Source organism: Hippopotamus amphibius, chromosome 5 (assembly GCF_030028045.1).
Source record: "Hippopotamus amphibius kiboko isolate mHipAmp2 chromosome 5, mHipAmp2.hap2, whole genome shotgun sequence".
Lineage (NCBI taxonomy): Eukaryota > Metazoa > Chordata > Mammalia > Artiodactyla > Hippopotamidae > Hippopotamus > Hippopotamus amphibius.
Genome location: NC_080190.1, coordinates 54,121,000 through 54,191,079, shown reverse-complemented (window position 1 = coordinate 54,191,079; position 70,080 = coordinate 54,121,000). Strand labels below are relative to the sequence as shown.

Genomic DNA, 70,080 nt, shown 5'->3' with positions numbered 1-70,080 from the left:
GAAATGTACTTTGTATGTGATGCATTAGCTGTGTCAGTAGATAGTCCTTGGCACAGAGTTACTGTGGCAGGACAGAGGCTCTCCAACCCTGGTATTGTGGGAGAGTGTTAATATTCTTTTAGATATATGTAATATTTTTGTTAATTATGGAAAGACAAATATTTTAAAGTTTACATAAAGTATTTTCCATTGCAAGTATCCCAGGATATTCTGCCTCTGGGTTGAGTAAAGAACCAACCAGACGCGGGGGAAAAAAATGCTTCTTAGATGCATGTTCTCTACCACAAAACAAGACAGATTTTATAAGCATTTCTCTGAAACTTCCAGGGAGACAGACTGAAATGTCTTTAACGTGGGTTAGTAAATGGAAATCAGGTTTGGGGCACCCCATCTGATGAATTTCCAATGTGAAATACATCATTTATATTCTTCATGTGCTGGCTTTGTTTTGGTGAATATGAGACAGCATGACTTTCCAACCTTGGTTTTCAAGTCTCTCTTCCATTAGGTCTTAGGTAATTTAACTATAGGTATTTTCTGTGGAGCTTTACAGGACAGAACTTTCATGGTTGGAGGGTGATGGTCCCAATATTTTCTTCTAATACTAATAATCTTTTAAGAAAAAAATTACTTAAAATATAGTGTGTACATTTGCTATAAAATTTAATGTCTCTCAGTACCATACAAATATTTAAGGATTATTCAGTATCTTGGCCAGTGAATAGAGTTCTGCACCTGTTTTCCATTTTAGACACTGAGTTCCTTGAATAAGCTGGTTCAGTGTCATTTTATCTTTGATAAATAGTAGATCCACTTGTTGAATAGTCTTTGGCTGGCATCTGAGAACTTGACACTTGAACCATTCTCTAACCAATAGGGTTAGACTATGCAAACAGTGTGAGTTACACTGAATGCCTGCTTTCCTTCTCCGAGTCTGGATTTTGGTAGTTGCTAGGAGGGTGCCTACATCATCAGCCCCCAGTAAAAACCTAGGGCACTGAGTCTCTAATGGGCTTCCCTGGGCAGAAACATCATGTATCACTGCACATTTCACATTCTTGGTGTGTGGCCTCAGAGGAAGGAGAGAGCACTGAAAGCCTGTGTATGGATTTCTCCAGACTCTAGACTTTGCCTGTATCTTTCTCCCTTGTTGATCCTGTTGTGTGTCCTTACCCTGTAATAAACCTTAGCTCTGAGTATAACTGTATACTGAGTCCTGTGACTCCATCTAATGAATTGCTGAATGAATGGGTGGTCCTGGGGACTGCCCTCCAACATACATAAAATACCCAGAACTTTAGTAATTTATATGCTACAATAATAGCAGATAAGAAGGGGTTTTCTAAGCAACACAGGTAGAAAGGCTTCCTTACTGTAGCTTGAAATAAAATTATATATAGACCTGCTGGTCTTTCTAAAGGTAGGCTTAGGCCTGCTATGTTGACCCTTTCCTGCCATTTTTTTCTCTTTCCTCTTTTTAATTTGTTTTCAAAATTTGCTTTATTCTTCATAAACATCTTAGAAAGCTGTGTGTGCAGGCATTATCTTGTCCATACATTCATAGATGAGGAAGCTGAGGGTGGGTGAGGTCACACACCAGGAAGTGCCGAGGTCAAGACTGACACCACCCCCACTGTTATTTCTTAAAGCACTCTGTCCAGTCCTTCATTCACTGGCATGATTGAGTTTCAGTCTGTTTTAATTCAAAGGACAACCACTCACAGTGTCAAAGAGACATCAAAGCCAGCTTTTGACCCAGGATAAATATCCCAATGCATTCTGTTTTCATTTTTCACCCAGATGTTTAACACCTTGTCAACACACCTGTGGTCTCAATCAGGCCTAAGTGATACTGTGCAAGAATTACTGAAATACTCACTGAAAGCTAGTCTCTTCTAATTGTGTTTTTCCCTTTTTTGAGATATAACTAATACATGATATTGTGTCAGTTTAAGGTGTACAACATGTTGATTTGACACATTTATATATTATGAAATGATGACTACCATAGAATTAGCTAACACCTTCATTTCCATATTTACCATATCTTTTTTATGGTGAGGACATTTAAGATCTATTCTCTTAGCAACATTTAAGTATATGATATGGTGTTATTAGCTATAATCATGGTATACATTAGGCCCTCAAACTTGTTAATCATAATTGGAAGCTTGTACCCTTTGACCAGTATCTCCCCATTCCCCCCCCAGCCCCTAGTAACCACCACCATGTTCTGTGTTTCTCTTAGTTTGACTTTTTTAGATTCCATGTATAAGTGAGATCATTTATAATATTTGTCTTGCTCTGACTTTTCACTTAGCATAATGCCCTCAAGGTCCATCCGTGTTGTCAAAAAGTGAAAGATTTCATTCTTTTTTGAGGCTGAATAATAGTCCATTGTATACATACACGACATCTTCTTTATCCATCCATCTGTTGACAAACACTTGAGTTGTTTTCATATCTTGACTGTTGTAACGCTGCAGTGAACATGGGAGTGCAGATATCTCTACACGATCCTGATTTCAGTTCCTTGGCTTACAAACCCGCAAGTGGGATTGCTGGATCATATGGTAGTTCTGTTTATTTTTAAAGAACATTCATACTTGTTTTCCCTAGTGGATCTACTAATTTCCTGAAGGCCAGTTTTCATTCATAATGATAATGTTGAACTATTCTTGTTAGTTTTGTAATTAATTTGTTCTTAAGCAGCAAACATCTATTGCCGTTTAAGATTTTTATCAGAAAGTATCATTGGAAAAAAGCTTAATAATCTCCTTGAAAGTTTTGCTTAAAATTTTGCAGTCAGGTGCAAAACTGCTAGGAATTCTAATGGAAATGTCACACAGACGAATTTCTATCCAGTGTCTTTCCTAGAGCAAAAAATTTTTAAATTATCCATCATCATGTGATAAAATATGCCTTGTTACTTGATCTAGAAATGTTAGTCTCAAAAGAGACACTTTAGTATTGAAATTTCAGTGTGAAGATAGCTCTGTGCTTATTCCATGAGTTCAGCTGTGCAAACTTAATGTTTAAGAAAAGGGTATAGTTGGGAATTCCCTGGCTGTCTAGTGGTTAAGACTGCACTTCCACTGCAGGGAGCCTGGGTTCCATACTTAGTTAGGGAACTAAGATCCCACAAGTAGGGTGGTACAGCCAGAAGAAGAAAAGGATATAGCTTGTTCTGTTTAATACTGAAATAATGCCTTACCTAAGATCTACTTTTTTTAAATAAAGGATTTCTGTTTACCTTTGCTAATGAAATTTTTGTTACTCTATTTTTGGTGAACATGTTTATAATTATCTAACTAAAATTGCTTTTTACAAGCTGTGATTACATTCCCTGTTACACAAGGCAACAACAGTGTCTGTCCTTGAAGTTCCTAGTCTAAGATAAGCATCATATACTTAAATTCTTTCCTTTTACTTTGTTTTCTTTCAGTGCAATAGGTTTGACCTTAAGTTATTTTAAGCCTTTTCATCTCAGTTCTTCCAAATGTGAATATTGTTATAAAGACTATTGGTAGACTCAGATCCAAGTAACGAACTACGTTGAATTTAACAGTTACTAAGAATCTAGATTAGTGTTTATACTTGTAAGTTTTGAGTGTTTGACTAGGAATAGCGTTACTGTTGTGATAGAATTTGGATAGGTACAAGCTTTAGTTGTGGAGTTTGGGGAATAGTGTTACCCAAATAAGGAGAAGACTATAATCATTGTTTAACAATAAGCTATATTATGTTCAGAAGGCGTGTTAGTTAGAAAAAGCATTCTCCTTTTGGTTGTTATTTAGTAAATGCTTGACTACCCACTTGGTCTTTCTCCAGGTGTGATGGGTGCAGTGGTGGCACCTCTGACGATATTGGGGGGGCCTCTTCTCGTCAGAGCTGCATGGTACACAGCTGGCATTGTAGGAGGCCTCTCCACCGTGGCCATGTGTGCGCCCAGTGAGAAGTTTTTGAACATGGGAGCACCCCTGGGCGTGGGCCTGGGTGTCGTCTTCGTGTCCTCACTAGGTAAGGCACTGTGCTTTGACACTTGGTTCTTGGTTCATGATGTCCTAAAATCATCTGACATGCTCAGGTATCCTAATGGAGAGAATTTAGTGAGTGTCATTTTTAAAAGTTAGTTGAAAGATACATGCTAATTTGACTGGATTTGCTCATTTGGCATCATGGCAAACCATTATTGCTTTTACCAAATACATCTAAAATGGGAAAGTTGGTCTGGAGAACATGAAAATTGCTCTGATGCAGGAACCTTTCTGTAATGTAGGCAAGTGACCCACTGCAGGAATGAGTATAATGAGTTTTGAACTGAGTGTATGTAAAATTAGAGCACATACTCAGATGTTTCCTTGCCTGTGTGACATACCAAAGAAAAAAATTTAAGTAATGCTAACTATAAATGCAGTTACAGAAAAATCTTTTTTCCAAAAAAACTTTTTTTCCCATTTTGATTTCAGGATCTATGTTTCTTCCACCTACCACTGTGGCCGGTGCCACTCTGTACTCAGTGGCAATTTATGGTGGCTTAGTTCTTTTCAGTATGTTTCTTCTGTATGATACACAGAAAGTAATCAAGCGTGCAGAAGTAGTACCAGTGTATGGAGTTCAAAAATATGATCCCATCAATTCGTAAGTAGCCTTAAATGTCTTTCCTTTGTTGCATAAGGACATTTGTATTTGTTTGGCCTATTTTGTTTTATGACTGCGTTAGTTTCCAAGAACTGCTATAACAAATTATGTAAACCGGGTGATTTAAAACAACAGAAATTTATTCTCTCATAGTTCCAGAGGCCAGAAGTCTGAAATCAAGGCATCATCAGGGTTGGTACCTTCTGAGGACCCTATGGGAGAATCTACTCTATGCCTCTCTCCTAGCTTCCTGTCATGGCCAGCCATCCTTGGCATTCCTTGGCTTGTAGATAAATCACTCTACTCTCTACTCCTGTCTTCATGTGATGTTCTCCCTGTATCTCTGTCTCTTATAATGATGCCATTGGATTAAGGCTCACCCTTTTCCAGTATTGCCTCTTCTTAACTCACATCTTAGTTACAATCACAAAGACCCTATACCCAAATAAGGTCACATTCACAGGTGCCACAGATTAGGACTTGAACATATCTTTTGAGTTCAACCTGCAACGACTTTGTTGAATTTTACTATTTTATTTCTGTTATTGTTTGGTCTGTTCTCTCTCCTTAGTAAGCTATGTGTACACAGTACATTTGATTATATTGCAATGAAGTGTAATAATTAGGTATGTATTCCATTGATTCGGAGTACTTTACCTATTTTTGTTAATTAGTCTTATAGTGCTCTTGTTGGTCAATTTTTTTTTGTAATTTATATTTAACAAACTTCAAAACTGAAGAAAAGATGTATTAGTCAAGTGTTATTTTTGGAAAGTGTACATAAATGACTTGAAATTTTTAATAGAAAAGCCTATTTTATTAAAAATTGGGAACACCTCAATTTTTAATTTTTTACTAAAAATTGAAAATTCCATTTTGGAATATTCAGCTGTAGCTGATGTTAAGTGTTGTATAATAATGCTTTTTCCTTTCCTTGGCCTCTCCACCAAAGTAGGTTATTTTAAGTAATTTTCTTGAGTTTCATGGTATCTATCACTTTTTAAGTAATGTATTTTTCTTTCTTTAAAACTTAATGTAATGATTTTTTAAAGTGTTGCTATAATGCTTACAGATTTGTAGCAGGGTTCTTTGGGGGTAATGGGGGGAGGCATTGAGGGAGTATGTTATATTTAAAAATGCCAGACTTGTGTCTAACACATTTTTTGTAAAGGTGTTTCTTTGGTTTTGTTTTGATTATTTATTTCATTGTCTATCACTCATTTCTTTTTTTTTTTTAAACAAAAAAAAAAAACACAAAAGATACTGTATTCATAGTAGAGTGCCAGAGAATATAATGATATTTAAACTGCCCTTTAACATTTAAAAGATTAATCTGCCAAATGAAAATCTTGATAGTTTTCTAGTGTAGGACTTCCTTAGTTGGCATCTTTTTTAACATTTCTATTTCATATACCTAGGACAAATAATCATATTGAGCTTTCTTCTTTCCTACCTTAAGAAATAGTTTTTGTCCTTGTTACAAGAATTACATCATATTTAACAGGCATAATTTCTTTTCTAGGATGCTGGGAATCTACATGGATACATTAAACATATTTATGCGAGTTGCCACTATTCTGGCAACTGGAGGCAACAGAAAGAAGTGAAGTGACTCAGTTTCTGACTTCCTTCATACTTCAGATATCTGGCTTGTTTAATAGGGGCAGATATTCTTTAAATAGTGCGTGCAAGCAGCTTTCATTGAAGTTTAGAAGATAAGAACTTGTCAACATGTTTCAAGTGTTCCAGTAATGTGATGCTTCAGGTCTGCTTTTTCTTCTGGAGAATAAATTCAGTAGTCTCTTCCAAATAGCACACACATATTCAATTCTCATGTTTGAATAACTTTTAAATGTTCTAATGAATGTGAAAACCAAGTTCTGTGTTGCAGGAATTAAGTATTTTGTCTATTTTTAAATTCATTTGGTTAAGTGAAATTTAGCAAACTTGTGAACCTGCATTTTTTCATTTTGGAATGTGGAATATTAACAAGTAATATCATAAGTGATGTAGGGGTTTGGTAAAGGGACCAGAGAGAAATAAAGAGTCACCTGCAAGTCTTTCTTTGACTACTTGGAGCTTAGCACTCATGTAAGTGTGGTGAGCCAGTGAGGGGGTCTGGATGTTTGGAAATAAGTCATGGCTGTGCATCTGCTGAACTTAGAGAAGCATTGAGCAGAAAACGAAGGACTTAGGTGATGCTCTGGGCTCTCCTTACAGTATAAATGTGATCATATTTGGCTTCTCATTGTTTGACACTGTTAGGAGAATCCACAATGCTAATCATACGGAGAATTCCTGTTATATATGTTATGTGTGTGTGTAAGTCATACTTTTGAATCATCTAGAACAAAATATCCTTAAAATACTCAGGAAAAAATATTCAAAGCATGAAAATGGTTGCATTTTTAAGGAATCAAACAATATAGTATACAACTGTTCATAGTTGTTGAATAGTTTTGCAAATTTGCCTTTCTCATCTCTTCAGGCTTTAAAGCTTTTATCAGAAAAGCCTGTTTGTGGTTTACACTTGAGATTATGAAAGCAGTTTTTCCCCTCAGCTTTGGTGTCTTGCGGTCCCTCTCAGAGGAATCACTGAAAAAAAGAAGGCAAAGCGAGGCTTCTTTCATGAACAAAAATGTAATGGAGAAAATGTTTCATTAGAGTTTGCGCTAGCAGAATTTTCCTTCTCTCCTCCACAGACCATTATTTAACTCTTGTGCCATTTCTAAGTTTTTGATACAGAAGAGTTATTTTTGGAAGTTCTTATGAATGAAAAAGTGTATGATTATTGAGATAGTTGGTGTTTTGACAAATATTTATTACAGTAATCCATAAATAACTATTCTGATCACCTCAAGTTACATAGAATGCTTATTTCTGAAATAATAAAGGCTCTAGCCAGATGGTGATTGGTCTGTAATTTTTCCAGCTGAACCATATACATGGCATTGAGTATGAGATTTGTTCGAGAAAGCAACTTATTCTCTTACTGATACAATATATAGAGGATGGTATGATTATAACCATGGTACATATAGCTGGATTGCATTTATTTGAACCCCAGCTCTTCCACTTACTTCTTATGTGACCTTTGGCAAATTATTTAACCTCTCTGTGCCCATTTCCTCATCTATAAAATGAAGATAACAGAAGCTACCTCACAGGGTTAAGGTGAAATGTGCAGGCCCTTAGTAAACACTATATAATTTTTAGCTGCTGTTGCTTGGCTGGTTTTGAAGGGTTTTTTCCTAAGAAAGAGCTACGAAACTTCTGTGTTTTCCCTCCTCTACCGTGGTCCCTGTACAGTGTGATCTTAAAGTGAAATCTTAAAGGTCCTGTTGTCATCAGTCACATTTTAGATCCCAAAGTTTATATCCTTATGTTTGGATGGTATCATACACAACACAAAATTGATATAATTTCAGCAGTGGGTATCAGTAAAGGATTATCTAGAAAATCAAGGGTTTTTTTTTTAATGACAGCATTTTATTATAGCACTTTTTCTGATTTTGCCAAGACAATGAAGGCCTTTCAATATAAAATGTGAATACTTATAAATTAAAATATTATAATAGGTCTTAAATGATAACAGAAAATAAAATCACTAGTTCTCTGGCTCCTGTTAACATACCTCTGGGGTTTTTTCCTTCATCACTCACAGGGAAGAGTGGAGGCCTGCAAATTAATAAGCTTTAGGCAAAAAAAAAAATCCATTTGTCATTTTCTAAAACATCATCTGAAGTGTTAAAGGATAACTGAGGTATGTGGTTAAAAATACACAAAATAATAAAGGCCCATTTGGTTTGCTTAGAAGGGTATCTAATGAACGTTCAGAGGGTGTGAGTATAGCAGACACCACGCTAACTGGACCCAGGGGAGACAGTAATGAATAGAAGTTGCCTTCTAAAGCATAGCAACCTCATGTTAAACACAGCTGTAGTCTATTGTGATGAGTGTCATAAGAGAAGTGAATAAAGTATGTTTATAAGATGTCCAAGGAGGAAGTCTTCAAGAGTAAACATAGTTACAGCACATAAAAAAGGTAGGGCATTTTACACAGCAGAAATATGATGGAGAGAGTAGGGATATGGGGGAAGAGGACAAGAAAAGAACAGGTTCCCCTGAAGCCAGATTTCCTGCTCACAATTGGTGTGTGTGCTGTGCCTAGAGACCTGAACCCTTGAGTATTTTCTGTGCCCTTTTAAATGTTAGGATCTGGGAAGAAGGGCAGGCATGTTTTCCTTAAAATTGTTCATCTGTGTAGAAGTGCCCACGTTAAAGTCCCTGAGATTGAATATACTGAAGATCTGTAAAATTTGAATAGGGTAGGAGGGTCAGATATGCTGATAATAGTTACTGAATTGAAGTTTTTGCATGTAGTGTGCCAAGCCTTTTGCATAATCATAACATTCCTTTGAGCTAAGCACTGCTGTCTCCATTTTGCAGAGGAGTAAACTGAAGGCCACAGGTTCAGTCTTTGCATGAGGTCATATGAGTGGGCAGGATAAAGTGGTAGAGTTGAACCTCCTAGCAAGTTATACTGGGGAGTTTGTGATGAACGCCGTAGGGCTGAAATCCTATTTGAGAATCAAAAGCACTATACGAATTAAATGGGCAGGTTGAGGTTCAGCTGAAATACCTAGAACATTAGAATTTTATTGTTTATCAAAAGGAATCTCATTGAAGGATGAATGGATGATAATCATTTATGCTTTATTTACCTAGATCCTATTGTATAGAGTACCAGAAACTCCTTTTTTTTTTAAATACACTTTATAGCTTTTTTTAAAATTTATTATTTGTTTATTTTTGGCTGAGTTGAGTCTTTGTTGCTGCACGCAGGCTTTCTCTAGTTGTTGAAAGCGGGGGTTACTCTTCGTTGCTGTATGCTGGTTTCTCATTGTGGTGGCTTCTCTTGTGGAGCACGGGCTCTAGGCGTGTAGGCTTCAGTAGTTGTGGCACGTGGGCTCTAGAACACAGGTTCAGTAGCTGTAGCGCACGGGCAGAATTGCTCCGTGGCATGTGGGATCTTCCCGGCCCAGGGATCAAACCCATGTCCCCTGCATTGGCAGGCAGATTCTTAACCACTGTGCCACCAGGGAAGCCCCCAGAAACTCCTTTTTTATATTGCCAAGTCCACTTGGAACTACAAATCAAACCATTTTTTAAGGCTGATGTAATCTGTAAGGTGAAATCCTTAAATGTACTCAATTTAGGTAGCACTCAAAATGGAAGCCATTTTTCAGGAAAAGATATGAAATCTGTGATCTTGGGGACTTTGTCTTTTGTGAAACAATTCAGGAAGATGGAGAAAATTCCCTCAGTAGTAATACTTGAAAATAGCAAAAGGAGCATTTTGTGCCGGTAGCAAAGATACCAAGGAAAAGTCTGATGGGGGAGGGAGGGTTTTATGGACTTTCTAGTTGGTATCTCACAGGGCTGCTGCCAGTTAGCATTAGGGCAGGTCCTGCACAGTTGTTCACTTCAGCCTCAGCATTCCATTCTGCTTTGCTCATAGCTTGTGTTGCTTCCTCACCTAAAGGAGTATCAGCCCTCCTAAGGGGCCTCTCAACCTTCCACCTTCAACTGAGAGGTTGTGTTGCAACCTGATTGCATCCAGTCAGAAGCCTTGGGGGTCCCTGTGGTTACATCTAGAAATACAGGATTGATATTTTCTGGCAGGACCAACTTGACATTCATTCTCACAACTGGGCAAGTTCAGAGAATTTTTAAATATTTAAAACAAATGTTTTCCACTAAGCACCTAAAAGCTGCCTGATCACCTGTAAGTGTGGTTTCAGGTGGCCACCATTCTTCCAGGCTACCCTTCCGTGTGCCTGTGTGCCCCAGAGTAGTTTTACATAGCGTCACAGAGCTTGGTGAAATGAGGTTCAAATGACAATCTCCTTAATTTGTTAGCTCATTAGTTATGCTACCTGTTCTAAGATGCAGTATATTTCACACTTCATTTTGGAAATGTGTGTTCAATTTTTTTTTTCCCGCAAAACTAAACAGCATATCTTTAAATCAATGGCATTTTAGGATTGAAGAAACTGGTATTTTTCAATGATTTTTTTCCATTTCTAATAGTTCATTGTCCTGTAGGAACAGGTATCTGATGATTCAGAGGGAATCTTTCACAAGAAAGTATCAACAACCTAGCCCCACCCAGTTATGTACTTCAAACGGGTTGAATGGACTGATTTCCCAGCAATGCAGGAAGGCCAACGGAAGTTGAGAGAGAAAGCTTTCGTGGTTTGGCATGATCTGGCTGTTCATCAGGAGAGTAAGGGATTAACGAGGCGGTTCAGTTCAGTACTCCTTGAAGGAATGAATTTTTGGCACCAACTGTGGGTAGAAACCAGAGTGAATGAAACCCTTTTTGCCCTGCTGTCACAGCCTGGCTGAAACTTGTCAGCTAGAAGGCAGCATCAGATGGGCAGAGGCGGTGGGTGGTGGCCAGGAGAGATCTCATAGTGAGAGAGGGCCGCTGGCCCTGCTGACCTTTGAGCAGGGAATACTGGAGCCAGAAACCTTTACTGTTTGGTAATTTCGGACCTGAACACAACAGCATTAGTCTTTTTTTTTTTTAATTGAAGTATAGGTGATTTATGATGTGCCAATCTCTGCTGTACAGCAAAGTGACTCAGTTATACACCTATAGACATTCTTTTTTTATGTTCTTTTCCATTATGGTTTATTACAGGCTATTGAATATAGTTCCCTGTGCTATACAGTAGGACCTTGTTGTTTATCCATTCTAAATGTAATAGTTTGCATCTACCAACCCCAAACTCCTAGTCCATCCCTTTTACTCCCCTTTGCAACACCATTAATCTTCACAAGTCACTTTTTTAAGAGATCAGGTCAAGAGATAGGCACTCTGTTTGGTACCATGTCGTTAAAATGTGAGAAAAAGCAACAAATGACCCAAGGTAATTGTGAAGTAATTATTCAGAAACTACGAGTATTATTCAGACTACTCAGGAGTTCAGAGAAAGGAGGCAATTATGATGGGTCCTCACAGGAACATAGGTGTCCTACACACATGAACACAAAAAGGCTTGTGGCTGGAGGGGCTTCCCAGCTTTAGTGGGGAGGGAGGGGCATGCCTGGGGCAGCCTCCAAGCAAAGCATCATGGGAAGTATCCTGACCTACTTTGCAGAGAATCCAGCCTTCTCTGCCTGCAAACCAAATGGGTTTGTGACTCTACTTGTGTGCTCACAAATTATGTCACCCTTATACTGGGTGCCTCAGAAAAGAAGGAAGTATCACCTACCTCATTTAAGTAGAAGATGCATTTAAAAAGAAGTTGGGGAATTCCTTAGCGGTCCCGGTCCTGTCCCGTGGTTAGGACTGCAGGGGGCACAGGTTCGATCCCCTGGTCCTGATCGGGGAACTAAGATCCCTCATGCTGCACAGCACGACAAAAAAAAAAAAAAAAAAGTTCGAGAAATTATGACAAGATTTTTACTCTTGTTAACTGAGTGGCAGAAAAAATGGGCATTTGGAAAGGAAATGGGGTGCTCAGTATCTTTTTCAGTATATCTGCCCATAAGTAGTTTTTTAAAAGGAAAGTCCATATGGAGAGAAAATACGTTGGAACACTTTAAAAGAAGCTTTTCAGATTTTAGGAACTTAGTGGGAAAGCAGAACCTCTCTCCACCCTGTGGCCTTTGGCACCATCTCACCTCTGAGTGGAACTGAACCCAGAGCCTTCAAGGCCCTTGTAGTCCTGACGTGCTGTGTCTGCAGTGACGTCAGGGTTGGAGTGTAGCCCAGGATGGCAGAACTCTGGCCACTTCTTTCGCATCCACCTGGTCCTGGTGGTGCTAAGTGTGGGGGCGAGAGTAAGGGAAGATGACTCCTCTCTTCTGGGAAGCCTGCTGCCAGGCCTGCAAAGCACAGACCAGACGCTGACAAACAGCATCCATCCCATCCCTACCTGTGCTTCTCTGGCTCCAAGTGCTGGCAAAAGCCAGAAACCTTGGCATCCTCCTTCCTCCCATGCCCAAGTCAATGGCACGTGCTCTGCTGGTCCTCGCGCCCTTCTCCATCAAAATCCACATTTGTGAGTGGGTCTGCTATCAGTCCTTTAGACCTGAATTTCAGAGTTTATTTTTTCTTTTCCCCAAACCATGGCGAGAAAAGACAGTCACCATTCCACGTTAAAGAAGCATCATACATCCTTAAGCACAATTGGGAGGCTGGTATTTCTTGGAGACAGATTGCTATTGAAAAGGGGAGGGAAAGCTATGCACCCCACTGCTGGCAACTGACTACCTAATATAACAAAAACTTTTCATATAGCATGACGCTTTAGCATTTCACTTTCATCAAAGGGATCTCTTCCTCTCCAACTTCAGCTACTGTTTTACTGAGGAGCAGAGAAACTGAGGAAAAGAGAAGTTGAGCAGCTTGTCCAGGGTCACACAGCTAAAACATGTCAGAGCTCTGATGAGAACCTGGAGCCTGTGACTAGAGCCTGTGCTTTTCGTGAGTGTAGGGGAGGCAGAGAGAGAGAAATCGAAGGTGAGCGTCCTGAGCCCTCTACTCAGACTAAAACCATGGTGTGGATGTGAAGGGGTAGATGCAAAAGGTCAGGAACTCCAGGGACTTCCCTGGTGGTCCAGTGGTTAAAAAAAAATCCACCTTCCAATGCAGGGGCCATGGGTTTGATCCCTAGTCAGGGAACTAAGATCCCACATGCCGCAGGGCAACTAAGCCCACAAACTACGGCTGCAAAGCCCACGTGCTCTGGAGCCCTGGTGCCACAACTAGAGAGAAGCCCGCATGCCACAACAAAGATCCTGTGCTGCAACTAAGAATCAACACAGCCAAAAATAGAGACATAGGTAGATAGATGATAGATAAATAAATTAATTAAATATTTTTTAAAATGTCAGGCACTCCAGAGAGAAAGCAGAAAACCAAGGAACTATTCCCTTTAGGGACTCAGAGATGGTCGCTTCACAGGTGCTCCAGCACCAGCATGGTGGATAGAAAAGGCAGTGCCTTCTAGTCTCCCCAGGTGGCTTCTTGGTGTGGAAGAGAAGGTCACATTCTGGCACATGCACATGGAGAAGCCCACAGGCCTGCTGGGACTTTTTTCACCATGGCAAGGCTGGGTAGCCCACAGCCACGACTGTGGGTATGCAGCCCACACCAGGGGGGAGGGAGGCATGAGCAACAGTGGGAGGATTCACAGCATCGTTGAGAACCTAGGGGACCAGTGAGGGCAAAGGGGGAGGCAACAGACCCTGGATGTATCAGCCTTGACTTCAGCAGCGGGACACCCAGGGACAGGCAAGATCCAGTGGGTTGGAGGCTTATGAGGAGGTTCAGATTGTGAAAAATAGAGGAAGCTGTCAGGTTTTGGTTGCTGTGTAAGCTAAACATCAATGTTGTAGATTATTTTCAACTACACATGAGCTCTCATGGAACCAGTGTCAGGAAAGAACCTCAACTTTGGAGGCAAACACACCTGGTTCCAGGTGAGAAGTTGCCATAACATATTTAGGTGAAGGAAAATTCCCTCTCCCTTGTTGCAAGAAGGAAATGAAATGCCTGCATCCCTGAGGTGAGAGGAGAATTAAATGAGAAGACAACCGAAGGATCACACCAGATGCTGGCCCCTCCCTCTATTATAAACTGATCTGCAATTTGCTGAGTAAATAAAGGAGGGAGAGTCATTTCTGATCAATCATAGGGTCCATAAAACAGCCTTGAAGAAGAACATGGTGGCCAAGAGTGAAGTGAGGGACATGGGCCAGAATGCTCTAACTATAAAGGGCTCCAGGCGTTTTCCTAATTGACTTTAGAAATCACAGATTTAACTTGAAAATGTTTTCTTCCTTGTAAATTCCCCTGTGTGTTAGGTGTGTCTCTGGAGACTTGTTTCTCAGGAAGACTGCCAAGTGTTCAAACATCATCTTTGGAAATGATTCAAAGCCTCAAATTTGATTATTTTTGTACCCAAATTGCATGTGCTTAAAACTAACAGGTGTTCCTGTTAAAATGCTTCTCATTTTCACCTCTCTCAGCTCAACATGAGATTTCAAATATTCTAAAGAACCAGAGGTGTTTCTTCCTTTTTTAAAGTAAGAAGCTGACAGCTAACTTTGAAATGTTAAAGAAGCAGGTGAAAATCTGTGAACAGGGATTTTCTCTGGGGAGTGGGGTTTCAGATGGAACTTGTACTTAATACCCTGTGTTATTCAAATTAATGCATCATCGATTGCTTCAGTAATTTTTTAGAAGCATTTAAAAAGCAGGTGGAATTTTGACATCTGAATCTACTCTTCCCATTAAACATATGGTCCCAGGAACACCTGCAAATCTGTGAGTCGCATGCGTGAGTGTGTAAGGAACAGGCCCCTGAGATCGCCAGTTCTTCCTGCTCCTAGGTGTTTAGTGCCCTTACGGCTCCGTTGTTTGGTGACAAAAAAAGCTGTATTGAGAGCCTAATGTCTATTTCTGACTCTCTGGCTGAGTGGCTGAGGGTCCTGGGGAAATTACTCAAATCCTGGCTTAGTTTGCCTGTGGATCCAAACGGATCTCTCTCTTCACTAGCCGGGGAGTCTCTCCTAATATCTGCACCATTGCTAAGCAATTAGAGTTCAGCTTGAAGATCTGGCCCAATCCCTGTCCCCTCTGCCAAGTAGCTTATTCTTTTCCCCTCTGATGATGGTTTGCCAAAAGGAAAAAGGAATCATGCCAATGCAAAGAGTACCTGTTACAGCAGGCAATGGGTGAGGGGCAGCCAAAGGTATGCTGTTGAACTCGGTGTGGCTCCCTAAATGACCCCAGATAAAGAATAGACAAAATAGTGGTAATAGTCCTTGATACGGGTCATGAATGTAATCTCACCCTCAGGAAGCATCTTCGGGAAACTCTGCTGAGTTTAGGAACCTGTAAACAAGCAATCTAAGAAAGAGCAGCGAGGGGTCTGTTGGATACAGCCTCAAGACAAGCCCCATGCTCTTCCTGACCCTCCTTCCTACAAAGGCCATCCCCAAGCCTTTCCTGGGCACCAGCTCTGGAGCTGTCCTTGGTAAACCCCTTGGGTCTTCCTGACCACAGCCTCTGCCATGGCCACTGCCCACTTAGCACAGCCAGCAGGATTCAGAACACAGCCTGGAAAGGGAATCAGGCCGGGGCTGGGCAGGTGACTAACATAGTATGACATTTGGTCCTTAAGCCCAGTAGCTACAACTGGTTTCTTTGTGTGGACTGGTTTTAAAGTTTGGGACAACACATGAAAGCATACAAGCTGACTGTCAGAATATCCCCTGGCAAACAATTTGCTCACCACGTTGTCTGAACATGTGATCCAAAGTGAATCTCTAATCTCTAGCAAGAGAAGAGGGCCAGTTCCAGGCAGTGGGGATTAACTGAATTGACTGCCGGGAACCAGGACCATCCTAGAGTGTTGAACCTGATAATACCATTTTCCCAGGTGCCCTTTGAGGCTGGGAACCAGAGCCAGCTCTTTGGCTAGAAGGGCACACGTATTAAGGCAAAGGGCAGATGGACATGATATCACAAGGGCAAATGCAAATTCTGGGTGTCTGCATGACTGCCTGCACCAACAGAAGCTCCCTGAGACCAGCCAGGCACAGTGTTTTCTGTGTCCCTGGGGCCAGGCACGCAGCCCAGCCCATGGTGTGTGTCTAATGAATAGATGACTCCTGAGCCTCCTGCACCATCAGCCAACTTTCCCCGTGCTTGCTGTTGTAGGATGTTCTCTTTCTCTATGTCTTTGCTCAGGCTGATCCTGTACCTGACATGTTCTTTTGTTTCATTATCGTCTTAAACACCCATCAACTTACAGCCGCCAGTCTGCCTCCTCTCCAGCTGTACAAGCATCTCCCATGTTGCACGTGGCTCCTCACACATGTCCTCGCTCATGTTTGTGGGAAAGAGAGCACTGTGCCCATTTCACAGACGGGAAGCAGACTCAAAGACATTCAAAGGCAAGTTCAAGGACACACTGAAGATATGTGGCAGAGCAAGGACTCCAACCCAGGCCATCTGATTCCTACCCCTGTGCTCCCTGTTTTTCATTCACTGCTTAAGACTCTTCCCTGAGGCTTTGCAAGGGGTTTTATGGGCCTCCCTGCCACATCTAAGGAATGAGCAGGGAAATCTGTATTTGATGGAATGATTACTGACACTAAAAGTTAATATTCAACCCTGGGAAGTGGCTCTTCCCTGCCTGGATCTTTCTGAGGCCAGTGCTGGGAGCTCCCTCCTGGGGCTGGGCATTTATAGCTTTCTGTTTTACAGTTTATGAAATGCTCTCAACTTCTCGAAAAGCTGGGTTTTTTTTTTCCTCTTGGGAGGGGCTGACTCTACCCTTTATGAGAATTCCAAGGCTGCTGGTGCCCTGCCCATTGGGAAACACCTCTCTCTCTGCCACTCTATAAAGCTCCTAGGTGGCCCCAAGGGAAGACTTCTGCAGCGCAGCGGCTTCCTTGGGACGTGAGGTTCCCACCCTGCCACCATGAGGTTTCTAGCCCTCGCCAGCCTGCTCTGCATCTTGCTTCTCTGCTTGTCGGTCTTCTCTGCGGAAGGTAGGACTGTTCCCCTGCCCCGCCCAGGGTGCTGGTCTCTGAGCAGGGATTCCTATGTCTGGGAAGATTGGAATCAGGAAATGTTGGAGGGCAGGCCTTCCACAGGCAGTCCTGGGTCCTGAAATATGCGCTGTCACCCCTGAACCTATATAGCACCTCTATCCACAGTGGCAGCACCAGGGGGTGGCTTGGGAGCCTTAAACCCCCACAATCTCCATCCACAGCCCCAGCTCCCCAAACACACGTACACTAACTTAAAGCAGTGTGTTTACCACTCGAACACACAACCTCCCAGCTAGACTGCTTTGTGCACCTAAGTCCTACCTCGCTGGAAGTTCTGGAGTTGCTCTGTTGCAACATGTATGATGCTTGGGGCATAATCAATTTGTGTTGAGTGAATGAATAAATTAATTAAAGTCCATCTGAGTCTGAATATCCCCAAATCTCATGCTCAGGAAACACCTGTGGTAGATGGGATGAGAGTGTGTGGTGAGGGGCATGTTCGTGTGTATTTGGAAGTGGGGGAGACAGCCCTTGCACCTCTGTGAGTATGAGTGTTTAGCTCTCCTGTCTTTCCCAATCCAGACAGTTGAATATTTTGAGCTTTTGCTCTTGCCTAACCCTCTAAAAATTGCCTACTTTTTTGTTTAAGCAGCTATGCTTATTTTAACATTTATTGGAGTTTGGGAACATAGAAATAAACATAGAGGTGGAAAACACACATAATTTCATGTCTCAAGAATGGCTGTGTTCAACCTTCTACCTCTTTTGAGTATGTATGCAAGCATCTTTGTAATTGAAAACTCTCTCTATGTTCAGTCTTGTATCTCTTTTATATATCACTATGTTATTATAGTCACCAAAAATACTTACAATTGAAATCTGGAAGCATTTACACCAGAATGTCAACAGCAGCCATCTCTGTATGTGCAGTAGGATTATAGAAAGTATCTGTTTTCTAAAGTTTCTGCAATGAACATTGCCACATATACAACCTGAAAAACAGTGATTAGAATTCCTCATAAACACAGTCCATAGCAATGCAATTTATCAGAACTCTTCTGTTGGAAAAGTTAGAGGATGCCCATGTTACCTTAATGATAATTCAGTGAAGGTGAATACCTTTCCTCATTGTTTCCTGTCCATTTAAGAGTATCTCTAGCAGATTGCCCAAAGTGGTGTTATTTAAGTAATATTTTTAGGTATAACTTGCCAACAAGTGAACGTGCTATGATGAATTTACATGTTTAGACATTTAAATGATTCACAAATTTTCACTATTTTAAGTATACGGTAAAAAGCATATGTGTATGTAAAATGTTTCCTATATTTAGCATAATTTTCCTAGATTGCCAGGGGAGAATACTTGTGTCAAAGAGCAGAGACACTTCTGAGTGATGGTGCTGAACTGTTTCTCGGACAGGGACATGAGGAAGATGTATTCTGGAGGCAGAGTTTCTCCCCATGTTGACTTTGTTATTTATGGAAAATAGATCACCTCAAGGCCCATTCTTTTCCCTGGACCCTCCTGTGGCCTGGCCCATCCTGAGTTTCCTCGAGTAAACATTCCTGAGCCCTCAGCCTTGGGAGCTGACGCTCCCTCCTGCACAGACCCAGTCCCTGGCATCCCCAAGCATGTTAAGAGAGGGTCTCTGTTCCTGTGTCCACCCTCAGGGAAAAGGCATCCAAGGCATCCTGTCAAGCCCGGGAAAGTCAAGCCCTGCTGTCCCCGAGTTCCTGGCCCTGAACTGATGCTCCGGAAAGGTAAGCACCACGCACCTGCCCAGGTGTAAGGAGAGGCTCTGGGACAGGCTGTGTATGTGCCTCCTGCCCACCCCCCCCCCCCACTGTGCCTGGCATCAGGTTCCGTTGTGGAGGGGCCACAAGCAGACGTGATCTCAGCTTCGCTGAGCTTCCTGTCTAGTGGGAGAAACTGATCCACCCCACCCCTCCCCTCCACACAAAAGTCCACAAATGAATCACCTTGAACTGAATACATTCCCTCAAGGGAAAGAACAGGATGCAATTAGAAAATGGGATGGGGAAGACCCCCACCATGGGTGGGAGGCATCCGAGGAGGCGACATGTGTGAGACCTGGAGAAAGACAAGGAACTGGCCCGAGGAGAGTGGAGGGGCCGGGGCAGGCGGGGGAAGCAGCAGGCCAGGAGGCATGAGACGGGCAAGAGGGAGGCCTGAAGGCAGAGGGGGTGGCGGTAGGGAGGCGCTCACAGAACAGAGGCCGGGCTGGCCTCGTGCGTCAGCTGGCACCTGACGCGGGGTCGCCACAGGGGATGGGGCACGCAGGTCCAGGGTGTCCCGGGGCCGTGGGCAGGCAGCGCCAGTCCCAGGCGCCAGGCTAGAGGCGCAGAGCCAGGCTCCCTGCCAGAGTGAGGCCCCGAAGAGCGAGGCTGCTCTCTCCTGTGAGGTCTGGGGGGACTGAGGGGTGAGGGAGACGGGCCAACAGAGGGCTGCAGGCACTCAGCTCCCAGGACTGGGGCAGCAGGCAAGGGGCAGGCTGACGCCAGGGACTTGCCTGACCCGGGGTTCAAGGGTAGGATGGCTGGACCTCTGCTGGCTTTTGGTAGGAGGGTCCTAGAGCCTGGGGCACACGGAGCCGCCACAGGAAAAGCCAGCCAGGCCTGACACAAACCCAGGGTCCTGTCCCCCCCTCTCTGCTGCCTACAATCCTCTCTCAGGGGTCGGAGAAGGCCCCAGCCCTGGTGGCTCCTCTGGGGCCATGGCCCAGGGAGCCTGTGACCAGAGCCAGAGCCCCCACACCCCTCCCAGCTACCAAGAGTCCTGTGCGCCAAGGTGGGGCCCGGGTGTGAAGCGGAGGGAGGGAGGCCGCACGGATCAGCCTCGGGCCACCTCTCTGGAGAAGCTGACAGCCCCTCCTTCCAGACTGGCATCACATCCCGCTGGGGCCTGGTAAAAATAACCAGTTCTCACACACTGAACCCGCGTGTGAGGCCCCCGCCCGCCCAGGCTGGCTGACGGCAGCTCTGATCTCCCGGGAGGCCCCAGCCTGCTGGAGGAGCTGTGTGTCTGTGAGTTCCTCCCTGTTAGGGGGGCCGGTGGGGGGGGGGGGCAGGCTATGCACAGACCCTGCAACCCCCTCCCCAGGATGGACTTGCTCAGAGGCTCTAGTTGATGAAAAAGATCAATAAAGAGTCAATAAGAAGAATAGAAAAGAGCTTTATTTGAGATAAACTGAGGACTAGTCCAGAAGCCCGCCTCCCAGATTACTGTGAGAAACTGCTCTGGAAAAGGGTTTTCAGAACAGTTTTATATCTTGTCAGGACAAAGAACATTAAACAGGTCAGGGTTACATTTCTTCAAGGTTTAAAAAAAAAAAAAGAACAGACCAGCATGTACACAGTGAGTCAGCATGGCCTTGGCACCTGGGAAGGAACTCTCATCATCAGAGGCCCAGCGCTGGCATCCCAGGAAGAGGGGCATTTAATCTATATTTTTAACATGGACATTCTTTACTTCTGGTCAATGTGCCCTTTTCTTTCATATTTCAAAGCAGGTGTACAATGTATGTTTGATAGGCCACACACAGGCTATTTTAGTTAGCATAAAATTCAACTTAACTCATGTATAAGCCAGAATGACTTCCCTATATCTCAATATGTGAAAAAAATTTTTTTTTTGGCTGCCTGTGTGGGTTGTGGGATCTCACTTCCCCGACTAGGGATTGAACCCAGGCACGACAGTGAAATTCCGAAATCCTAACCACTAGGCCGCCAGGGAATTCCCTGTGAAAATTTCTTTTATAACAATAAGAAAAGAGAAGTTAAGGATGTACGTGTGCCTGTGTACACACATACACATGCACGGACAAGCACACACAGTTCATGGAAAACACAGCAGCCCGGTTAACTCCTTGTGCACAGTACAAGGGCAGCTCTTGTTTAAGTCACACAAGACTTTAGAATAGTCTAAGTGCATGGCTCCCGTGTTGAGTCTGGATTTCTTTTTAGTGTATATGTCTTTTAAATTCCATTGCAGGAATTTGCAAACAACTTAGAACAAGAAGAGTGAAACAAATATTTTTACTAGGTCCCTATCATGCGATCTCATTTAAATCCTTGGAACATAGGGAAGCATGGTCACCACTTTAGGCTCAGAAAGACTGCAAGGCAGAGCCAGGAACCTGGATCTGTCTACCTCTCTCCACTGCAACAAACTGCCTCCTCCAGAGAGAGACATTTCCTACATCACACTTATGAAGACACGCATGTGCTGAAGGGAGACTGCAGACTTTCTGGAAGGAAAGCTCCATCTGGGTTGGAATCTCAGCTCCAACACCTGCTAGCTGTGTGCCCTTGAGCAGGTCCCCCAGCTCTGCTAAGCCTCAGTCTCCTCAAGTGTAAAAGGGTATAGTAACAGACTGTATTATGGTAGTCTATTACCTCATAGTCAGTGGGATCTTGGCTATAAAGCCTGGCATTGGCTCCCCCGTAAGCTTGCCCTGCTGTGGCTGTGGAGGAAGTCTGAGCTCGCCCAGGCTTGGTGGTTGCACTGGTGGTGTTCCAGGGCTGACCCTGGGGCTCACTCAGCCCTGTGGAATCAACGGCAGGGGCGCTGGGTGTGCCGGGCTCTGGGAATTTGGCCTCTGTACCGCAGTTCACTGACATAGCAGGGTTCGTGCGTGTTTGTCAAAAGAGAAAGTAACCCGGGGCTGCCTGGATGAGTCCCTGAGCTGACATCACCAGCTGTGACACACGCAGGTCAATATCGCCTCCTCTCCAATCCAAGGTGTCTTTCCCGAGCGTGGCTTTACCTAAGTGCTGTGCTAGGACCATGGTGGTGACAGGAAGCAGCAGGCACGGGGCCCTGGGTCAGTGCGACAAAACCATTGTCAAAAATCAGTGTGCTGAGTGACCGATTTGCTGAACTTACCACATTTACCAATTTACTAAAAAAAGCCTTTCTCTAAAGCATTTGAAACGTTTGTAACAATCTATGTGGCAGCATTTTTTAAAGAAATGTTCAATTGTTGATTCTGTTAGTGCTTGAGGGGCCTCAGGTTTAGGCCGGGGTCAGACCAACAGCTGTCTAGGCCCCACTAGCTGGGAAGTTCTGTGACCTTGGGGCCTCTGTCAGGCTACACTGCTTCCATGCATCCTGAGGCTGTCAGTGAGAGAGCTCCTGGGGAAGGCTGGGGAGGCCTTGTTGGGGGTCCCTGGAGTCTGAGAGTGTGCCTGCCTATCCCACAGAATTCCCGAGGCCTGAGAGCTCCATGCCGCCCTCCCTTCTTTGAAGCCCAGCAAAATGACTTGACCCATACTGGGTGACAGGGGCTGAAAGGGGCACAGAGAAATTCCTCCCCCACCGTGGGCTTGCCACTGTTTTCAGAAAGGAGCCCAGACTGCAGAGATGAAGGTTGCCCGTTGAGGACCACAAATGTGATGACTTGAGGGTTTTGGCAACTTTGGGTGGTAGCAGGGTGGACACAAGGTCTCAGTACAACAGATGTAGGAAAGGAGGAAGTAGATAGGGTGTCCGGCCCGTCCCGCCCAGTGGACCAATCAGAGAGCCTCAGATCAGCAATCTTGTTCCTTGTGATTATACCTGTCAGCCATGGCAGCATAACAAAACACCTCCCACTTCAGTGACCCAAAAAATAAGTAGTTATCATTTTCCATGAGTCTTCAGGTCAGTTGAACGGTTCTTCTGGTCTTGGCTGGGCTGATTCATTCTTCCAAGGGTTGGATAGGCTTCCACTGAGCTGGCTGGGCTCTCTCACATGTTTGGGGGTCAGTGGTCTGAAGTTAGGATGGTCTCAGTTGGGCAATTGGACTCTCTTCCACATGATGTCTCATCCTCCAACAGGCTAGCTCAGACTTGTTCACCTGGGGCTCTGGGGATCCAGCTATGTGAGTGGAATTACCTAAGGCCTCTTCAGGCCTCAGAACTGGTCCACCCTCATCTCCACTGCCTTCTCTTGGCTAAAGCAAGTCACCAGGCCGGATTCAAGGAGCAGGGAAATAGACCCCTTGTCGTGATGGGAGAAGCTACAAAGTCACATTGCAAAGGAAGGGTGGAGAGCTGTACCTATATTTGCAATCAGTTAACCACAGCTATTTATTGTAGGAGCCAGAGAAGAGAGTCTTGGAGCCTGAGGGTGGGAACAGGGGTGGAGGGTAAGCAGTGGTCAGGAAATCATGGTTCTCCATCAGAAAGGCTGGTGGAAAACTCTTGCAATATGATATTAATAGAAAGGAGTAGTTTACACTGTATATGACTATGATTATCACTATGGGAAGGCAAAAGCACTTTCAGATAGGAAGAAAAAGAGAAAGAAAATTACACCAATATTAGCACTTATTTATGATTAAGCCATGAAGCTATGGATGAATTATAATTAAATTTATTTTTTGTATAGCTAGTGATTATATAGCAATTACTGTGCAGCACTTACGTCTGATAACTCATTTAACCCTCACAATAATCCTAAGAGTTAGATACTTTTGCCATCCTTATGTTTACAGATGAGGTGCCAAAGCACAGAGAGGTTTAGTAGCTTTTTGAAGGTCACCCAGCTAGAAGGTAGCAGTAGAGCTGAGCTTTGAATCCAAATAATCTGGCTCCAGATTCTATGTTCTTAACATATCCTGCCAACTTGCAGATAGTAATAATTCAGAAACAAAAACAGAAAAAAGAAGAATTTCATTACCATAATTTAATAACCCTCCTCATTCATCTGTGTTTCCTTTTTTATGCAAATATGCTTACCTAGTTTTGTTTTTATTGTACCTCATTTTTCAATTTTTAAAATTAACATTGCATTGTAAGCATTTTTCTTTGTGTTGCTATATACTCTTCATAATCACAGTGTTTTATGGCTGTTCAACATTCCCATCATCACAAGGTACCATTTACTAACTAACCATTTCTCTACCATAGGATATTCAGATTGTTTCCAGAATTTTTTTCTTCTATTAAAAACAAAACTATGAGGACTTCCCTGGCAATCCAGTGGTTGAGACTTCGCCTTCCAATGCAGGGGGTACAGGTTCAATCCCTGATCAGGGAGCTAAGAAGCCACATGCCTCTCAGCCAAAAAACCAAAACATAAAATAGAAGCAATATTGCAACAAATTCAATAAAAGACTTTAAAGATGGCCCACATCCAAAAAATCTTAAAAAAAAAAAACAAAAACTATGAAGCCTAGCTTAATGCATGCAGGTTTTTTCCCTTATGGATTATGCCTCCCATAAATGGAGCTGGTTTGTCAGAGGATGAAAACCTAGCTTTGAGACACACATTGCCTGAGACAGGGAGGAGATGGCCTGAGGATCCAAGGGCCTGCAAGTAGGTGTGGGTGAACCCTCCCACCACCGCCATCAGAAATAGGCCTTCCAGACTCCTCAACTTCAGTGGACTCTGCTCTTCATAGAGACAGTTGAAGAGATAAACTGCCTTCTCTCCATCTTCCGCCAATGAATCAGATTTCTCCCTGATGGGATAGAAATAGCGTGGGTTGTTCATGTTCACAATGAAAGGCCTCCTCTGGGCCTCCAGGAAGGAGGGTAAGATCTGACTCTTGCTTTGATTTAAAAAAAATATATATTTGTATCTAAAAATTAATCTTAATTATATTTTCTCCTCTCCCCTGCCTCAACTCTGTCTGCCTCTCTCCTCTTGTCTGGTCTTGTCTCATCTTGTCTGCCCACTGATCCTTCCCAGGACACCGTGTGAGAAACTGCAGACAGTGCAAGCTCAAGCCAAAGCCTCACTTTTGGGTGGTGCCTGGGGCGCTCCCACAGGTGTAGTGCCCCCCAAAACAGGCTCCATACAGCTGAGACCCTCATGCTCAGTGCCTGAGGCACCTAGAAGCCTTAGCTTCCCCCAAGATGCTCCCCTCAACGTTGGGGCTGATGACAAAGCCTCTGCCCATGGACCTGAGCCTCCGCTCTTAAAGACACAGCACTTCTTGCCTGCCTCGTTGGGTTGTACTCATGCTGCCTTTTAGAAAAGCCTGAACCAGAATCTTCTGAAAACCACAACACAGATTCAAAAGTCGAAGCTCTAGACACAGATGTAGAGAGCAAACATGTGGACACCAAGTGGGGAAAGCGGGGTGGGGGGGAGGTTGTGGGGAAATGAATTGGGCGATTGGGACTGCCATATATACATTACTAATAAGAGAAAAGGTATCAGATTGTACACTTTAAATATGTGCAGTTTATTGTGTGTCAATTGTATCTCAGTAAAAGTTCTTAAAGAAAAAAATAAAAAACAAACAAACAAAACAAAACAAAACAGAAGTCAAAGCTCTGGAATGCCTGTCTTGCTGTGTGGCCTGGGACAAGTAACTTAGCCTCTCTGGGCATGCTGGCTTCAGAGATATAAAATCCAGCAAGAAAAAACACCTAAGGAAGGCACCAATGGGCTTCACTCACCCCTTTCAACCTTCATGGCAGCCAGCTGGGATGTCGGGGGGCTTCATCTCAGGCAGTCAAAGGCCCTGGGAAAGTTTCAGAACTCCAGGTCCTGGCCATTCATGCTACCAACCTTCAGAGTTATTGTGAGCCAGGTTCAGCCCACCTGGCCTCAGTCTCCACCTGGCCCCTTGAACACCGATAGTCAAGATTTCACCAAGACCTGCAGCAGTTACAAATCCGAAGACTTCCAAGCCTGCTAGGGTGCAGGGTAACAGGAGCTCAAAAGCAGCCAACCAGCAATGCAGAGGCTCAGCCGTCCTGAGATACACCTAAGCCCCTAACCATCCCATATCCCATGGCCTCTTCCTAACTTCCTGATGTGAGCCTGCTGGAAAGAGCATTCAAAGAAACAAATTATAAATAAATAAACAAAATGCATGGCACATGGTTGTTTCAGAAAATTGGTGGTTGGGCCTGAGCCACAGCTTTCTACTAGAGGAAACCCAAGCCCTGAAGCCTCTCCTGGAGGCCAGCCTCCAGCACAGCACGATCTAAGCAGGAGAAGGGGGAGTGAGGAATAGTGACAAGAGCAAGGGTCTTGGGCTGACATACCAGGACTCAACCCCAGTCCTTCCCAGGATTTTCCTGTGGCCTGGGCAAGTCAGTTCCCTTTTCTGTAAAATGGAAAGACCAGGACCTGTTCAGAGGGCTAACCTGAGACTCCGGCAGGTAGACAGATGTAAAGTGCCCGCAAGGGGCCTGGCACACAGAGGAGCTTGGTTCTGGGAAGCCCCTGCCTTCCCTGCCCCCACCCTGGGGGAGTGTTTATGCCCAGTGAGCACAGAACTGCGGAGGGGAGGCTCAGAGGGAACAGATGGCGCAGGTCTAAGAGGCTTATCCCTCAGTAAAGTTCCTTCTAATCTGATTCTCCCAGCAAGGTGAGAAGGCCCTCCCCACGTCATCCCACAGCCACGTCTGTGAATGCCAGGCCCACTAGGTGTGAGGTTGACAGGCAGAGGTTCCCTGGCACCAGGCAATGGGGCCAGCAGTCCTAGGGCAAGCCCAACGTCCCTACCTCGTCCTAGGCCAGACCTTTCCCTTTCTTTCAGAAACTTCTTTGGTGAGCAGCTCATCCACTCCCTCACTCAGTCACCTGTTCCCGGGGTAGGGAATGGTCAGACTGTGCTAGTTCTGAGGCTCAGAGATGAACAAATGCAGTCCCTGAGGGCTGAGAAGTCATCACTGTTCCCCACAGTTGTGAGGTAAGAACAGAGGACCAGCCATAGAAGTGGACATGAAAAGAGAAGGAGCTGATGCTTGCACTGAGTTATGGGAGAGTTCCAGCGGGAGAAGGGGCGCGTGTGTGTATGTGTGTGAGTGTGTGTGTGTGTGTTGGGATGAAGCAGGGGTGAAGACTTGAGTGTTTGAGAAGTATCTAGCAACCGAACAGCAAAATCAGGTGACAAAGAGGAAGCAGAGGTTTCAAACGGGGGCCGTGGGAGCACCCAGACGTTATCAGATGTTCAGAGCTTATCCTGAGGACAATGGAGAGCCAGAGCTGTGAGCAGGAGAGGACGCAGGTAGAAAGGACCATTAGGGGGAGATGGAATGAGCTGGAACTAAGGCAGGGCAGTGGGCGAGGCACAGAGGGGAGGGATTGGAGGTGCTTCTGGACAGCGGTGGAGCAGCCTTCAGACTCAGTAGCTGGGCGGGCTGTGGGGCCAAGTCCACGGTGAACATTCCTGCGCTGTGTGGGACTCTCACCAGGAACTCTCTTACAAGGTGAACCCCTCACCTCCCAGCAATGGGGGAGCTGGCCATTCCAGTTCCTTGTCCCTCACCCATCTCCTGTCTGCTCCACCACCCCCCACCCCACCCAAGAGAATGTAAAGAAAACACTCACACAAAACTAAACACGCGTGCTTGAAGGTCAATAGGAGGAACAATTCAAAGGTCACGTGTCCGGCCACTGACCCCTCCTCGTGCTCAGGAAAGCACAAGCCCAGAAGCCTTGGCTTCTTTGAGGGCCCAGTAAGGTAGTCATTTAAGGTACACAAATCAAAGGAAGACACAGCCTGGCCCTTGGGAGGATGCTGTCTCTGGGGGCAGAAATGCGGTCCCTGCAGCTCTGAGCCACTGGCATAGGGGACATGGGTGCCAGAAAGAGACCAGCCTCGGGCCAGATGGCAGTGACCCAAAGGGGCTTCCAGGGACACCAGCCCCCAGAGCAGCCCAAGCAAAAGGTAGGAAGCGCAAAAGGGAGCTGACGACCCTGTACCTGCCCACCCAACCTGCCCCATCTGTCCTTCCTCTGAGGAGTGAGGGAAAGCCTGAGACCGATTCCCAAGCAAACAGAGGTGCCCGTGCAGAGCTGGACGCTGTCCAAATGTCAGACACTCTCCTTCCCATGCTCACCTGTGGGATGCCCACTCCAGAACTGGTGACACAGGCTTTTAAACTTGATGGAAGAACTTCACCCTCAAAGGGTTATTGAGTCGACTGGGAAAGTCTTACGAATAAGGCTATTCAAGGCTCCCGGGGACCCTAAGAGGATACGAAGAAAACCCAGACATCTGAAAGTGACTTTACATTACAAAACTGGAATTCTTCCATTGCCTTCATTGACTCCTTGAAGAATCTAAACATATTGGCAGGTTACAGTAGTGTCACTAGAGAAAGTGTGCGGTCTCCATGGCAACTAAAGGGGCCCACACTCCTTGACTGGTGGGACCCCTGGAGCAGTTGACAGGCACTTGCTTCCCAGACAGACTTGGGTTCAAATGATGGCTCTGTCATGTGCCCACTGTGTGACATCAGGGCGCTCAGACGACCACTCAGAGTCTCAGGTTCCCCATCTGGAAAATGAAGCTAGGAGTGCTTATCACAGAGGGCCCTTAGGGAGGGGAAATGAGGAAATGAGAAATGTCTGGCTGTGAAATAGAAGCTGAATGGTCATCACAGATCTGCTTCCACCAAACTAAATGGATCCAGGACTCTCCTCTCCACCCGTATTCAAGACTAGGTCCTCTGGGACCACTTCCATCCCCAGCTATCACAGAATCTCCTGTTGGAAACCACGTGCACTTTACAGCCCTGTGTGCCCACCCACCCTGTTGATTCATCTCTGAGCTTATCTCTGAGCAAACTGTCCAGGGTAAACCACTTTCTGGAGTCCCGACTGGTTAATGTTCACGCAGGACCCCACATGTGACTACCCTGACTGACTCTGCAGCCGCTTGTCCTGGTGTGGAAGCATCATAAAACTTCTAGGAGATGGGTGTGTCTAGGTATCTAGTCTAGTTTCCCAAGTGGTGGCTGGACCTTGCCTGTTTACAAGCAGTCTGGTAACATGTGGCCAGCTCCAGAGGCAGCTGGCAGGCTTGTTATCAACAGTTCCATCTCTGGATGAGATCTTTGGCTCATCTGCTGTTTAATCTGTCAAACTGTCCCACCCCTCAGGATGTGCAAAGTATGAACCACAGGGTGGAAGTTATCAAATTATGAGATGTCAGAGTTGAAAGGGTCCTTTTCCACATCAAAATGCCACCATTTTGCTTGTTCACCTCAGTGTTTAAATACGCTATAGATATGGACGCTTATATGCGGGCAGTAGTCCCCACCACTCCCTATAGCCATTCCCTCAGCCATTTCACATTTTTTCACGTCCTGCCTGGCTCAGCAGGCATTTCAGTGCATACCCTTTGGCCACTCCAGCCTACCTGTTTATGGATGCATGGATGGATAGACGGATGGATGGATGGACCGGGAGGGAGCATGTCAAAAGCCTACAGAGGGTCAGTTGTTGACTAGGACCAGGAACCAAGACTTATGACACTGTCAGGTGGTTCTTCTTTCATTCATTTATTGAGTCATCATTCAGCCAGTCAATAGCTGCTGATTGAAGACCTGCCGTGGGACAGGTCCTGAGGGGATACTGAAGCAACCTATGCACGAAACAAGGTCTCTCCTCTAAATGATTCACGGTACTCTGGGGGAGACACCAAAGCAGACAGATTACAGCACTAAATTCTTTTAGGGGCCCTGTCAAGTTCCCAAGTAGGGACCAGTTCTGTCTGGGGGCAGCAGCATGCCAGAAAAAAAGAACTTTCTGAAGAAGAAGACATTCTTGGGAATATCCCCTACCCAGGCTCAGCCATGTGGCAGGCTGAGATAGCAAAGGATCCTGCCATAGGGTGAAAATAGGTAATGTCAGGGCTGGAGCTTCTGCCAACCTGTGTGAATGCCGCAGCGACCAAGAGTCATCATTGTGACACAGGAATCCCAGCCAGCGGGTACTAGTTCCAGCCAGATGGGCACTGGGGAAATAGGTGGCAGCCCCAGATTCCTGCAGAGTCTGTCAGTTAGGGGAGCAAGTTGGGCCTTAGACAGATAAGAGGAAGAATGCCATCCCCATGTCAGAAGAAACTGAGGCAGCCACCCTCTACCTGGCCTGGACACACCAAGTGGACAGAGGGTGGCCACATTGCAGAGAAGATAATGTCCAGGACTCCCCAGCCCCATAGAGCCCACTGCTGTGGGAGGAACTCCCAAATTCCAGCCAGATGGGTACACCTGACCCAGACTTGTAGAGGACAGTCCTCAGGACCTCACCTGGGCTGGGATAGGTGGGGCCTCACAGTCATGTCCAGAGAGGATACATCCCCTGACGCTATGCCTTCATGCTCAGTACCAAAACCCATCCTGGACCATGGCTTCCCTGTCATAAGCCAGCATTTTGTTGGAACTTAGCAACTGGACAGAACAGATTAGGATGCCAAGGACCAGGGCAGATGTCAGCCTGCCAGAATGTCTCATCCCAGACAGCTGGGGCAGTAGCAGGGTGCTGGAGACCTACCCTTTTCCCCTCCTAGATCAGGGTCATCGGGAAGATGAGCCCAAAAGCAGGCACCTGCTGCTCACCACAGCCTCAGCACCAGAAGGAGCCAGGAGAGTTTCTTGCCCAACTTCTCCTGGTGCAGGTGTGCATGCGTGACCCGGGCATGCATGTTTACATGAGGAGATGTGAGAGATCTGCTGGTGTATGGGTGTGCATGCATGTGGGGCTGCAAATGGAACTAGAACTCATATTGTTTTCGGGCAGCTATGTGAATGTGTGTGCGTGTACATGGGCAAGGCACTGTGGGTTAGCACACTCAGATCAGATATGAGCAAAAAGGTCATAAGACGCTGAGTTGGCAGATGGGGATAGAACACACATGCGTGCCCAGGCTGGGAGCTGGCACTTGAATTCCCACTTGCCAACAACTGGACCAGCTGGACCAGTGGTATATCTACCTGATCTAGAGATGACCTGATTTAGTATTTCACAGCAGGTACCATGCATGGCAAGGATGCCCAGGAGAGAGGGAGCTTGTCACCCCATAGGGCGATGGGCACGTGGAGGATAAGCTGACAGGTGTGTCAAAGACTGCCCAGGATCTTTGGGTAAAGGCCAAGCCCCATGTCTCATGGCAGGTGGGACCTTCCTTCCCAGCTATGAGAAACTGAGCCCTCCAGGCAGTTTTCAGACCCTCAGTACTACAAGGTCAAGATCAGGGTCCATGGTGAGAACTTCCATGAAGAGCGACTGTTTGCCTAGGTTCTCAGATGCTTTGTTTGTGGGCAGGGGCTTGTTTAGAGTGACCAACTCATCCCAGTTTACCTCAAACCTTACTGGTTTTCACACTGACAGTCCTGTATCCCTGAAAATCCCCTCAGTCCCAAGCAAACCAGGCCGCTAGTCACTATAACAGATCTGAACCTGTACAACTGAAGGGGCAGAGTCTCTTTAAGAAAAAAAAAAATAAACTATTGATAGAAATACAAAATTAGGGCTATGGAAGGATGTGTGAGCAAGGGCTCTGGAACCGAAGCTTCGGGAGCTTCATGGTCTTCATCTGCCATGGAAAGAGTTTCAACTATTTTTGCAGCCAGGCCAAACTGGGTGTGAAACCAGACTCTCTCCCTCACTGACTGTGTGAGCCTGTGCAAGTGATTTACACTCTCTGTGCTTTAACTTCTTCCTTTCAAAAGCAGGGACAATCACACCAGACACACACACACACACACACACACACACAGCATGTGGGGTACTCCTCTATTCATCTCTAGTGCAAGTCTGTTGACTGAGTGAACTGAGGAGAAAGAAGTCAAAAGCGCCAGAACCACTTGATGAGGAGATGGGCAGACAGGGCACAGGGAGAGCTGGTTTTTCTCAGCACACTGACACCTGCCCCAGGAAACCCTGGCCCTGCCTCCAGCTCACTGGGTGATCTACAGAGAGCCTCAGTCTCTTCATCTCTGTGTAGGGCTTGTGGAAGGCTTGCGCTGGCTCTGTCTCAGCATTTTGTAACACGAAAGATGGAGAAATGTCTGTGCAATTTAATGTGCATCTTTCCAGCAGACTCACAGATATAAAGAACAAACTGTTGGTTACCAGTGGGGCGAGGGGAGTGGAGAGGGGCACTGTAGGGGTAGGGAATTAAGAGGTACAAACTATTAGGTATAAAATAAGCTACAAGGATATATTATACAACAAGGGGAATATAACCAGTATCTTATAATAACTATAAATGGAGTATAACCTTTATAAACTGTGGACCACTATACTGTACACCTGTAACATATAATATTGTAATCAACTCTACTTCAATAAATAAAATAAAAAATAAAAATAACTTATAACTTTTTAAAAAATAAATAAAGCACACCTTTTCAGTGAAAGGGCCAAGCTCGAGGGGATTCAACAAGAAGCGTTTTGGTTAATTAGGCCTGAAAATTGCCAACTCTGGGACTGCTCATTCATCTTCTCCTTGGCCTGAATCCCTCACTCTTGCTAACAGTAGATGGAGGAGGGCTGGCCTGGGGGATGCAGAATACTCTGCTCCTGTGAATGCCCTTGGGGAGGAAATGCTGGGACCCCAGCCAGGGAGGCCTCTCTGGGGAGCACACAAAGGTGTCCTCTCTGTCTGTGGACACACCTTCCCAAGGGCATCCTGGAGAGTGATCACGCTTGGGCCTAGAGTATCCACCCTGTACACCCTGTGAATATAAGGGGGACAGGCTGCTTCTTCAGACACTACTGTCAGAGCAAGAAAATGAGGGTCCAGCCCAGGGAAACTTATCAGCAACCAGGAAGGTTCCTGAGCTTGAGTGTTTCTCCCAGTTGCCAGCACCCAGGGCCCCCACAGCAGGGCCTTGCTTTGCCTAAACATCTTCCAGGGATGGGGAGCTCACCCCTCCTGGGGCAGTCCATAACTGTGTCGGCCAGTTCTGTTAGCAAGTCTGTCCCAGGGGCTTGAATCTGCTTTCAAACAGCTCACCCTTCCTTGCAAAGCTTGCATGGGTCTGCTGCTTCTCCTGGCCACAACTGGGCACTGGGGATGGGGAGGGAGGCTAGCCTGCTGCCTGGTAATTTCTTTTTTTTAAATATTTATTTATTTATTTATTTATTTACTAATTTATTTATTTTTGGTTACATTGGGTCTTCGTTGCTGTGTGTGGGCTTTCTCTAGTTGTAGAGAAAGGGGGCTACTTATTGCTGTGTGCAGGCTTCTCATTGCCGTGGCTTTCTTGTTGTGGGGCACGGGCTCTAGGCACCACAGGCTTCAGTAGTTGTGGCACATGGGCTTCAGTAGTTGTGGCACATGGGCTTAGTTGCTCCGCAGTATATGGGATCTTCCAGGACCAGGGCTCGAACACAATGTCCTCTGCATTGGCAGGTGGATTCTTAGCCACTGCACCACCAGGGAAATCCTGCCTGGCAATTTCTGCCTCCCACCTCAGTAGATTCTTGAAGGCCCTCACTGCTGCCCACCACACATGTGGACCCCCATTAGTGATCAGACTAGTAATTGGACCCTCTGGGAGATCTGGCTTGGCCTGGGGCCCAGACAATAATGGGTTGAGATCTCAGAGAGTTGGTCCTGATAACCTCTCACCACCTGCCCCTTTCCCTACCACAACCCTCCTCTTTGTCTTTTGACCTCCCCCTCTGCCTACTCCCCATATCCTCCAGGGACACATTCCTGGAGGGTATTTGGATTTTTAAGGCCATGCCCTTCTCAAAGCCGTCTACCCCCTTTACTGCACTGCTCTCATTTCTCCTAGAGGCTAGTGGGAGGGATCCGTCTATGCTGAGGCTGGGTTGTTTCCTCGCCGCTGTTTTAAAGTCAGGCTCCAAGAGAGTGGCAAACCCTCTGACAGCCACAGAGGAAGTTCATAAAAAGACAACTGCAGTGGAACCTAGCCCTACCAGGACTTGGAGACTCGGAGAAGCCCCAGTTTTCCAGTGCCAGGAAGACCTGGGGTGCCCTTGGCTCCTGCGCTCCAGACCTGGGGACGGAGGTCGTGGTAGCACAGAGGAGTACCCTTGGCCCGCTCTCCCGCCCCCCACCCCCGCCCGCTGCTGGGAGCGGGTCCGCTCAGCTCTGCCCCCACTCATGGGTCTCAGGCGGCGGGCGCGAGCGCTCCGGCGGCGCCGATCCGAGCCTTGTCATCCGCTTAGCGCCCTCGCACCACGCAGCGCCCCCGCCCGCCGCCGCCTCCCCCGCCGTCAGCGCTGCACTCGCCGCGGGCTCGGGGCACGCTCCGCGCTCGGCGCCCGGCCTCGGCTGCGGGGAGCCACACCACCCGCCCGCGGAGACATGGGGCGCGGGCCGCGGGCCGTCCTGGCCCTGGGGCTGCTGTGCCTTCGCCTGGGTGAGTGGCCGCTGGGCCCCGCGGGCCCCGGTGGGGACAAGGGATGGGTGCCGGCGCCAGCCGGGTGGACCCAGGGACAGTTCTGGACCGTTCACTTCCAGAGTGGGGCTCAGGACGGGGGCGGGGGGACGGGGACCGTCGCTGCTCTCCGCTTCTTCAGAAGCAGGCGGGAGGTTTGGCGGCTGCTCTGCAGGCTGTGGGAGGGTTTCCCCACTCCTCGTGTGACCTTGGCCAGGGCACTGCCCCTCTCGGGGCACGCTCTCCCAGTCTGATGGGGCTGCGATTGGCCGCTTCTTAAGTTCCTAGCGCCCCAGATGGTGCATGTCCCTGACAAGCCAGAGCCCAGCCTGAGCCCACGGGGAGGTGGTGGCCGGGGGACCCGGTGGGCGCGCTGGGGTCTGGGAGGGGAGTACCCGCCTGCCCGCGGGTGGGGCCAGATGCACGACCACGCCAGTGCGGGGCTGTCCCTCCGCGTGTCCGGGTGTCCTCTGTTCTGTGTTCTCTTCCTAGCCCAGGCCAACTTCGCCCCCCACTTTTTTGACAACGGAGTGGGCAGCACCAATGGAAACATGGCCCTGTTCAGCCTCTCGGAAGACACTCCTGTGGGTGAGTAGCCTTGGCACCTGCCCCTCATAGGTCTCCCGGAGGGGCGGCCCACGTTCACCTGGACACAGGGACCGAACCCATGACTCCTCGGAGCCTATCCAGATGAGGACCGCCAGGCTGCGGGTGCTCCCGGGGCACCCTGTTTGCCCTCTGAATTCCCTGGGGCAGTTGCAGGAAAAGGAGGGCAAAGCGGCTGTGGAGACCTAAGCCTGGCCAGTCCTGGAGACCCAGCCACAAGCCCAGAGATAGGGCTGGCCCCAGGGGCAGGCAGCAGTCACTAGCACTGGGGCTTTTACCCACTGCGTGACCTTGAGCGACGGTACTTACCTCCCAGAGCCCCAGGGCTCAAGGCTTTAAAATGGCCCTAGAACAATGAATTCACTGAGATCTGCAGAGAGAGGGGAAGCTGGAGAGGGAGGAGAGAGATTCACACTTCCTCCCCATCTCCCAGTCTGGGAACCCTGAGCAAAAGGACCAGAGCAGTGTAAAAGAAGCACCTGCTCAGAATTCCCTGAAGAACTGTTCCAATCTTGGGGGAGAGTGCTGCACATGGGTCACCCTCTGCCTTAAGGATCCTCCCTTTTCTCTCATCCCCTGTCCCCAGTCCTGGCTGCTGGGACAGGAGTCATTACCAGGCAGAGACCCTAGAGTTAGGCCCAGCAGCCCTGAAGCCCTCTGTAATCTGTATTCTAGATTACAATCTGTAAAGTGGCAGATACTAACAGCTAACTAATAGTCGTGAAGAATAAAGAAAAAGTAGGAAGCAGCCAGCCAGGGCGGGGCCAGCAGCGAGTGCTCAACTTGACCTCTCTGTCTCCTTCCAGGCTCTCACGTGTACACCCTGAATGGAACAGATCCCGAGGGAGAACCTGTCTCCTACCACATCAGCTTTGACCCCAGTGCTAGAAGCGTCTTTACGGTTGACCCCAATTTTGGAAACATCACACTGATTGAAGAGCTGGACAGAGAGGTATGGAGACCTGCGAGGAGCACTGCCTGCCAGGCATGCAGACAGACCTCTGTGGACGGGAAGATGCCCTAGAGAGCATCCTTGGAGAGGTCCCATACGTCACAGAAAACCCAGTCAGCAGACCAGGGCTGGAAAGACTAGTTTAGAGAGCAGGTCTGAGTTTGGTAAAACTCCACCCCTCTGTGCCCTCTGAACCTGCAGGTGACAGGGCATAGAAGCATGAGATCCTATACCAGGCTGGTGGACCACGTGCCTGGACCTCAGCTGTGGGCTGCTGCCAGCTTTGGTCTAATGGTAGTGCAAAGAAAGGAAGGGGTGCGTCTCAGAAACAGCTGTGGGGTCACAGCAGAGGTGCAATTGTGCTGCCCCTCCTTGTCACCCCAGGAGACATGGGGACCTCGACACCCACCGTGTCAAGGGGAGGGCTTGGGACACCACAGACCTGGACTTCTGAGGAACTGTAGAATACAGAGAAGTGAGGGAGAGATAAGAGGGAGAAAGAGGAAAGAATTTAAAGGATAAAAAACCTCTTCCTGGGCCCTCCAGCACACTAATTAGCATCCCTCCTCATTCTGCATTTTCTGTTGGCACCTCAACCCTCTGGGTATATGAGAACCCCTGATGGGTCAAGGCCTGAAATAAGGTCTCAAGCATGGCCAGAGGAAGCATGTGGCCGCCCCGCCCTACTCCAAGGCTCCCTTGAAATGCCCAGGCCTCCTCTGATGCACCCAGCCTCAGGGGTCCCCACGGTGTTTCAGACTCCTGGACACTCACTCTGTCCTTGTGCTTCACAGAGGGAGGATGAGATTGAAGCCATTATCAGCATTTCCGATGGCCTGAATCTGGTGAGTGCACACTCCAGCCAGTCCCCTGGCAGTGCGCAGTTCCCTGGGGCTGAGTACAGTTCTCTCCTCCGGGGAGGGGGAAGTGGGCTCCCGGCAAACCCAAGCTGAGGTACCTGTCAGCTGCACTTCTGACAGAGCACACCCACATTCCTCCAGCAGCATCTCCTCAAACCTGCTTGCCCATCCATCTCCTCCGACCTGGCCCTTGGCTCCACCCAAGCTGAACACTTAGGCACCTGACCCCTCCTCCCTGGCCCCTTTCCCCACAGTCACCACTTTCAACCAGCCCTCATCACTGCTTCGCAGATAATCCTGGGGGCTCCCCTCCCTCCAAGGCTCCCCGACCCCAGTCCACATCCGGAACCATCACTGTGCAACACAGACCTGGCTGCAGACCCCAGCTCAGAAAGCACTAACATCTGGTCCCCCACTGCCCTCAGGATGGAAGCCAAGCTTCAGACTGGCATTTCGAGCACCCTCAGCCTCGCCCACCTTTTCTCCCACATTCGCCCTACCAGCCATGTAACCCTAAATCTGCTTACGCTCTCTGTTCTCTGAACTCACCATGCCTTTCACTTCGCCTTTGTGACACGCCTTCCTCCTCTCCCTCTCACCTGGCAAAGTGCGGCAGACCTTACGTCTCACACCTCTGTGAGGCCTCCCTGCTGTCCTCCACCGCAGGCTGTGTCAGCTGCCTCTTCTTAGGCCCTCTGGATGCAGCCACCTAAACTGGGGCCTTTATCTAGGCCAGGGCACACGGTGCCCCCGGAATCCTGCGGTGCAGGCCCCTGCCCTCAGTGCCCAGCATGTCGTGCTTGTCTCCTGAGGTGATATCACCACTGTTCTTTTACATGCTGATCCTTGCCCACCACTCCATCCTGCAAAATTCACACTCTCAGATTGTGTCTTCCGTCTCCAGGATGGAACACAGTGCTCGGCACCAAGTAGTTCCTTAACAATATGTGCTGCATGAATGAATAAAAGAGGGAAGGAAGAAAGGGAGGGAGGGAAGGGAAGGAGGGGGCAGAAACATGCACCTGAGGGGTTAGACGACACTGTCCCCTTATCACCCAGATGGTCTCACTGCCCCAACTCCTGTCCCCTTTGCCCCTTCTCAGGTGGCAGAAAAAGTCACGATCCTGGTGACTGATGCCAATGACGAGGCGCCCAGGTTCATCCAGGAGCCCTACGTTGTCCAGGTGCCTGAGGTGAGCGAGGGGCCACCAGGCAAGGTCGAGGCACTCCCACCCCAGGCCCGTGGCCTGCCCTCTGGGCTGCCCTGCGACCTGACCAAGGGGACCAGGCATTGGCGTGGAGAGCCCCTCCATCACGTACCACCCTCTGGAGACCCTTCCCTTCTGTGTCCTCCCACCACCTCCGTTGCCATCCCCTCACATGTTTATTCCAAAGGAACGTTCGTGTGCCATTTTCTATTAGAATTATGATGTACTCTTTTGTTTTTATTTGGCACCCGCACCCCCTGCAGTGAAAGCGCAGAGTCCCAACCACTGAATCACCAGGGAGTTCCCTATAATATACTCTTTTGTGGAAATGTGAATATACAGAAAAGTAGAAGAAAAAAGAGTTTCATAAACCACCCTTTATCCCTCCAGCTTGAGACAACATTGTTAAAGTTGGGGGCGGGGGGAGGTATTTCCTTCTCATCGTTTTCATGATTATAGGCTCTTGCTTTCTGTTTTACATTGTTGTGACTATGCTAAACAGATGCTTTCTGTGTTCTATTTTTCACTGAATTTATAACATAAGCATCTTCCTCAGTAATTGTAAAGCTGGAGTAACTAACATTTTAATAGCTTTCCTCAAGTGCATTTACTGAACTGTTCCTTTATGTTTGGATACTGAAGATGCTTTAAATTTTTGCCGTCATAAGAAACATCAAACAACAAACTGAACATAAAATTTTCTTTCTCTAATTGGAATGATTTGAAATGGCTGGGTCAAAACACGGGTGCCTATGAGGTTTGCCAAATTGATTTTCCAGAACGGCACCTGTTTCCCAGGATGTGGGAAAGGGTTTGTCTCCTGGTTCCTGGCCAACCCTGGGGATTCTTGGAGTTTTAAATGTTCCTCATTCATCAGGAAAAAGACATTTGTGCTGGCTCTAAACTGCACGTGTGTGATCCCTGGTGATACTGAATATGTATCAGTGTATTAACTGTTTACAGTCATTTCATATTTAAAGCCTTTGTCTATTCAGACCCCTAGTTTTTTCTTCACTCTTTCCCTGAAGCCGTTCTCGGGGTAGCATGTCTGTTTGTTCCTCCTTTCCCCTGCCCTTTCCTGCCCCACTCTGGCTCCAATGGGTCTCCTCCATCGAGGCCCCTCCTCCTGTTCGATGCTCCCTGGGTCAATCACCACCTTTCACCTCTTTTTAGCCCCTCACTCCCCTGACCCCACCTTTCCGTGCGCCCTCACCCCAGTTCCCTGTTCCCGTCCCTGGGACTGACCTTCTGTGGCTGTGACCCCTCAGGACACACTTGCTGGGAGCAGTATCGCTAAGGTCCGTGCAGTGGACAGGGACACGGGCTCTGGAGGGAGTGTCACCTACTTCCTGAAGGTAAGGTGGGGCGCACAGGAAATAACCAGAGGCCTGGGCTAAGTGGGGGCACCTGGATGGCCCCCACCCCCATCACTAAGGCCCTCAGGTCGGGGCCTCAACTATCCCCAAAGGTCGTCGGAGATGGTGCCTCTGATCCCTGCGAGGTCTCAGTAATCTCAGGGGAGGGACAGACAGGTGGGGACACGAGACCGGCCTGAGCGGAAGCCACCTTCCCCTGACTGGCCCATCCTGGCCCCCTCCGAGTTGACCTGCCTCCCTCTCCCCAGATCTCAGGACCCTCAGCTCTCCACCCGCCAGCCCCTCCTCCAGGAGATGGCCTGGGCACTTTGCACCCACAAAAAGTAAGAGAAACTTGTCTGGGCCTAGAGCTGTCAACAGGAAAAAAGGCGGAAGGGGCAGCTCCCAGAAGGAGCAGAGCTGTGACAGCCCCAGCCCACCCTTGTCCGTCCACCCCGCCCTGTCGAAGGCAGGGACCCTTCTCCACACCTGCCTCTCCCCGGGCTGCTCCAGAGCCCACCGCCCTCCTTCCCACCGCTGCTGTTTCCGAAGCATCTCCTCTGTTCTCCACGGTTAATCACGTGCTCTCACCATTTTCAAGGCAGTATAGCTCAGGATCTAGAAACACAGGTTCTGGAGAGATCCCAGTACTTCCTACTCGCAGGGCTTTAGCCATTATCTGACTTCCCCAGCTCTGTTTCCTCACGTGTACGATGGGAAAGACGGAAGCACATCCTCACTGGATCGTTGTGAGGATTAAATAAACACCTGTCAAGCTCCAGCAGCAGCTCCTGACACACAGTGACCCTTCCTCAGATTAAGGATCCTCTCCTGCCCCCCCCACCTGACCTCCCCAACCCCCCACCCAGACGCTGCCTGACTGGCCCACAGTCACTTACTTGGTGAGGCTGGAAGATGCTGCAGGTTTTCTCCATCATGGTGGCTTTTCAGCCCACGCCTCCTCTAGGCTTGAGCCCTCTGCTGACACGTCTACCTGCTGGAGACTCCAGGCCAGAGCTCAGCCCCGTTGTCTTCTAGCTGAGCCGAGAAGAGAGCTGAGGCCCTGCTGGAAGGGAACGTCTTGGCTGGACTGAGGGAGGGGGAGGGGAAGCCCACAGCCCCAGGAAAGGGGAGCCCTGGGGGGCAGAAAGGCTGAGTGCCCTGAAGTTTGCACCTCGGCCCTGAGGCCGGGTTTCCGTGATGAAGGACGGTGAAGACCCCCTTTCAGCAAGCAGAGCGGGCATTCCTGGGGCCACCTGGGTCCCTCCCCGAGGCCCAGTCTGCCCCTGGCTCTCACAGAATCCGCGCTCCACCAAGTTCGCCGTGGACCGCCACAGCGGGGTGCTGCGCCTCCAGGCCGGGGCCACCCTGGACTACGAGAAGGCCCGGGCCCACTTCGTCACCGTGGTCGCCAAGGTAACAGAGGGGGAGGAGTGGGAGTACCCAGGCTCTGCTCAGCCTCCGTCAGGGGAGGCTGCCCTTGGATCGGAACAGTTAGTGTCTGCAATGCGGGGGGAGTGGGCGGGGCGCAGGAGGCGCGATGCAGGAGGGGTGGGGTGCAGCCGCTCAGAATCCCTGTTGAATGGACCCTGCCACGACAGGGACGTATTCTCCAGGGGGCTGGTGTCTGTGGGCCGGAGAGGGCATATTCCCTCCTGGGGGAGGGAGTACGCCCCTCAGGACTGACAGGACTGGCCCCCTCTGTAGGCCCAGGTGGCCACGCCTGGAGACTCAGGGCCCTCACATCCCACACAACCTGGCCTCCAGGCACCTCCGTTTCTCTGCCCAGGCTTTCTCACTCTCCTCTTCCTCTCTGTGGGACCAGTTACCCTCTCTGAGCCTCAGTTTCCTCACCTGCTCACCCCGAGACTTCACCAAGTTCCTCACGTTTCTCAAGGGTGTGATGTGGGATCTGCACCTCAGCAGGTGCTCAGCCAAGCGGCTGCTCTTTCCTGAGGGCAGGAAACCCCAGCGGTCCCTCTAAGCCCCCCATTTTCTATCCTGGAAAGGCCCCTGCTGGTCCCATATTGGCCGCAGAGCACCCGCAGCCTGCTGCCGGAGGCTCGTGGTGGCCCTGCCTCCAGGTGCTGTGCGAGGGCGGGCTCGGTGGGCACGCACTTCCTCATATACTCTCAGGCTCAGGTCCACGTCGTGCCCTTAGCAGGTGCTCAGCGGTGTGTGAGGATGGACTCCTGGCTGGGAGGGGGGGCTTGGCTCTGACCCCCTCCTCGCCTGCCATGCATTGACTTGATTTCCCTGGAGAGAAACCTAACCCTCTTTCCAAAGGAACACGTTTGAGTGCCTACTGCATACCAGGCACGGACTGAAGACCTTCATGCATCATCTCATTTAATTTTCCTAATACCCGTATGAGGGGAAAATTATCTCCAGGTGACACAGAAGCAAACAGAAATCAGGGCGGGCAGCTGGCCTCAAGGCCAGTAAGTGGCAGGAGGCAGACTCCACGAGAGTCTGCTCGCCTCCAGGGCCCAACCTCTCTTCCCTCTCCAATTCCTCCCCAGGATGGCGGAGGGAGGCTGCGAGGGGCCGACGTGGTGCTCTCAGCCACCACCACGGTCACAGTCAATGTGGAGGACGTGCAGGACATGGCCCCAGTCTTTGTGGGCACGCCCTACTACGGCTACGTGTACGAGGACACACTTCCGGTGGGTGGCTGCACCCCTCAGCCCAGTGTCACCTCCAGACACCTCCTGCCCTGTCCTTTGAGCTGCCCCGGGGACACCCCTGCTAGATGGCTGGGCTCAGCCTGGGGTCGCCCTCCTCAGGTGGAGGCCGGCTCTGGACTCGCTCAGACTCAGGCCACAGACAGGTCGTTTTGCATCAGGAAGTATGAGGGGGAAGCAGCTGCTCACCTGTGGAGCACCTACTGGGTGCCCAGGCTTTGCCAGGCATGCCTTCACTCACTCACACTCACCCCAGCCCAGCTGCACATGTCAGCCCTTCAAAAGGGCTGAGAAGAGAGGCTGGGAAGAGAGCCGACAGTTTGGTTTAGGTGGGCCTTTCCTACACCGTGTACAGGAGGTGAGGTGCCCCTAGACCAGCAGTTCTCCCACAATTTGCTGCTGAATCGTCGTGACCCTTGTTCAGACATCACACACGGGCCCAGCTGGAAGGCTGGCCTCGGCTTCCTCCCCCTTCGGTGCAGTCTCTGCCCCACCCCCACCCCAGTTTTCAGCCTCTCAAGTTCCAGTCCAGGGCCTGGCATCTGCGGGCTGGCCTCCCCTTCCCCCAGGAGCCCGCACCATCCTCTCCTCAGCCCAGCCCCTCTCACCACTCCTCCCTTTTCCCTCTGCCCGACATATGCCCAAGGGCCTGGTGCCCCTTGCTCTTCTCGGCTCAGCCCAGGCACCGCTCTCCCCGGCATGTTTGGTTGCTGTCTGCTCACTGGCCACGCACGCCCCTCCATGAACATGCCCCTCCTTGAGGTGCCCATGTGTTTATATGCCTGAGCTCCCCTGCGGGCAGGGACCAGGCTGGAGCCAGACCTCATGTGGCCACGGCTCGAGAACTCTCTGTGGACTGGAATTTCATTCTCTATTCTTACTTCCTCGGTTTCTGACTATTCCCAACTTTGTAAAACAATGAAAACACCGAGCACCACTCATGCTGGGCCCAAGCTAAGACACTACCTTTCCAGAAGCTGACAGCCGAGTGGTGCAGGTGGGAGAGAGGAAGGCCAGGGCCGCACGCAGGTCAGGGCAGGGGGAGGCCTGGACTGTCCTGCTGAGGAGCTTAGGGGGAGGGAGGTGCTGGGGGGAGAGGAGGCAGCACTCGGACAGTCAGGAAGCAGCCATGAGGATGGACAGGCCTCCAGGGAGACAGGCCTGAGTAGGGAGGCCAGGAGGGGGCGGCAGGCCAGGAACAAGCAGGGCCTGTCCGCTTCCCAAAGCCTTGGGGCGGTCCCCCAGGGCCACAGGATAAAATCCCAGTTCCTGGACTTTGCACTGAACCCTCTCTTGCCTGGCCCCTCTTCCACCTCTCTGTTCGGGCACCTCTGAAGGCCAAAGATGGATGAGGTATCAGGGGTGAGGCTGGAGGGTGGGCAGTAGAGGAGGGGCCTGAGAGTGGTGTGTGGGGAAGGAGGCAGTGTAAGAGGTGTGAGGAGGAGGCCCACGCAGGAGGCCGGCACGTCCCTGGGAAGCCCACGTGCCAACTTATGTTGGGCGCAAGCAGCGGGGCTCAGCTCTCCCTCCAGCCCTGGGAGGCCAGGGAGGCGATGAGCTCCCTTTAGCGCAAGGAGGGGGCCACACAGAGGCTGGCTCTTGAGTGGGGGCAGCCCTTCCCCTCTGTGATGGGGGCATCGTCTGGGGAAGGGAGAGCTCCAGGATCCCCCGTCAGACTCAGGCAGCTGCTTCTGTTCCCCCAAGGGCTCAGAGGTCCTGACAGTGGTCGCCATGGACGGAGATCGGGGCAAACCCAACCATGTTCTCTACAGCCTCGTGAACGGTGAGTCTGGGGCTCATCACTGGGCTGCAGATACAACTCCCTGGGTGACCAGAGTGAGATTTCCCAACCTCTCTGGGTCCCAGTTTCCTCATCTATAGGCCAGAAGTACAAGATGCATGGAGAGGAGAAGCTGGGTCCCTCCAGAAGGCAGCATGTCTCCTTGGGCATCTGCTCTGGTCCCTGCTTGTCATTATGTCCAGAAATGAAGAGAGATGCATTGGGCAGAGAGGGACTGGGGTGGAGTAGGGGTGGAGGGGGTACTGAGATCAGCACAGGTGGTGCCAACTCATGTTCCCATACACTCATTGATGGAAAGCGGTGGCAAGATTTCTTACACTCTTTAAATTGCTGTGGGTTTTTTTTCTCATTCTCTTAAGTGCTTTGGCCTAGAGCATACAGTTGAATTAAATGAATTAAGTGCAATGATGATTCTGCATGTCCCTAGTACTAGCCCTGTGTATGGATGAGAAAACTGAGGCTCAGAGAAGCTAAATCACCCCAAGTTCCCAGTGGGTTTGAACCTCTGCTGGCTCTTTCCACAAGTGGGCAGCAACTGAGCAGGAGGAGCCAGCCCTGGGGAGGGCTCTGCAGCCCTCAGTAGCTGGTTCCCATGGGGCCAGGCCCCTCAGTGGGGCCACCATGCCTGGTGCCTGGTCCCAGACATGCACACATCGCCATGCTCTCACTCAGACACCATCACCTCCTCCAACCCTGTCCCTGGGACATGTCTGGTGCCTACTTCCCTTCCAGCAGTTCATGCATGTGCAAATGTGCCCCGCATCACACCAAAGCATCTCTCCCCAGGCACGCAGACCCCTGACTGTCTTCTCTCCCCCACCACTGCAATCCTTCACACATGTAGCAAGCGCCCACCCCACACATCTCCTCTCCCATCTTCTTGCCTCTCCCTCTACTCCTCCTCCTCCAGTCTTTCTTCTCTCCCTCTCTTTTCTTTCTTCCTTCTCTCCCTTCCTTTCTTTCCTTCTCTCTATCCCCTTCCTTATCTCCCTCCCTCTATACCTCTTTATTTCTCCCTTTCTCTTTCTATCTCTCTCTCACACACACACACAATGCATAAGAGAAGCAAAATAGGAGCCAGAAAGTAGTGACTTTAAGTCCCGGATCTGCACTCACTGTGTAACTTTAGATAAGTTACTTAGCCCCCCTGAGACTCAGTTTCCTCATTGAGAAGACACAGATGTTAGAATAACATTCTACAGAGAAGACTTGAATGAGATAACACACAGAGGAGACTTTGGTACCCTGCCTGGCACGACTCCCCTACGCCACCGTGTGGCCCTGTTCAGAACCACAGGGGACGTCTCTCCTCTGTGACAGGGAGTGATGGAGCCTTTGAAATTAATGAGACGTCTGGAGCCATCTCTGTGCTGCAGAGCCCTGCCCAGCTCTGGAGAGAGGTGTATGAGCTGCATGTACAGGTATTCTCCCTCCAGCTTGGCCTTCCCCACCCTCCGGCCTTGGAAAGTTCCAAAGGTGATGAGACCCTGGCCACCCCCCTTACCCCTCAGGGTTCACAGTCTGGGGAAGGATCTAGATTGCTTCAAGGAGCACCTACAAGAGGTAGCACATGGCAAGGGGAGCTGTGATAAGGCAGGAGAAGGTAGAATGGAAGCAGCAATGCCTTGAACATGGGTAGGACCCAGCAAGTGGAGACTGGTGGTGGGGAGTATTGGTTGGGGTGGGGCAGATGGAGGCATTGCAAGCTAGGAAAGCCCAGTGAGCCAAGACTGGAGATGAAAGCACATGATGTCCCAGGGGGACAGTGAGGAGTCAAGGGGGTCTGGAGCCAAGAGTCCACAGGCAGCCTGTAAATGGTCAGACCCCAGGTCGGGGCCAGAAGAACAAAGGCCCTGGAATACAAGGTATGGGTTTTCTCTGCAACAGGGCCAGCTCTGCAGCCAAGCAACCTGTGCGATTACACAGGAACCACAATTAGAAGGGTCCCATGCTGGACTTAAGGCTCTGCTCTTGCTGTCTTGAAATTCTTAATTTTCATTTTTCACTGGACCTGCAAATTATGTATCTAGTCCTGCCCAAGAGCAGTGAAGAGCCAGGAAAGGTTTTGAGCAGGATTGGCATCTTGTTAAAAGCTCACTCTGACTGCTCACTAGACTAGTGGGATTCCTAAATTCAGAGAGCTTGGCAAACAAAGATTTCCAGGACACACTCCTAAGGATGGGTATTTAGTGCACCTGGGGGAAACCCAGGACTCTGCTTGTTTTAAGCCCCCAGGTGATTCTGACACCAGTCCCAGTCTGGCATTTGAGAACACTGGTCCTAACTTGCGTTTGGAGGGAACTGGATGAGAGGCAGAGAGGAAGAACCATCAGCCCAGGTGATAGATGTTGAGGGCCCTTGGGGATGAGAGGAGGCAGGATGGTAAAAAAACAAACAAATTGTGAACTGTGAAGGAGGCAGAGTCCACAGAAGGTGACTGTGAGGGGTGGGGGCAGGGAGAGGGAGGGATGAAGCCATCAGGAACACAGAAGAGGAGGCAAGTTGTGTAGGACGGGCATGCTGCATTTTGGTGCCTCAGGGACATTCAAGTTGAAACATCCAAACTTGAGTGTACAGGTTTGGACTTCAGGGGAGACCAGCATCATCCTACAGATAGCTGTGAAAGGATGGCAGGGAATGAGACCACCCAGAGGAGGGTGTGGGGAGAGGGGAGCCACTGGCCCAGAGCACTGCTGTAGGAGCATCCTGACTAAGGGTAAGGAAGAGGGAGGAGCCAGTAAAGGAGAGATCAGGGGTCAAGGCCAACCTGCAAAGTGGAGTCACATTAGCCAAGGCGACTGAGCACCCGGGAGGGTGAGGAAGAGTGGGCAGTGCCACATGCAGCATGGAGTCAGCATGAAGCATCTGAGCTGGGGACAGGCTGAGAATTGAGAGAGAGGCAGGAAAAGGAGGCTGAGGGTGTAAGCTTCTACAAAAGAAGAGTTAGGAAACAGCTACCGTGTGACAAAGTGCAGTGCAGGGAGGGTAATGTTAGGGTAGGTAAGACCAGAGCATGCTTACAGGAAAGGGCAAGGAAGCCCTTGCAGGGCCTCATATGATATCTGCCCCACGTTCATGAGGTGTCTATGAACTCTTGGCCCTGGCTTTGCAGGCTGTCTTAGTCATCTACTGCTGCACAGCCACACTTCCCAGCCCTGCAGCCTCGCTCTGGCCAAATGGACACAAGGGCAGAACATGGTAAAGCTAGGGTTTGAACCCACATCTGGCTGCAAAGAGAGGGCAGTGTGGTGAGGTGGAGAGAACACTGCCTATGGAATCAGACACATCTACCTTCTTCCTATTCCAGCTGTGTGGCCCCAGGCGACTGCTTCACCCCTCTGGATCTGTAAAACAGGACTAGTAATAGCGCTATTACAGTTTCCTATGGCTGTTGTAACATATTACCACAAACTTAGTGTCTTAACACACATTTTTTTTTTAATTTTTATTTATTTATTTATTTATTTATTTGCTGCATTGGTTCTTCATTGCTGTGCTCAGGCTTTCTCTAGTTGTGGCGAGCGGGGGCCGCTCTTCTTTGTCATGCTTGGGCTTCTCATTGCAGTGGCTTCTCCCTAGAGCACGTGCTCTAGGCGTGCAGGCTTCAGTGGTTGTGGCACGTGGGCTCAGTAGTTGTGGCTCGCAGGCTCTAGAGCACAGGCTCAGTAGTTGTGCTGCACGGGCTTAGTTGCTCCACAGCATGTGGGACCCTCCTGGACCAGGGATCGAACCCATGTCCCCTGCACTGGCAGGCAGATTCTTAACCACTGCACCACCAGGGAAGTCCAAAACAACACACATTTATATCTTGCACTTTCTGTGGGGGAGGAGCCCAGAGTCAGCTTAGCTGGGTCCTCAGTTTCAAGGTCTCTCACATGGCTGCCAACAAATTTTCAGCTGGGTTCTCATCTGAAGGCCCAACTGGAGAAGAGTTAGCTTCCAAACTCACATGGTTATTGGCAGGATTTAGTACCTCGTGTGCTGTTGGACGAAGAACCTCAGTTCCTTGCTCGCTGTTGGCTAGAGATCACCATTAGCTCCTTGGAACACAGGCCTCTCCAACACAGCTGCTTGCTCCATCCAAGCCAGCAAAAGAGAGTCTGCTAGAGGACAGAAGTTATGACCTAATCTAATCACAAAGTGATATCTCATCACCTCTGCTATATTCTGTCAGCTTAAAGCAGGTCACTAAGCCAAGAGGAGATTACATGAGGGCATGAATACCAGGAGGCAAGGATCACTGGGGCCATTTAGAGTCAGCCTGCCACACAGCCACAGCCACCTGTCCCCACCCCAGGTGACTGAGGTCAGCTCTGCAGGGACCCCAGCTGCCCAGGCCATGGTCCCTGTCACCATCAGGATCGTGGACCTCAACAACCATCCACCAACATTCTATGGAGATAGTGGACCCCAGAACAGATTTGAGCTGTCCATGTATGAGCACCCACCCCAGGGGGAGATCCTGCGGGGCCTCAAGATCACCGTCAATGACTCAGACCAGGTATGTGGTCCTGCCCCCCACCTGCCTTCTTGCAGACCACATGGGACCAAGTCCTAAAGCTGAGTCTGCATGATGAGCCTTTCCTGCTGTCACAGGGGACTGGAGGTTCACAAAATGAATGAAGCAACAATGGGTAACCAATGAGAGGAAGGAGGGTAGACAATCAAAGCCTAGCTGCTTGGTTTAAAGAGATTCACGATCAGTTAAAAAGAAAAAGCCAGTCAAATAAAAGCACTTCTGCATCTGACCCTCCAGACATTGCACACGTGTCCTGTTGCCTCCTGTGCCCAGTGCAGGGCTAAGCTTTCTGTGCCTGTTTCCTTGCTTAGTCTTCATAGTCTGCTCAACTCTTCTGGTTCTTGATCACCTCCTCTATAGAAAGAAGTAATAATACTCACCTCCCAGGATCAAGGGCATGCGAAGGCCCCTTGCATAGCACGACTGTATAATGAGTTTCTATTCTCATTCATCTTCCCTGTTTCCTCACTCCAAACTGTTGCCCAGGGAGCCAATGCCAAGTTCAACCTGCGGCTGGTGGGACCCGGGGGCATCTTCCGAGTGGTCCCGCAGACGGTCCTGAATGAAGCCCAAGTCACAATCATTGTGGAGAACTCAGCCGCCATTGACTTTGAAAAGTCCAAAATGTTAACCTTCAAGGTAGGCGATGCTTGGCCCTACCCTGAATGGGGGGGGGGGAACACCAGCACCTAGATTCATTCCTAAGGGGTCCCTTGTCACATTCTGCCCCTTCTGACCCTACTCCTTTCCTCTTAGTTTCTCTGCCCCTCCTGCTGATTTGGGGAGCAGGTGGGAAGGGAGAAGAAGAATTGTGATACAAGAACCTTCTCCTACTGCTCATACTGCCTCGCTGAGCTCCCGCTTCTAAACTACAATTAACCCCAGGAACGCAAGGGTGGGGGGGTCCAAAGAAAAACTACCAATATAATGTGCCATGTGAACAGACTGAGAGAAGAAAACTATTTGATCGTCAGGACAGAGGTTTTCTCAACACATTTGACATGTCATCTACTATGTTAAAAACTTTAGCAGAAGATGAAAAATATACTCCCTTGTACTTTTAATTATTTAAAATGATAAACATATATAAATAATGCATATTATACATAAATATATAAATAATTTTATTAATAAAAAGGAAAAACTTTGATATTATTTAAATTGTTATAATTATTTATAATTATACGCGCATACACACTGATAGCTGGCATCATACTTAAAAGTGAACTTCCACACAGCATTGTAAATCAACTATACTTCAATCAATCAATCAAAACGAAATTCTAAAAGCATTCTATGAAGTCATGAACTCCGTTCACCACTATTCTTTAACACTATTCCTAGAATAACGTTATTCCTGGATAAAGGAAGGAAAGAAAAGGTACAAGCATTAGGAAGAGATAAAATTATTATTTTTAGATGATATGATTGCTTAGAAAAATCTAAAATGATCAAAAAACTGTTACACACAGGAAAGTTGATACATGACTGATCACAAAGTTAATACAGAAAAATCTAATAGTTTTCCTATGTACAAGAAATAGCAATGAGAATAATATAATAAGAGGTCACTTTTACAATAACAACTAATAGATAAAGTTTCTAGGAATTATCATAACAAGAAATATGCACCATCTAAATGACAAAAAATGTACAAATTTAACAAAAAGATATAAAGAAAGCAAGAAATATAAAGACATACGCTATTTTAAAATGCAAATTCTCATTAAGTTGATAAAGAATCCAACGCCACCTCAATTAAGTCTTACTCAAAATTTCCTCAGGGGAAGAGGTAGGAGAGATGACATAATTACACTGGTTTTTATCTGGAGAAATAAACCTGTAAGAATAGTCAAGAAATTAAGGAAAAAAAGAATATGAGGCAGGAACTTGCCCTAGCAGATATTATATTGTACTGTATTGTATTGTATTGTATTTGTTGTATCATATCATATCTTATTATATTATATTATATTATATTATATTATGAAGCAAAATAGTGTTTTAAATTGGAAATTTAAAAAAAGGAATATGCAAATCAATGGACCTAAAGAAATTGGTCCCAATGCAAATGGTAACTGTAAGGGAACAGGCATTGCAGTCAGTTTGGGGGGAATGATGTACACCTTAGAGGTGCCCCCTGCAGGTCAAGGCAGGAATAGCTGGCTGGCCCCTGAGAAAACGGGAGACAAGGCAGGCAGGTGCAGGGATGATACTGAGACAGGCCGTGGCAGGCTCTCTGCAGAGCAGCTGCCACCCAGACAAGTCCTCCTTTTCCTTCCTTCCCCAGCTCCTGGCCATCGAAGTGAACACCCCAGAGAAGTTCAGCTCCACAGCGGATGTCGTGATCCAGCTCCTGGACACCAACGACAATGTCCCCAAGTTCACCTCCCACTACTACATTGCCAGGATTCCCGAGAACGCCCCAGGGGGCTCCAACGTGTTGGCTGTCACAGTGGGTTGGGCGCTGGCCCAGGGGCTGGGGGTGGGATTGGGAGCCCCTCTGAAGGGGGCCTTGTGAAGTCAGACACACCTGGGCTCCTGTTTCAATTGCACAGCCCACACTCATTGGCTGTGTTCTTAGACAAGCTCCCCGCCCTCGCTGAGCCTCAGCTCTTCTTCTATACAATGGGGACAACAACAGCTCACAGGACTATAATGAGGACATATAATGAGAAATACAAGCCCTTCCAGATCTGGTTCCTCCAGCACTGGAGACCTCCTGGGGCAAAACTAGGGCCCCCGAGCAGGCCTCCAGATTAGTTTCTCCCCAGCTGGGCAAACCCCCCAACCCCTTGTTCTGTCGTTGAAAAGTGAGAGCTGCCAACGTGCCCTGACAAAGGGGCAGGGCCACTGGGTGCTTTCTCTCTTCCAGGCCGTGGATCCAGACACAGGTCCCTGGGGTGAAGTCAAATACTCCATCTATGGATTGGGAGCAGACCTGTGAGTGGATCCAGAATCCCCAACAGGGCCTCAAGCAAGGGGTTTGGGAGGCTGAGGATGGAGGATTGTGCCAAAGGCAGGAGGAGCCTGGAAAGAACAGGACCAGGGTTGGGGAAGCGAGCCTAGGGGCATGAAGTGGAGGGGAGCTCAAGAGAGCCTGAGGCAGAGGTGTGGGGACACACCAGGTGAGGTGAGTCTGAGAGAAGAAGGGTCATGATCGTGGCCTGGAGCTGGGGCTCATGACCTCGGGCCAGGCAAGCAGTGCTGGACTAGGCAGGGGCAGGTTGTGGGAAGAGAGGGAAGGGCTGTGATCCGGGTAAGTTCAACATTGATAGATGGGTAAGTAGGTGGTCCTGCCTCCCTGAGTCAGAATGTGAGGATGCAGAGAGGAGCAGGCGGGATGCCTTGGAGAAGAAGCTGCCCAATGCATCATGGCCCTTCCTGGAGGCGGCTTCTTACTGTAGGCACGTGTGCGCCTCTGTGTGTGCACACGTGTGCATGAGTGTGCTTGTGCACACGCTTGTCTGCACTCTCTGTGCCCGGCAGCTTCCTGATCCACCCATCCTCTGGGATCATCTACACCCAGCCCTGGGCCAGCCTGGATGCCGAGGCCACCGCCAGGTACAACTTCTATGTGAAGGCGGAGGACATGGAGGGCAGGTACAGCTTGGCCGAGGTGTTCGTCACGCTGCTGGATGTCAATGACCACTACCCCCAGTTTGGAAAGAGCATCCAGGAGAAGACAATGGTGCTGGGGACCCCGGTGAAAATTGAGGTGGGCTTTGAAGGTAGCTGAGCTCTCTGAAAGTCTAGTTCCTGCAGCTGCAAGTGGCACCGTGGCATAAGAATTTCTTTTAAAATATATTGGATTCCTGAAACAAGCAAGGATTTTTCAGGGACTTTATGTACCCCCATCCCCACCTCAACCCAGGAGTAACCTCTGAAGAAAGAAGACATTATTGTCACTTTACAAATTAAAACATTGAGGCTCAGGCAGTTTGCACGTTTGGTTTGCCTGAGTTCACACAGCTGTCTGCCTGCTTTCACAGCACTGCTTTCCTCACTGCACCACCTTCCCGATCCGGAAAAAGCACAAACCCTGAACCCCAACAGTCTTAACTCTGGATCCCAGCTCCCCTCCTTCTACCTCTCCATCTTTAGACAAGTCACTCAGCATCCAGGCTTTTGTTTTTTAACAATACCAACTGCCTAGACTTGTTCTGAGAATGAATTGCTACCACACCCATAGACAGCCAAGCACAGACCCACCTTGGCTCATTCAATTCCTCTCCCAGCTCCACTCACTCAAACAGGATTAGGACCATTTCCCATCAACCAGGCAAGCCACATATGACATGTCGGTTTAACCAGGATGCACAAGTATCACCAGCGAAGCCCAGCTCAGTCTGCCCCTCCCTGTGCACAGGCCACAGACCAGGATGCAGAGGAGCCCAACAACCTGGTGGACTATTCCATCACCCACGCAGAGCCAGCCAATGTGTTCGACATCGATGCACACACAGGGGAGATCCGGCTCAAGAATTCCATCCGCTCCCTGGATGCCCTGCACAACATCACGCCCGGCGGGGACCACACGTGGTCCCTAGAGGTGCAGGCCAAGGACCGTGGCTCCCCATCCTTCAGCACCACTGCCTTACTCAAGATTGACATTGTGGACACTGAGGTGGGTACAAAGCCCAGGTCAGAGGTTGGGGGGAGGGTCAGGGGGCCAGCTCAGGCCTCTCTACAAGAGGGCCAGAGAGAGAAAGACCACCTTCCTCCAAAGACACCCACCCAGTGCTCACAGAGACCACCTGTACCATCAAACACACAGGCTTTGAAATCAGGTCAAAATCCTAGTTTCAACAATTTTTAATGGTGTGACTTTGGACTTTGCTAAGCTTCCACTCCCTTTCCTATAAAGTGGGACTAATGATGCCTCCTTCACATGGGTGTTGAAAGGCAGAAGTAAAATCATTACGTGTAGTTCTCAACTCAGTGTCTGGCAGGAAGTCATCACTTAAGAGGTTCCTGATATAGTTGGGCAGACATGATCACCGCCCCGCCCCCCCGCCGCAATCAAAGGAAAGCAGTACCAGCGAATGCAGGAGTTCTTCATCCAAAAGAGCTGCATGCATCACGTTTTCTCTGTGTGCATTTTTTTCCTGGAACGAAGCCCATAGTGCTCATCAGATTCTCTAGGGGATGCCTTACCCCAGAAAGCTGAAAACCCCATCAGGCTTAAGGGCGCTCACAGCCCCTGCTCCATTTTCCGGAGAACAGGCAGGAACAGCTGAGTGTATCTCTCTTCCAGATGTTGTCCCGGAGCCCCATGGCCACCTTCCTGATGCAGACCAAAGACAACCCCATGAAGGCTGTGGGTGTGCTGGCCAGCATCATGGCCATCATTGTGGCCATAACCGTCCTCATCTCCACCGCCACCTTCTGGCGCAACAAGAAGTCCAACAAGGTCCTGCCGGTGCGCCGCGTGCTCCGCAAGCGGCCCAGCCCTGCACCCCGCACCGTCCGCATCGAGTGGCTCAAGTTCAGAAGGACCAAGGCGGCCGACAAGTTTGTGCTCAGAGAGGACCCTCCGAACGAGAACTGCAACAACAACAGCCTGGGAAGCACACCGTCCCCCAAAGCCCCCGCTCCCCCTCCACCACCCAGCATGGCACCCAGCATGGGACCAGCCCACTGCACGGTGCCTACAGTCTCTGGTTCCCTAGCCCCCCAGCAACCCCAACCGTCACCAAAACCCAAGGCCGTGGCAAAACTCAAGGCCACAGGAAGCCCCGTCCAGTCAGCTCTGGTGTCTGAGCTCAGGCAGAAGTTTGAGAAGAAGAATGTACATAATAAGGTTTACTTCTAGAGTGTGTCCTGTGGCCCCTCTCTCCCCACCCCAGTTGCCCTGCTGCTTGGGCCACGCTCCCCAACTCTGCTCCTTAGGGTCACCCCTGTTTTGTACAATGGTGTAACCCCCACATCCAGGGCTCTGAACAGTGCCTTGGGCAAGGGATTTATTTCTCTGGTTATGGATGCAATTGGCAAATACTTCCCCATCACCCAGAGCCTTGGCACAGCTGCGATGCTCCCCACTCTGCAGAGACTGGGAGTTGACAAGGAGCCAGACCTGTGTCTTCTACTCACCAACCCCAGGCCTCACCATATCTCTTGGGTCCTGCTGGGACCCCAGCTTTCTTAGTCCAGGAGCAGAACCCTGGCCACATGGGACAAGGTCAACTAGAACCTGGATCCTGCAGCCTCCAGCTAAGAGCAAGAGCAGAAAAAGGAGGTTCAGTGCTGACTAAGGTTGAGGGTCAGCAAACCTTGCAGGCTGTAGGAGACCAAACGCAGCAGGGGAGGGCAAAGATGCACTGAAAACTCACACAGGCTATGGGCCTGTGCCCCAAAGCCATTGGAAGGTAGAGGATGGTGTCTGCGCAGAGACTGTGGGCCCTTGCTATGCCCACACAGGACCAGGGACACAGACATGTAAGAAGAGCTTTGCAGGAGTGAGAGCAGATGCCCCAGGTGGGGCTGTCCTGGGCCCAGAAATGGCTGGAGCCACGCTGGTAGCCCTAGAGACATCAGGAAGAGAATCAAGTCCCCTTCGGAGCTGCCCCACCAAAAGTCCTTGAAGAGACAGTGCAGGGCTGAGATCTGGGGAGACTTCTGTTTTTATCCAGCTCTTCTGCTCGTGTTCTATAACCTTGGGAGAGCTGTTTAAACTCCCTGTTCAGCCTCCTTCCCATCTAGAAAATGAAGAAAGCGAGTCTGCCTCGTTCTTAGGTCTGGGGTGAGGATCAAAACAAATAGCAGTGACAGGGGCTGTAAGCAAGTGCAAAGCAGCACGAACATAAAGTATTTTTTCGCAGACCAGTTCTCCGCAGGCAGCTCTTCCACGAAGTGTTAGGAGCCTGTCAGCTATTTTGCCCAGCCACACCAGGGGGCGCTGTGCGGGGCGAGGGTGCTGCCACTGAGCTGGATGCTGGCACAGCTTCCCTTCCACGTCTCCTCCCCACCTCCACCCCTCCAACTGCATCCCCCGTGCAGCCCAGGCCAGCCATCGTCAGAGGGGACCAGAGCTGGGCAGCGCATCCAGCCAAGGCTCTGTTTTGCCAAGATGACGAAAATGAGTTCCCAAGAGAGGAGAGATTGCCAGAGGCCACGTGGCAGTTTGGCGGCAGGGACCTGGTTTGAGGGCTCCGGACCCCTCAGCACGTTCCTCTGGCCGGGGTGCACCCAGCAGAGATGACATGCAGGCCTCTATTAATGCAAAGAAGTTCCACCTGATTTTAAGGAAATCTGCCAAGGGGAAATCTAGATGTGTGCCCAGAGAGAGAAATGGAACAGTTCTTCTGCATTTCACTCCACTCATTAATAACCCCTCTAGAATATGTCTGTGATTTTATTTTAACAGATGATATGCACATGTAGTTTCCTTGATCCTGAGTGCGTGTTTGGAGGTGTTACTCAGATGTGCAGGCTCCTTGCCGGGGTTTCTGCAGTCCACAACCCAGGGTGTATTAAGAGTTGGGCTCTAATGAACCAGGAGCCCAAACTGAAAAAACGGGTATGGGTTTCAGGGTGGGACTAGGCTGGATCGTGTTTGCCCTTCACAGGGAATGCAGCATCCTTACAACTTGCATGCGATCAACCTCTTTTGTAAATGGTAAATAAAATCTGTTAACCAAAAGCCCAGCTGATCTCTGGCTCCCTGCTTAACATCAGTGTTAGCTGACTCATAGAGACCAATCTATATCTATATATATACATATATATAAATTTATTTTATGTATTGGCTGCGTTGGGTCTTCGTTGCTGCGCACAGGCTTTCTCTAGTTGTGGCGAGTGGGAGCTACTCTTCATTGAGGTTCCCAGGCTTCTCATTGCAGTGGCTTCTCTTGTTGCCGAGCACAAGCTCAAGGCTTGCAGGCTTCAGTAGTTGTGGCACATGGGTTCCGTAGTTGTGGCTCGTGGGCTCTAAAGCGCAGGCTCAGTAGTCGTGCTGCATGGGCTTAGTTGCTCCACGGCATGTGCGATCTTCCCGGACCAGGGCTCGAACCCATGTGCCCTGTATTGGCGGGCAGATTCTTAACCATTGCGCTACCAGGGAAGTCCCAAGACCAATCTTCCTGACAGCCAAACTCAGCCTGCCGCCTGGCTTCTTTGGGGGATCCATCCCCCTACCCACCCACCCCCAGATCCGACTGTGGGAGGCTGCAAAATTTTGTCCAAATTGTCATGCATATACCTCTAACAGCAACACATTTGCGAGGTTTGTCTACCTGAGTGTGACCTATCACAGACTGGATGGGGCTTTTCTCAAGCAGGAAAAGCCCTACCAGGGCTGTTTAGGGAGGAATGGGATCTGGAGCTAGAACTAATTTCCCCTCCACCCAGCCCAGTGAGGGCAGGAATTGGGAGGCCTGGTGTGGGCACGAAAGCCCAGGAAGCAGTGTCATCTCCATGACAGAGGCCCTAGAAGCTCAGGCCAGCATCAGCACCCAGGGGTTGGGTCTGGGGGCTCCAGGACAAGCCCAGGAACTTGAACCAAGGCAGAAGCAATCTTGGAACCTGGGCATGTAAGCAACTCTTGTGCTGAGAAGTGTGGGAAAAGTGCCTAGTTGCCAGCACGAGCCATACTGAGAAAGAGGAGGAAGATACGGCCAACCCCAAGAGACCAGCAAATGTGGTGGCACTGGAGGAGGCCACCGACCAGTGGGAGTGAGGTCGGGCCAAGTGCCACTGCATTAGGGAACAGTGGGGCCCAAGGGACTGCCTGCCCAGTCATCCTGGATCACATGTTAGATCTCAAGGTAAAGAGCTGGGAGGCAGGGGTGGCAGATAGGGCAGGCCCCCCCACTCCTGGGCCTCCAAGGAGTCTGTAGAACAGTGTGCGGTGGGGCTCAGACTTTCTAATTATATGAAATAACAATGTGCTTTACAGTCTGACAGCCCGGAGTCTGAATCCTGGTTTTGCCACCTAAGTGTGACTTGGAACAAGACACCAAGCCTCCCTGGGCCTCATTTTCCTCATTGATAGATGGTACAAAAAATCACTGCTATGAGGATAACAAGAGCTAATCTATGTAAAGCACCTGCCACCAGCTTTGTTTCTGCTGATACAAGCTCAGGAGACAGGTACTATTCTTAGTTGTACATGAGGGTATTTGAGGACGACTGACGATCCCCATGCTAGAGCATCATACCCTGAGGAGAGGACTTCTTCTACTCATCCTTACCTCTGGGATATTTCCACCCTCTGATAGGCCTGGAAGCCTCTCCTGTGTACTAGGAGAAGAGAGGAGAGTGGACCAGGAGGGAAATGGGAGAGGGTGGGGCAGATACCACATCATCTGTGACCTTTGCAGCCCTGCAACCTGCATTTGAGCATCTACGCTCCCAGGGAGTTAGGAAGTGCCAGTTAGGAGACTTCCCCTAAGAGGACCTGTGGGACTCTGTACTGAACAGCTGTCCCCCAGGGTCCAGCTGGCCAAGTATGGCAAGAGCTGGGGAGGAACCAGAGCCTCCCAGTTCTCTGAAGGCTTCAGGAATTCTGTTACCCCGAGGACTGGAAGCTTTTTCTTTTTAATTGATTTTTATTGAAGTATAGTTGATTGACAATGTTATGTTAGTTTCAGGTGTACAGCAAAGTGAATCAGCTACACATATACATATACCCACTCTTTTTTTGATTCTTTTCCCATATAGGTCATTACAGAGTATTGAGTAGAGTTCCTGGTAGGTCCTTATCAGTTATCTATTTTATACACAGTAATGTGTATATGTCAATCCCAATCTCTCAATTTATCCCTCTCCCCATGAGGACTGGAAGCTTTGAGAAAATCCAGGGTCAGCTCACCTGGCATGGATGCTGGCATCTGTTGGCAGACAGGAATGCTTCCCCAACAATCTTCAAGGGCCACGAGCATGGGAGGATGGACAGGGAGGATGGGGAGAATGTACACAGGTAGGACCCCTTAAGAGATTCACAGAAATAACTGGGGGGAGCAGTGCTCAGAAGGTCTTAGTTTCTAGAATGAAGTAGTTAAGGCTTAAGCAACCATAATTTGATCAATAAAGATTCTGACTTTATTTTGTAGCAATGGACTGGTGATATCGCTGACACTATAAAGTTGTACAAATGCACCTCTTTGGCTGAGCGAGGTCCAGCCATTTATCTGTTAATAATTTACTCAATCATTCTTTTAATAACACAGTGTCTGAATATATCATCTGTGTCAGCCCCTCCTCCAGTTGTTAGGGATACAGGCTCTAACAAGCAAAAAGAAAAGAGAAGAAGGACAAACCACCTCTCTCACATGGCTAATAACAGATGCTGGCACTAGCAAAGGCTTCATGCTAAAAGCAAGTAGCCTTGCTTACAGACGTCTCCTGTATCAAAGGCACTTCCCTTAAAATGATATGGTCTAAGCTCTAAATAGATCCCCAAGAACATGACAACTGAATCTAAAACTACAGCATATTTGAAACATTATCTATACAGATAGAACATTAATTAAGCATTAATTAAACATAATGTGAAGGATATTAGCATAGATATCATGTCATTACATATACAGATATATGTATTTCTACATATACACACATATATAATGCTGATAAGATCTGATGTTCCAACTGACCAGTCTGTTCGCTGAGTCACATTCAAAGAAAACACAAATGGACATGGATGCCTTAAACGGTGATATTTATTGAGGGTTTACCATGTGCCAGGCATTGTTATGAGAGATTTACATGTAAAAATTCTTACAACCATCAGGACAACTCTATACTGTAGGTACCATTATTACCCTATACTGTAGGTATTATTATTACCCTTTACTGTAGGTACTATTATTATCCTCATTTTACAGATGAGGAAATTAAGGCACAAGGAAATAGAGTAACAAAGCCAGTAAGAAGCAAAGCTAATCAAGCATCTTCTCAGACCACAACGCCATGAGACTAGATATCAATTACAGGAAAAAAACTGCAAAAAATACAAACACATGGAGGCTAAACAATACGCTATTAAACAACCAAGGAATCACTAAAGAAATCAAAGAGGAAATCAAAAAATATCTAGAAACAAATGACAATGAAAACACAACAACCCAAAACCTATGGGATGCAGCAAAAGCAGTTCTAAGAGGGAAGTTTATAGCAATACAGTCCTACCTTAAGAAACAAGAAAATTATCAAATAAACAACCTAAACTTACACCTAAAACAACTAGAGAAAGAAGAACAAAGAAACCCCAAAGTGAGCAATAGGAAAGAAATCATAAAGATCAGAGCAGAAATAAATGAAAAAGAAAGGAAGGAAGCCATAGCAAAAATAAATAAAACTAAAAGCTGGTTCTTTGAGAAGATTAACAAAATTGATAAACCATTAGCCAGACTCATCAAGAAAAAAAGGGAGAAGATGCAAATCAACAGAATCAGAAATGAAAAAGGAGAAGTAACAACGGACACTTCAGAAATACAAAACATCATGAGAGACTACTACAAGCAACTAGATGCCAATCAATTGGATAACCTGGAAGAAATGGATACATTCTTAGAAAAATACAATCTTCCAAGACTGAACCAGGAAGAAATAGAAACCATGAACAGACCAATCACAAGTACGGAAATTGAGGCAGTGATTAAAAATCTCCCAACACACAAAAGCCCAGGACCAGATGGGTTCACAGGCGAATTCTACCAAACATTTCGAGAAGAGCTAACACCTATCCTTCTCAAACTCTTCCAAAATATTGCAGAAGGTGGAGCACTCCCAAACTCATTCTACGAGGCCACCATCACCCTGATACCAAAACCAGGCAAAGATGTCACAAAAAAAGGAAACTACAGACCAATATCACTGATGAATATAGATGCAAAAATCCTCAACAAAATACTAGCTAACAGACTCCAACAGCACATTAAAAAAATCATACACCATGATCAAGTGGGGTTTATCCCTGGGATGCAAGAATTCTTCAATATATGCAAATCAATCAACGTGATACATCATATCAACAAATTGAAGGATAAAAACCATATGATCATTTCAATAGATGCAGAAAAAGCTTTTGACAAAGTTCAACATCCATTTATGATAAAAGCTCTCCAGAAAATGGGCATAGAAGGAAATTACCTCAACATAATAAAAGCCATATATGACAAACCAAAAGCCAACATTGTTCTCAATGGGGAAAAACTGGAAGAATTCCCTCTAAGAACAGGAACAAGACAAGGGTGTCCACTCTCACCATTATTATTCAACATAGTTTTGGAAGTGTTAGCCACAGCAATCAGAGAAGAAAAAGAAATAAAAGGAATCCAAATTGGAAAAGAAGAAGTAAAATTGTCACTCTTTGCAGATGACATGATATTATATATAGAAAACCCTAAAGACTCTACCAGAAAATTGCTAGCACTCATTGATGAGTTTAGTAAAGTAGCAGGATACAAAATTAATGCACAGAAATCTCTTGTATTCCTATACACTAACAACAGAAGAGCAGAAAGAGAAATTAAGGAAACTTTCCCATTCACCATTGCAACAAAAAGAATAAAATACCTAGGAATAAACCTGCCTAAGGAGGCAAAAGATCTGTCTGCAGAAAACTTTAAGACATTGATGAAAGAAATCAAAGACGACACAAACAGATGGAGGGACATACCATGTTCCTGGATTGGAAGAATCAATATCGTGAAAATGACTGTACTACCCAAAGCAACTTACAGATTCAGTGCAATCCCGATCAAATTACCAATGGCATTTTTCACAGAACTAGAGCAAGAAATCTTACGATTTGTATGGAAACGCAGAAGACCCCGAATAGCCAAAGCAATCTTGAGAAGGAAAAATGAAGTTGGTGGAATCAGGCTTCCTGACTTCAAACTATATTACAAGGCCATAGTGATCAAGACAGTATGGTACTGGCATAAAAATAGAAAGGACGATCAATGGAATAGAATAGAGAACTCAGAAGTAAGCCCAAACACATATGGGCACCTTATCTTTGACAAAGGAGGCACAAGTATACAATGGAAAAAAGACAGACTCTTGGTGCTGGGAAAATTGGACAGCAACATGTAAAAGAATGAAATTAGAACACTTCCTAACACCATACACAAAAAGAAACTCCAAATGGATTAAAGACCTACATGTAAGGCCCAGACACTATAAAACTCCTAGAGGAAAACATAGGCACAACACTCTATGACATCCATCAAAGCAAGATCCTTTTTGACCCACCTCCTAGAATCATGGAAATAAAATCAAGAATAAACAAATGGGACCTCAGGAAACTTAAAAGCTTTTGCACAGTGAAAGAAACCATAAACAAGACTAAAAGGCAACCCTCAGAATGGGAAAAAATAATTGCCTATGAAACAACGGACAAAGGATTAACCTCCAAAATATACAAGCAGCTCATGAAGCTTAATACCAAAAAAGCAAATAACCCAATCCACAGATGGGCGGAAGACCTAAATAGACATTTCTCCAAAGAAGACATACAGATGGCCAACAAACACATGAAAAGATGCTCATCACTACTCATCAGAGAAATGCAAGTCAAAGCCACAATGAGGTATCACCTCACACCAGTCAGAATGGCCATCATCACAAAATCTGGAAACAACAAATGTTGGAGAGGGTGTGGAGAAAAAGGAACTCTCCTGCACTGTTGGTGGGACTGTAAGTTGGTACAGCCACTATGGAAAACAATTTGGAGGTTCCTTAAAAAACTACAAATAGAACTACCATATGATCCAGTCATCCCACTCCTGGGCATATACCCAAAGAAAACCATAATCCCAAAAGAAACTTGTACCATAATGTTTATTGCAGCACTCTTTACAATAGCCAGGACATGGAAGCAACCGAAATGCCCATCAACAAATGAATGGATACAGAAGATATGGCATATATACACAATGGAATATTACTCAGCTATAAAAAGGGATGAGATGGAGCTATATGTAATGAGGTGGATAGAACTACAATCTGTCATACAGAGTGAAGTGAGTGAGAAAGAGAAGGACAAATATTGTATGCTAACTCACATATACGGAATCTAAAAATGGTACTGATGAACTCAGTGACAAGAACAAGGACGCAGATACAGAGAATGGACTGGAGAACTCGAGGTATGGGAGGGGGCGGGGGGTGAAGGGGAAACTGAGACGAAGCGAGAGAGTAGCACAGACATATATATACTACCAACTGTAAAATAGATAGCCAGTGGGAAGTTGTTGTATAACAAAGGGAGTTCAACTCGAGGATGGAAGATGCCTTAGAGGACTGGGGTGGGGGGGGGACTCGAGGAGGGGGGAGTCAAGGAAGGGAGGGAATACAGGGATATGTGTATAAAAACAGATGACTGAACTTGGTGTACCCCAAAAAAATAATAAAGAAAAAAAAAAAGAAGCAAAGCTAAAACTTAAGCCCAGGAAACTGGGCTGCAGAGTCTATGCTATGACCCCTATCATCACATTGCCTTATCGATCTAAGTAATGTGTATCTTTAGGATTTTTTAAGGGGCTGTCTAAGGGGCTTAAAATATCAGATTCTCAGAAATCCTCTCTAGATTGTGTTCCCTCTCCCTAAATATCCATGTTCATAGACACAGCTGAACACTGCCTCTGCTCAGGGCACACTCCTGACTCGCCCTCCCACCTATACTCCTCTTCCACGGCCCCTTCCCTCCTCCCGTCCCTCTGCCCACACCCACCGTGAGGCTTTCCTTGCCAGAAATGGAGGCCAGAGCATCCACTCCTGTCTTCAAGGTAGCCCTAGGCCACTTCATGAAGGCTGCACCCCCACCCCCACCAAGACCTGTGGATGGCCTTTGCTCCTATGGAAGGAGGTACGCAGAGGCCAATGGAAGTACATTCTTGCTAGGCTCTCATCACTTTTTTTCAAAATATATCATGGGAAATTTCTCATAAACAAATTCTCTGCTACATCACATACACGTGTGTGTTGTTTGTACACATATGTATATGTAACTATATACATGTACTGATACAGATATGTATATATGACTATATATTTGAATTGATATAATTCAAAAATGCATGTTCTTTGGTGTGATAATGGCGCTGTGGTCGTGTCTTTTTGATACTTCTTTATCTGTTGGAGATAAAACTAAAATGTTCACAGGTAAGTTTTATATTTGCCATAAATACTCCAGTTTTAAGAAACTGTTGAGAGCAAGGGCTAGATGAAATAAGACTGGAAAATGTTTTTAAAAAATTATGGAAGCTGACTGGAGGGGAGGAGCAAGATTCTCTCTGCTTTGGTGTGACCTAAATTTTCCATAAGAAAGCTTCTGTTGCTCAGAAGAAAATAAATGAGGAGAACTTGAAGAAATGAGGAACAATTGGTCTGAATACGAGAGCTGTCTTCAATTTTTAGAAATTCATTACAACCAACATTGATATCAACACAGTCCAGGTGCAGGATGAGCCCAGCATCTACAGCAAGAAAAGTCAGTCTCTGCCCCAAAGGGCTTGCAAGCAATGGAAACATTGCATATCCTGTTCCACTCATCATTTCTTTTCCCTAGAAATGTAAAGTCAAGGAAGGCTACTGAGAGGACGTGATACTTGAGTTGGGTCTGGAAGAATGCGTAGAAATTGGTAAGGAAGGTGGGAAGCGGGGAGAAAATATTTCTGGGGATGTCACAAGGAGGTTATCTTACACTTGAGAGTCTTCAGACCATTTTCCTGTGGCCAGTGGGAGAAGCTGTGAGGACACTGCTGTGGGTTTAAATCCTGGGAAACACCTCTGCCAGCAGGGCTGCCTGGAGGGACAGTGAGACGCCCTTAGGGTTCGTGGGGACCCCCCCCTACTCTATGTGAGCCCAGGTAAGAGGAAACAACCACCTCTCAGGGGTTTAATAGGAGAGCTTGAAACATTAACTGGAGAAGGGAGTGCAGATTATATCCTTATTCATAAAAAAAACATTTGTCATTCTCAGCACTGTGATACTAGGGACACAGGGCTGAAAAAATAAGCCTCAATCTCACAATCTTTTGAAACTAGGTGGGAATCAGGACCCTGTAGCCTCCTCTTTGTAATAATAATAATAATAGTAATAATAATAATAATGTTCATATGATTTTATATAGATTCTTTTCCTTCCAGATATGACTCCTGGTACCCTGCTTTCCAACAATCACTAGACATGAGCCCCAGGCTGCAGCCAATCCCCTACTCCTTGCTGCTGACGGCACCAGGCTATCAGGAGCACCAAGGACTGCTTACGGGGACACAGACACCCATAAATAGGGACTCACATCACCCATCAGGCTCTCACCGCCACAAAAGGCAGCATTTTTAGAACACCAAACGAATGTGATCTCAGCTGGGAGTTTGCTATTAAAAGGAAGAATAACACTTTCTGAACAACGGGAAACACAAGAAGATTTCAAAGCAAACATGTAAAGGAAACAGTGGAACTAGAAACTCTTTTGGGTGGTGCCTCCTGCCTTCTAGTTAGGTGACACTGGGCAAGTCATTGTAACTTCCTGTTTCTTCACCTGAAGCAAAAGGTAGAATCCTACCTTGCTCCAGTGGGATAACACAGGTGAAATGTGTTATATGTAAATGTTCCATGTAAACGTGTAAATGTTATAGGATTATCTATACAGAAAATAACATTTATTAATTTCCAGTTCCATGGGTAATTGTACAAAGGCCCATCGGCACTAGTTCTATGAAGATAAGAATTGTGTCTCCCGGATCATTGTGTCAAGTTCAGAGCCTGGAACTGAGTAGGTGCTCAGTAAATACTTGCTGAGTAAGTGGGTTGAGCCAAGTTGAGCCTCCACAGAGAATTAATTTAGGGGCTGGAGAGCCACACCATTCCTCCCCGGCCACTATCTCCCCTTCCATCACCCTCATCACCCTCCCCCTCAGCCTCTCTGTGCTCCAGGCCGTCCTCACAGACAACTGTGTGGTCTCTATAGGAGTCATGCCCGTGCTCTGGGACTGCCAGGGGGCACCTGGGAGCTTTCCTGCGATGAGGACAGCAGCGCAGGCCCCACTCCCTGCAGCTGCAGGGGGCCTGAGCTGCCCAGACATAGGCGCCCACAGGCACCGCGAGCAGCACGGCGCACAGGACCACCGTGGTGTGCAGGAGGCGCTCGCGTCCCTCCAGCCCGCCGTGGTCTCGGCCTGTAACAAAGACCACACACCGGCCCTGCCGTGAGGGCTGGCCCCCCAGGCTAAGGCAGACCTCGTATTTTGTACCGGGGAGGAGATCGTCTACCGAGTATGTATTGACTCCTGGGCCGACGTGGACCACCTCCTTCCTGAGGGCTTCATCCGACGCAATGTAGAGGGTGAACCACTTCTCAGGGGTGTCGGCCGCTGCAAACCATTCCAGCACGATGCCACGCACTGTCTGCTTAACCACCCGCAGGTCAACGTAGGTACTGCCTCCTGAAGTAGAGGAAAGAGAAGGGGGTGCGGGCAGGGCCTGGGCAGGCTGGACGTGGAGGGAGATGGCAAGGGTGCTCCTGCCGACGGAGTTGGAGGCCACACAGGTGTAATTGCCCCTGTCCACCAGGTGGGCTGCAGGTATGACCAGCTCCGACAGAGCAGCATCTTCTGCAGTAGACGAGGTCAACACTGGGGAGAGAGAGAGCAAGGCAGACATTTCTCTGATAGACAGTCAGCTGTAGAGTGTCCAGCAATGCCAGTTTTTTGTTAAAAGGTGGTAGTAACCATTTATTAAGCATGTACGAGGTGCCAGGTGTTTGCCTCTCAGCAACCCTGTAAGTTAAGTACCCAATGTTTACACATGGGAAGCTGAGGACTAGAGTGAGTAAGAAACTTGCCTGCAGGGAGAATTGTTCAGAGGCACTGACTGATCTGGAACCTTGTTCTTCTGTCTACGAAGACCACACTCTTTCAACTTCACTAGCTCTTCCCACCGAACGACCTTAGCCTTGCTGAGCTAACACGTGGTTTCCAGGAGATCTCTAACATCAGTGTGGTTGTACAATATCGTGAGCTTCAGGAAGTGCCTCTTTACCTCCCGGATGTAGAGTGACTCAGAGTCTGGGGCCAAGTGCCTGGATGCTATCCCTTACTAAATGCATGGTCTTGGACAAGATGCTTAGATTCTCTCGGCCTCAATTTCCTCATCAGTAAAATGGGATGAAAATAGTACTTACTCCATAAGTTTGATAGTACGTGCTCAGTAAGTGTTAGCTGTTATTATCACTGAGAGACTGGACCTAACATGGTACCAAAGAGAATGATACTAGAGTATCACGAAAGATAACATCTGGATGCATCTCATCATTCTCAAAGAAAATACAACAACAGATCCTATATTTCTCCTTCACTGGTATTTAACCTCAAGCCAATAAAATGTAATCAGAATGATATGAAAAAGTCAAAATTTCAGCTAATTAAGTACTTTTTAATCATTCAGAGTTTTGTCACCATATAAAACAAATATCTGGGTGACCAATTGTATTTCTCAAGTTTCACTTAGATATTTCTAGTTGTCTTCTAGGTAGCATCAAGATATTTCTAAAAAGGGCCTCCCTGGCCTTGTGTTGTGCCCCAGCCCTGCAGGATGGCATTAAAGGTGATTTCAGCTGAGGTGTGAAAGCAGAGCATGAGCTTCAGGAACCGAGAGGCAGGTTTGAATCCCAGCAGTGGGGCCCACGAAGGTGCCTCCCTCTCCCTGGGTCCCAGTGTGGCAGCTTCAGGTCAGTAAGATCTGATCAACACAGCAGGAGGAAGTGTAAAATTCAGTCAATATCTAGGACTTCCCCACCTTGCCTGGTAAGAGTTAGCTGGGGGGTAGGCAATGGGAGAGAGAGGAAACACTTGTTAAAATACATTCTCTCAGGCCCTCCCCTGGACTAACTGAATCAAATCTCCCCTCCAGGGAGAGGCCTGAAAAGTTTTATTTCAAACAAGTGCCCCAGATGAGTCTGCTCAGACAAGTTTGAGAAATAAGTAACAGATAATCTCTAGAATCAGTTCCAGTCAGAAATTCTATGATTTAAAAATACACAGTACAGTGTTTTGCATCTAGAAGGCTTTCAAAGAATATATGTGTTCATATACAATTCTATAATATTCAATACAATATGTTGTCAATTCACATATGTTAATATCTTACATCCTATCAAGATCTGCATGGAACAAATATACAAATATATATATGTATGCAACAAATACATATGTAATATATATATTTACATCTTACATCCTATACAGACCTATACACAAAAATATATAAATATATATTATACATATATCTGCATGCAACAAACATATATATTATATCGATAGATAGATCTGTGTGCAACAAATATATAAATATATATTATATAGAGTATATATATTTACATCTTACATCCTATAGAGATCATGTAAAATAATGCCAATAGGGAGTTCCCTGGTGGCCTCGTGCTTAGGATTCTGGGCTTTCACTGAGTCGCATGGTGTAGCCAAATAATAATGATAATAATAATAATAATAAAATAATGCCATTAGTGGAACACTATTTTGGAATTTTTTCTGTCCTGGTGAGTATAATTCAGGCTTATCCCAGTCTTGCCTGCACCCTTCCTTCATGACTGAGCCAGTTTAGTTTAGAACTTCTCTGTTGAAGGCAGGGTTGCTACTGATCTCCCCAGTCCCCTAGATACATGGAGAAGGTGCATGCACTTACCATCAAATTCCCTCCACGTGCTCAGGGGATAAGTCCAGGCAATAGTTGGTGAGGGGCTAGCCTGTGCCAAGCATCGCAGGGTCACATTCTGCCCCACCCAGACGCTGACATTGGCACTGGGGGTTGAGATCTGAGGCTTCATGCAAGCACTGAGCTCCGTTTCGTGAAAAAGCTGCCCTGCCTTGGAGAGAGGACCCCGACACATGAGGTAGGGATTCACCAGGACGACTGGAAGGCTGATGGACTTTACAAACTGGACAAGTCCCCGTAGGCGACAGTCACATAACCAGGGGTTGTCATGCAGCGCCAGCACCATGCTGGAGAGCACCTCGGCCCCACAGCTGGGCTGCTGGCGTTTCCCGTAGGCTGGCCAGTTCAGGAAGACACTTTTGGATACAACTGTAAGCCTATTGGAGGATAGGTCAAGGTAGGTCAGGTTGACCAAGAACTGAAGAGCTAGTTCAGGGAGTGCATCAATCTTGTTGTGTTTGAGGTCCAAGACCCTCAGGAGCGGGGTGGCACGGAACACTGTCCATGGTACTGAACGGAGTTTGTTCCCCTCCAGTCTCAGCTCTTTCAGTTCTGACAGGTGCTCCAGGGCTCCTAGGTGGATCACAGTGACACTGTTAAAATTGAGCCAAAGGTACTCCAAGGTGCTCATGTTGATGAAAGACCCTCGGGGCAGTTCAAATAAAGGTGAATTTTCAATTCTCACTTGCTTGAACTCTTCAGGAAGGTTCCTTGGGATCTTTCCCAAAGAGATAGACACGCACTGCAGACTCCTGTACGAAAAACCAGAACAGCTTTGAGGTGAACATCAGGAAACTTGGCAAGTGGGATCAGGCTTATCCCGGCATTAGATATATGAATTAGAAGGAAAAAATACGGTTCACTTGAAATACAAGATTTAGACACATTTTGGCAAAACTGTATAGTTTATCAAAGTTCAGCCCCAGCTAGAATGAGTCTCACAGAGATTTTGCTGATTTCCTGCCAAATCTTGGCCTGCTCCCTCTCCACATCGTCCCCAAAGAAAGCCCATCCCCTAAAATCTTCTGGGATCTTATTAGCCCAGCGCACCTGCCAAAACTCTCCTCTGAGCAGGTACATCCTGGCAGACAGGGTGGCTGAGCTGCATGTGAATCCAGAAAGACCAGAACTAGCAGGAAATAGTGAGAAAGTGAAGCCATAGTCTTCTGTAAGAAACTGTCTTATGAGTTTTTTAATAAGTGTAGTCCAAGCTTCCGAATGGCAAATCCTATTGCTAGTAATCCGTAATAATGTAGGTCAACACAACAGCAGCAAAGCCCCTGGCTGCTCTGAGGTCTGTTATAGCCCAGATCACAAGCTCAGTAAGAACCCAAAAGAGGGAGCTCTGTCTCTTAACTAACGTCATAAAATTCACCCTTTTTCTGGTTCTTGAGTCCAGAGAGCAAATTATAAGGCAGATATCCAATTCAGTCCTGATACTGCCTCCCCTCAGTCTCATACAAAAAGATCTGGGAAACAAGCATGTAATGCTATTCTGAGCACCATGGTTCAGGTGATTTGGCCAGCATCCATCTAATACTTCATCAATCACAATTGGCTCCTGAAACCTAGAATTTTCACCAGTCTCTAAAAGTGAATGCAGATGATGGTTAACAAAGTAATTCTGCAACAATTCCTATCAGTGGTAATCTCCCCAGCACCTTGTGTGGTGGATTCATTGTTCTTCTGTATTAAGACAGCTGCACCTGCCACTCAGATGATCAGAATCAGAGAAGCAACACAGTACAGAGGCTAAATCATAAGATCATGTTTTCTTATTAAATCAAAGCATGTTTCTTATCCTGGGTCACATAACTTATCCTGAAGGCTATTTCACATGTTCAAATTTTTTAAATGAGATAATATGTGGTTTTGGATACTTGCTCTGCCATTCTTCATTCATTCAACAAACCTCTGCTCTCAGCCACACCCTTGCTAGGTGCAAGGAATGCCATCGTGAGCAAGACTGTTAAAGATCCTGTCCCACGGGGTCCTCTCTCTAGCTTATGCTTCCTGGACTTGAGATCTTTGGAAAGTCAGTTTCTCCTGGGCAAAGTGAGAAAATTAATGAATTC

The 70,080-nt window shown here is 47.7% G+C and overlaps 4 protein-coding genes across 5 annotated transcripts in view; 3 read left to right on the top strand and 1 right to left on the bottom strand.

Annotated features, from left to right (window-relative positions):
* Window positions 1-7,547, top strand: part of GHITM (growth hormone inducible transmembrane protein) — a 15,779-nt gene extending 8,232 nt beyond the window's left edge. The window contains exons 7-9 of one of the 2 annotated variants that reach the window (XM_057736003.1): window positions 3,832-4,020; window positions 4,470-4,641; window positions 6,164-7,547. In XM_057736003.1, coding sequence (XP_057591986.1) covers window positions 3,832-4,020; window positions 4,470-4,641; window positions 6,164-6,248 — 446 coding nt within the window. In that variant the 3' untranslated portion in view covers window positions 6,249-7,547. The remainder of the gene's footprint in view (window positions 1-3,831; window positions 4,021-4,469; window positions 4,642-6,163) is intronic. The other variant, XM_057736004.1, reaches the window with a different exon arrangement.
* Window positions 7,548-17,059: 9,512 nt separating this feature from the next.
* Window positions 17,060-26,055, top strand: GPR15LG (G protein-coupled receptor 15 ligand). The gene is made up of 3 exons (XM_057734140.1): window positions 17,060-17,220; window positions 18,895-18,984; window positions 24,921-26,055. The coding sequence occupies exons 1-3, from the start codon at window positions 17,151-17,153 to the stop codon at window positions 25,004-25,006; spliced, it is 246 nt and encodes an 81-aa protein (XP_057590123.1). The 5' UTR covers window positions 17,060-17,150; the 3' UTR covers window positions 25,007-26,055.
* An 8,104-nt stretch (window positions 26,056-34,159) lies between these two features.
* CDHR1 (cadherin related family member 1) lies at window positions 34,160-54,451 on the top strand. Its single transcript, XM_057736305.1, has 17 exons — window positions 34,160-34,318; window positions 34,829-34,924; window positions 35,749-35,894; window positions 36,689-36,739; window positions 37,858-37,947; window positions 39,231-39,317; window positions 40,617-40,733; window positions 41,840-41,983; window positions 43,706-43,784; window positions 45,123-45,223; window positions 48,100-48,303; window positions 48,808-48,960; window positions 50,612-50,776; window positions 51,197-51,264; window positions 51,811-52,039; window positions 52,691-52,948; window positions 53,579-54,451. Exons 1-17 carry the CDS (start codon window positions 34,264-34,266, stop codon window positions 54,134-54,136), a joined length of 2,601 nt encoding a protein of 866 aa, XP_057592288.1. The 5' UTR covers window positions 34,160-34,263; the 3' UTR covers window positions 54,137-54,451.
* Window positions 54,452-65,116: 10,665 nt separating this feature from the next.
* LRIT2 (leucine rich repeat, Ig-like and transmembrane domains 2) lies at window positions 65,117-69,165 on the bottom strand. Its single transcript, XM_057736958.1, has 4 exons — window positions 69,056-69,165; window positions 67,976-68,757; window positions 66,022-66,051; window positions 65,117-65,907 (listed from the first exon to the last, which is right to left on the bottom strand). Exons 1-4 carry the CDS (start codon window positions 69,163-69,165, stop codon window positions 65,117-65,119), a joined length of 1,713 nt encoding a protein of 570 aa, XP_057592941.1.
* Window positions 69,166-70,080: the final 915 nt, after the last annotated feature.

Excerpts from the sequence above, each read along its gene's own strand:
- CDHR1 (XM_057736305.1), top strand. The coding sequence starts at position 34,264 with ATGGGGCGCGGGCCGCGGGCCGTCCTGGCCCTGGGGCTGCTGTGCCTT. Across the intron at positions 35,895-36,688 it reads TTGAAGAGCTGGACAGAGAG|AGGGAGGATGAGATTGAAGC; the intron begins GTATGGAGACCT and ends TGTGCTTCACAG. Across the intron at positions 36,740-37,857 it reads TTTCCGATGGCCTGAATCTG|GTGGCAGAAAAAGTCACGAT; the intron begins GTGAGTGCACAC and ends GCCCCTTCTCAG.
- GPR15LG (XM_057734140.1), top strand. The coding sequence starts at position 17,151 with ATGAGGTTTCTAGCCCTCGCCAGCCTGCTCTGCATCTTGCTTCTCTGC. Across the intron at positions 17,221-18,894 it reads GTCGGTCTTCTCTGCGGAAG|GGAAAAGGCATCCAAGGCAT; the intron begins GTAGGACTGTTC and ends GTCCACCCTCAG. Across the intron at positions 18,985-24,920 it reads TGAACTGATGCTCCGGAAAG|GACACCGTGTGAGAAACTGC; the intron begins GTAAGCACCACG and ends GATCCTTCCCAG.
- LRIT2 (XM_057736958.1), bottom strand. The coding sequence starts at position 69,165 with ATGGCTTCACTTTCTCACTATTTCCTGCTAGTTCTGGTCTTTCTGGAT. Across the intron at positions 66,052-67,975 it reads CACGTGGAGGGAATTTGATG|GGTTGCTGAGAGGCAAACAC; the intron begins GTAAGTGCATGC and ends CTTAACTTACAG. Across the intron at positions 65,908-66,021 it reads AGGCAAACACCTGGCACCTC|TGTTGACCTCGTCTACTGCA; the intron begins GTACATGCTTAA and ends CTCTCTCCCCAG.